We start from the raw sequence: 72,089 nt of genomic DNA on the forward strand, positions 1-72,089 counted from the left end.
GTCCCTCGAAGAGATCGTCAAGACCAACAATACGCCGCTGCAAGTGCTCGTCGGGGCATACGATGAGAAGATTGATGATCTTAGTGTTCCAACACATAGGAATTGGAGATGAAAGAAGATATAGCCACTTTGCTGGAGAAAGAAAATAAAGCTGAAGCCCTTCGATCTAGTTTAGAGCCGAAAGAAAAAGATTTTAGTGTGTTGACTAAGAAGCCGAGCAAGAGAGAGAGCATGGAGAATCAGAGCCTTGTTAATGACATCCAAGCTGGATTTGATATTAAAAAAATAGGACAGTCAAGAGTAAATGGAAGAGAAGCGAAGGTTGTTTGAGGATGAGCTTAAATTAAAAGCTAAGAATTGGGTAAGACAGGGGATGCTCACTCCGGTTCACAAGCACTTGCTTGTGTCTATGTTGATTTGAATGTCAGTAATGTTACAAGTATGAATCCTCGATTACCGTCGCTCGACGCCGATGCAAGGTTGATTCCTCCGGGAAATGACACGCCGTGTTTGAGCATTCATGGAGGTGTGGCAAAACTTTTCATTTTAGCGTTGAATTGTCACGACAACAATGTGGCGGGGGTGTCCGCCATATCTTATGCCCATCTCGATTCTCTATTGGTGATTTTGGGTGGAAATGAAGAAGGGAGACGCACAACTATTCGGTGGGCATTTGATCCAGGAGGAGATACCGCGCCAAAGCTTCTACTTTCAACTCTCTTCGTGGTTTTATGGTTCCCACCTTGAGGACAAGATGGATTTCAACCGTGGGGGAGTTGATACGATCCTATATATCTCCCAATTATTTAGTTATATTTTGATTTACCGTATCTTTTCCATATTTGTTTAGATATTTGTTTCTTGTTCAATAAGTTAGGGTAGTAGTATTAGAGAATCATAAATAGGAGAGATTGTTATCATTTTATTCAATCAATTAATGAAATATTTTCCCCACCAAAGATAACGTGTGTTTTTCAATCCTAATTTTGGATTCCCACCGCCAATCCTAATTGGACGCCGGAGTATTCTATCAGCCGCCGAGTTGTCTGCCCGACGGGAGCGACTCCCGCTCACAGAAACTCCGCTATCGTCCGTCGAGCGAAACTCATCGCTGGTGCTTGTTAAGGGAAACACCCTGTAGCACCCTGAAAATTCGTGACTTATTTTATTTTATTTTATTAATGAGGATGTTGATTGGGAATATCAGTTATGAAATTTAATTTCTATGTGATTGAGTTAATTACGCGAATATAGTTGTTGTGAGTTATGTGAGATGGTGTGATTTAATTTTCAATGTGTGAATTAAATCAAGTGGGATCATGCATAATTTTCCAGCCATTTTATTGGAATTTTCGACCACTCCTATTTATTGGAATGATATTATCTTTCTTGGATTTAATTAATTGTTTTGGGGTATTTATCCAAATTAAATTCAAACCAAATTATCCCTATGTTATTCTACATGATTTTCGACCCCTTGTCCATACCTTGAGAATTTTCGAAACCTCCTATTAATTAGGAGAAGGAATTATTTTGTAGATCTAATTGGTATCTTGTTTATCTCCTTCTTTGAATTAAAATCCAATTAAATCTTACCATATCTTGCTGATAAGGCTAATTTCATGCATAGGTCTAGGGGAAAAATTCGTGAATTTACAGGGTCTAACACTTGTTTTAAGCCAGATGTGTAGAAGGAATCCGCCAGGTCCAGGAAGGGAAGACGGTAATCACACGCCCGAGGAAACTGGCGGATAAGTGAACAATGTGCGAAAAATTGCTTGACGGAGGAAACCTCGGAGTTGAAGGGTAGAATAGAGATTTCTACGAAGACTCTAGAAGGTTATGTCCGCATCTATAAAAGGGAGAAGCATGCACGCTGGAGGGATCTTCTCTGTTGGAGGCCTCGCTAATAGCCTGTAGCTTAGTTCACTTTTCACACACTTGGGTTCTTTTCGTGGGGAGATTCAGGGTGACGCACTTTGGGTTCACATCTAGCTTTTTCACGTTTTCGATTGGGTTGTAACACCGTCCTTCTGTGGGGTGAAGAAACAATTTAATTTCCACTTTCGTACTTTGCTGATTTCGCCGAGCTTCGCTGTTCGAAGTTCGGACCTCTGGTTGTTTTTACCATTTATTCCGTATTTTATGCGAGTTTTATTTTCAGTTATGTCGATGATGTTGATTTCTGGTTTTGCTGCTATGATCTTCTGGAATTTGAGTTAGTTTACTTGTTTTGGATGCGTTTCGCAATTATTTTCTGAATTTATGCAGGTTGTGGTTGGATCTGGGTGATCGGAGTCTGTTTGTTGATGAATCGGAGAGTTGAGTTCGCTTGTGTTGTGGAGATGTTTGTGATTGTTTGAATTCGGAGTTGATCGGAACAGATCTGTGAAAATCGGAGTTATATAGTCGATTTTGTCTGTTGTTGGGTTCGGATCGCTTGGATCCGGAGTGGATTAAGCATCTGATGTGAATCTGAGCAAGATTGATTAAATTTCATGCCTAGTTTACGTGTTTTCATTTCATTTCGTCTAGTTTACGCAGATCTGATGTATTTTCGGTTCATGGTAAGTTTCCAGCATCCAAATCTTTATATTCTGTTCGAATCCAGGTATATGCTCTTCTTTCTCCATTTGCGTGCTTGAATCGGTTAGGAAATTTCATGTCGTTGTTAGTTGGAGCATAAGTTTGTTATTTACAGCTTTGGCCGTACTTACTATATTTGGAGTCATGGTCCCCGCCGTTTTATTCTCTCTGTCTAGCCTTAATTAGTTAGGCGTTTACTCAATCTAGGAAGTAAAATGTGTCTCTCAGTATTGAAGTCTGATTCTATTTTCCTTTCTGTGTCCTAGGTCTAGCATTTACATTTCGTGCCTAGGTCTAGAGGTAGTTAAAATTCTCAACCCTTTTGCGTGGCAGCAGCCGCTTGTTTCCAGAGTCTCTAAGCACTACTTCACGAATCCATCTTCGTGGGATCGACGCCGCTTCTCTATACTAATTTATAGTATTCGGGTTGAGGGATTTATTTTTGAAGGGGAGTCGAGTGTGTCCAACGACAAAAACACTGTTGTTCTCTTGAGTTCCTGGACCTGGTGATCCGGTGGATTTAAGGAGCGTGGTGTCTTGACCGAGCACTTGCTTTAGTTTTCTCTTGCACACTTGACTTACTTACTATCACTGCTTACAGAGTAACCACCCTTCAAATGGCGCCGTTGCCGGGGATGGATGGCGTGCTTTGTGTTAGTGTTCAGAGCCTGTGGTGTAAATAGTTTTGATTTATTTTCTCTCTCTTTTATTTGTAGTTTATGAGCAGAGGCTCAAGATCTACCTACTGGAGCAACTCATCTGGGTGGAGGCACGGCCAGTTTAACTGGCAGGTTAAGGATACAGTCTCTACTGTGACCACCAGATCAGGGTTCACCACGGGAGATCCGTTTCCGAGTGAATTTACTAGCGACGAATCTTGGACGTCGTCAGGACGCGAAGATCCAGAGTCACCACCCGAATCAGAAACAGAGTCAGAAACAGGGGAAGCAGATGAAGTAGTCATGGCGCAAGTAGTAGATCCAGATCCAGAGATCGGTTCGCTCACTGCCCATTTAGATGGAGAACCAGCTCAAGCAATAGTAATGAATCCAAGCCAGAGGACTATTGAGATCAAGACAAACGTACTCGGCATCTTGCCAACGTTCTCTGGGCGTAGGAATGAGTGTCCGTATGAGTTCCTAAATGAATTCAGTAAGTTGTGTGGTATTCAGAAGAGGCCGAATCATGCAACAGAGGAGGATTATCGCCTACGTGCAATTCCATTTACCTTGAAGGGGGAAGCTAATACGTGGTTATTGAGGTTGCCCCAAGATTCTATCCGCACATGGAGGGACTTCAAGTTGGAATTCTTAGATTATTTCTTTCCATCCAACAAGACGAATGCACTGAAAAAAGAAATACTAGAGTGTAAGCAGGATTACGATGAATCGCTGAGTCAGTATTGGTCGAGATTCAAGGGGTTGTTGGATGCATGCCCGAACCACCGAATGATAGAGGCAGAGACCTACTCTCTATTTTACGAAGGGGCAACTCCTGAGTCAAAGGACTTAATGAATTCCTCGAGTGGAGGGAATTTCACAAGAAAAAGAGGAAGTGAGGCAAGAGAAATCCTGGGGAAGTTGATCGACGCTAAAAAAGCATACGATAACCCTAGGAATGCAGTGAGGAGAGGATCGGTGCATGCTGTAAGAGAGCAAGAAGATGACAAAGTAGAAGCAAGAATTGATAGGCTCGAGAAAGCTCTTTTGAACGCGATTGAAAAGACGATTCCACTGGCTTCACAAGGGAAGGAGAAATCTCCTGGTCCAGGAGATAATCAAATTCAGCAATATTACGGGACCCAGGAAGGAGATTATCAGGCCCAGGTCAATGCAATGGGAAGTTGGAATCCGGATGAGAGCTGGAATCCAGGGAGACAGAGAGATGCGCCCTGGAGAAACCATCCAAATTTCAGATGGACTGACAATGAGCAGAATCAGCCGGCACCACAACAAAGTCAGCAATTTGCACCTCAGCCCGAAAGAAAAGGTAACTGGTCAGGAAGGAATCAAGAGGGGCAGGGCAGCTGGATCAATCGGAACCAAGGAGACCACTCGAGCTGGGGAAACAGAAATCAGAACAGTCAAGGGAACTCTTATGTACCACCGCACCAAAGGAATTTTCAAAACAATTACCAGGGTCAAGGAAATCAATACAACAACTCTTCAGGAGGTCAAGGAAACGCTCGTCAGGGTCAAGTGAGTGGACCGACTCTGAGCATAGGGCCAGGGCCCAGTCAGCCATCGAAATCACCAAAGAGTATCGATGATATGGTGCACGATCTCGTCAGTTCTCAGCAGTATATGCAAAACAACCTGCAATCGAACAATGACGTAGTGCACAAGCTTCAAGATGCTCAACAGGAGCAAAAGGCAGCAATGGATATGCTGGCCAAGCAGTTATCCCAGATAGCCACTTCTTTGAGTGATATGAGGGGAAATGAAGGGAAGATTCCCGCCTCCGTAAGGCCACCGGATAGAGCGAATATAAGTCAGATTATCTTGAGACCCGGGAAAGGATATGATGGGCCAGTGGTAAGAACGAAAGAAGCGACAAGCCCCAAGGAAGGCAAGGATGAGAATATAATTCCTAGGCCTAGGAACGTGGAGGGAGGAACTTCCTGGGTCAAGGATGACCTTAAGACAGGGGATTTGGAGAAACCCTTGCCAAGGTCAGCTGAGCCTTTTTTCCTCGATCCAGAGCCGGAGTTGGAGAACGAGGCAGTAAGGGAGGAAACTGGAGAATTCTTAGCTGAAAGCTCTACAGGAGCAGGGAAGCGACTGAAGCCTTTCCCAAGCCGGGGGGAAGCCAAGAAGAAGAAGGAAGAACCGGTGGACTTCATGGATATTTTCGGGAAATTGGAGATTAATCTACCATTTTTACATGCCTTGAAATTGCCGGTGTTTAGCAAGTTCATCAAGGAATTTATAGCTGGGAAGGCTAGACCCAGTGGGAAAATTTTGATAGGCGAGAACGTCTCTGCAGTGATTCAAAAGCGGAGGATGCCTTCGAAATGCAATGATCGAGGTATGTTTACCTTACCCATCTCTATTGGTGATGTAAAAATCGAGCATGCTATGTGCGATTTAGGTGCATCCATAAATGTGTTACCACTGTCTATATACAAGAAGTTAGTAGGGGTAGGCATGGTGGACACGAAAGTTGTGATCCAATTGGCAGACAGGTCATGCATTTGTCCTGAATGAGTGCTTGAGAATGTAATAGTAAAGGTACATGACTTCTTGTACCCAGCTGATTTCCATGTGATTAGAATGAGTGATAATGAATCTGCAGAGTCTGGCGGAGTACTTTTAAGGAGACCCACCCTTCTTGCGTACTGCCAAGACTATCATTGATGTTTTTGATGGTACCATCTGCCTTGATTATAATGGGGAGAAATATACATTCAGCATAGATGAGGCAATGAAAAAACCTCTCGACGTCGAAAATTTGCATGCTATAGATGTTATTAACCCCTTGGTCCAGGAATACCTTGAGACAGAATTAATGCGGGAACAGATCGAGAATTCCGAGATGAGTCATGCCATTGATAGAGAAGTAGCTAGTTGGTGTCAAGCAATGAACACGAGTGAGTTATCAGATGATGAGCTAGCTGAAGCGATTCTGGAATTCTGTGCGAACCCGAAGCTAGCTAGATCAAGGAAGGCACCTTATGTGGCGAGCATGGACAGTTCTACTGAGTCTAAGAAGGGAATCGCAACAGAGTCGACAGAGAAAAATCCCTTGCCCCAAGAAAAAGATGTCCCCAAGAAAGAATTGAAAACGCTTCCACCTGGGCTCAAGTATGCGTATCTGGAGGAGAATGAAAATTTCCCGGTAATTATTAACAACAGCTTGACCGAGGGACAAGAAGAGAAATTGCTGAATGTGATCCGGAGACACAAGAAGGCTATTGGGTGGACACTCTCTGACTTGGTTGGAATCAGTCCAGATATGTGCATGCATCACATTCGTCTAGAAGAAGGAGCAAAAGCCTGCAGGGACCCGCAACGCAAGTTGAATCCGAACATGAGGGAAGAAGTGCTGAAGGAAGTATTGAAGCTGCTATCCCTAGGAATCATATATTCCATACCAAACAGTGAATGGGTTAGACCAGTACATATAGTACCAAAGAAGTCAGGAATACAGGTGGTTAAGAATGATAAAAATGAGTTGGTCCCCACTCGACTTGTTACTGGGTGGAGGATGTGTATTGACTACCGGAAGCTGAACGAGGCTACTAAGAAGGATCACTTCCCGTTACCTTTCATTGACCAGATGTTGGAGAGGTTGGCGGGCAAGCAATATTTCTGCTTCCTGGATGGATATGGTGGGTATTTTCAAATCTATGTGGATCCCGAGGACCAGGAGAAGACAACTTTCACGTGTCCCTTTGGAACGTATGCTTATAGACGGATGCCGTTTGGTCTGTGCAATGCGCCAGGCACCTTTCAGCGGTGTATGATGAGTATCTTCTCGGATCTCCTGGAGGATTGCATCGAGATTTTTATGGATGACTTCACTGTGTACGGGAATTCATTTGACTCGTGTTTGGCAAGTTTGGATGTAGTGCTGAAGAGGTGTCAGGAGGGAATTGTCCTAGGGCATGTGGTATCGGAAAGAGGCATACAGGTAGATCAAGCAAAAATCGATGTTATCTCAAAACTGCCTTACCCGACGAATCAGAAAGAGGTGAGAGGATTCCTAGGGCATGCAGGATTTTATAGGAGGTTTATAAAGGATTTTGCGAGAATTGCTCAACCACTCACTCACTTATTGTATAACGATGTGGAGTTTGTTTTCGATGAGAAGTGCAAAAAAAGCTTTTCAGTTGTTGAAGGATAGGTTAGTTTCTGCTCCCATTATTAGAGCGCCCGACTGGAATCTACCCTTTGAGATCATGTGCGACGCAAGCGACTACGCCATGGGAGCGGTGCTAGGTCAAAGGGTTGATGGGAAAAGCTACGTGATTTTTTATGCATCCAAGACACTGAATCAAGCTCAGAAGAATTATGACACCACTGAAAAGGAGATGCTGGTTGTTGTATACTCATTTGAGAAGTTTCGCCCGTACTTGCTGGGGTCGAAGGTGATCGTTTTCACAGACCACGCGGCTATTAAGTACCTGCTGGCGAAGAAGGAGTCCAAACCAAGATTAATCCGTTGGGTGTTACTTTTACAAGAATTTGATTGGGAGGTCAAGGATAAGAAAGGAACTGAGAACAAGGTGGCTGACCACTTGAGTCGTATTTTTCAAGGGGAGACCGAGGAAGCAATTCCAGATGCATTCCCCGAGGAACATCTGTACTATTGAGGAGAACTTCCTAGACCCGTCAATTGGGAAAAGATCATGGCGTTAACAGATCCAGGAGATTCTGAGAGAGGAAAATGCCGTCTAAACGATGAGCCATGGTTCGCAGACTTGGCAAACTACTTGGTCACTGGAGAGGTGCCCAGTTCGCAGGAAATTTCCCGGGCCCAGAGGATGAAGCTCAAAAGCGAGGCCAAGTATTATTTCTGGGACGACCCGTATTTGTGGATAATGGGAGCTGACCAAGTGATTAGAAGATGCATACCAGAATGGGAACAAAGGGATGTGCTGAACCATTGCCATGCCCTAGCTTGTGGAGGTCACTTTGGACCTAGGAAGACTGCAAGGAAGGTGTTAGATAGTGGTTTTTACTGGCCTACATTGCATAAGGATGCTTTCGAGTTTTGTCAGAACTGTGAGAGGTGTCAACAGACAGGGGGAATCTCCAGGAGGGACGAAAATGCCACAAGTTCCAGTGATTGTGTGTGAGATCTTCGATGTCTGGGGAATGGATTTCATGGGTCCATTTCCGTCTTCATACGGGAACGCATACATACTTGTGGCAGTTGATTATGTATCAAAGTGGATAGTGGCCAAGGCGACCACATCGTGTGAAGCCAAAGAGGTAGCGAAATTTCTTAGAGCTAACATCTTTAACAGGTACGGAGTGCCCAGAGCTATAATATCTGATAATGGGACGTATTTCCGTAACCGGACTATTGAAGCTCTAATGAGAAAGTACGGAGTTCACCATCGCCTTTCCACACCATATCATCCTCAATCAAATGGGCAAGCTGAAATATCAAACAGGGAAATCAAAGCGATTCTGGAAAAGACGGTTAATCCGTCAAGGAAGGACTGGAGTAAGAGACTTGATGACGCACTATGGGCATACAGAACAGCATATAAAACGCCCATTGGAATGTCTCCTTACAGTTTAGTATTCGGCAAGATGTGTTACTTGCCGGTGGGAATTGAGCATAGGGCGTACTGGGCAGTCAAGGAGATTAATATGAATCCTCAAGCCTGTGAGGGAGAGAGGAAACTGCAGCTCCAGGAGTTGGAAGAATTGAGGCTTGACTCTTACGGATCAACGATGTGGTACAAAGAAAAGACCAAGCTTTGGCATGATAAGAATCTCCGGACCAAGGAACTGCAAGTTGGGCAGAAAGTTCTCCTGTTCCAATCCCGGCTCAAGTTAATGCCTGGTAAGCTGAAGTCCAAATGGACTGGACCATACACTATTGCGAGTCTTCGTGCAAATGGAGCAGTAGAGATCCAGGGAAGTGCTTCAAACTCAACTCCTTTTCTTGTCAACGGTCATCGTGTGAAGGTGTTTAGGGATAACTCGGAGCTGTGTGTAGTGGACGAAATGCCACTACGCGCACTCCCTGATATCGCCTGATCGGTCTAAGAAGTGAGTGTTCTTAAGGATTTCCTAGGTCCAGTATCCAAGAAGTTTTACCATGACCTGACCTAGGAATCGTGAGAACACTTGAACACAATTTGTAAATATTTAATTGTTTTCCTTAAATCAAGAAAACCCAAACAAATCAGAAAAAAATAATCTTCCAAAAATATTTTCGAAATACCAGACTCCTTGGGAATGTTTTTGATATTGTCATATCTTAGACCTGGGGGGTCTGGCGTTTCATTTTTCTAGTTTGATTCTTTTTTTTATGTGTAGTTCTGCAGAGAGTATCTACTGGGGCAGGGAGTTGAGGAGCAAAACATTGGAGGAAATTGGCACCGGTTCGGATTTTAAAAAACAAAAGGGGCACCTTTATGAGGAGACGTACGGTCGCTAGCGTCATGCCTGCAAAACCATCCTCGTTCATACCCATCAGCTAATAACCGTGTGCTGCTTTTTATTTTTCATTACTCACTCTCTCTCTACATTCGAAAATCCCCAAAATTTCTCTTTAGGTTTTCTTTCTCTAACCCTAATCGAGAAAATTCCGTTTGAGTTTCTGTGAAAATTTTGCAGCATTCTTCATGGACAACAAACAGGGTGCCGGAAGTACTTCAGGACCCGCCGATTCTAATACGGTGGCGTTCATGGCTGACCTCCTACAAAAATTTAGGGGGCCAGAAAAGGCGATGGAGGCATTTGCTATGTTCGCGGCTGTGATGGGGAAATCTGTACCGGCCTTTTCAACATCTGTCGTACCACCCCCACCGGAAACTTCAGGGGTTTCAACATCCCAACCGGAAGCCATCGCAGAACCTGACACTGCCGTCCCGGAGACAGCCGCCGCAGAAAAGCACGAAGAAGAAGCAGATCTGGCGGCAGGGCTGGGATTATTGGCTGTAAGTGAACCCAGGTTAGATTTTGTCGCTGAGAGGGAATCCCCTGTTTAAATGATGAAGTAGTTGGAGTTCCTGAGGGGGTGAACCCTGTGTTTGCCGCCGGGGATTTTGTGGAGAAAGAAACCCTACCAAAATCTGTGGGTGTGGATCTTTCTGTTGTTGCTGATAGTCGTACAGAGGGGGAATCCCCTGTTTTGGAAAAGTTTGGAGGGGGGAAACCCCAGTTGTTGGTAGTGATGTTCCAGAGGGCGACGAAGCCCTAAATTCTAATAGAAAATTAGCGGGGGAAACCCCAGAAGTGGTTGAGGGCGCCGAAGCCCTAACTGTTGAGGAAGATGTCAAAGAGGGGGAAACCCCTGAGAAGTCCGTGGGTATTGAAGCCCACGTTGAACAAGAGTTGGTTGGGGTAGAGTCCCCTGTTTATCTCAAGGGGGCGACCCCTTTTATGTCTGACAAGGGAGAAGCTCTCGTTGCTGATGCTGAACAAGAACCCGGCGGCGACGGGATGACTTTGATGGTAGATCTGACTGATGTCCCCGTTGGGACCGATTTACCAGTTAACGCACGGGAAGCAAGGAGGCAAGCTCGTCGAGGTTTACCTGATGAAATAGAGGAACACGTCCCGCGGACAGAAGCAGGGTCGCTGGATCTAGAGCCTGCAGCTCCTGACCAGGTAAACTCTCCTAGACCTACTGATGGGGAGAGCGACAAGGAGGAGCGCCGACACGCGGTCGAGAGGAAGAGGAAAGGAAAACAGATTACTCCTTCCTCGACCAAGAAAGCAAAAGGGAAGTCCGTTGAACCCTCTCTCCCTCCACCTGCTAAGGTACCGTACGCTGCTGAGTCCGGAAACCCTGATGGGTCCAGTGACTCCGAAGAAGAACAAGAGGTGGAGCTCAACTTTGAGCCGAAAGAAATCTGGATTACTAAAGAGCTGCTGAACGAGATGAGGAAGTTCACGGACCCAAAACGCACAGCAATATACACGGAGAAGAGTGGTTTAGGAAAGGTTGCTAAGTCCGGGAAGATGTATGACTCGGTGGAACTAAATGAGATCTCGAGCAACGATGAATTTCGGGGGTATATAGAGGCAATCGGCTTTGACTGATTGCTAAAGCATAGCACCCTTGAGGTTCCGATAGACTTGGCCCGGGAATTTTTCTCAACTTTTCGGTTTAAATCTACCACCGACTTGGATGCCGATTCCATTAACTTCCGGCTCTTCACCGAAGAACATGTGATGAGCATCCGTGAGTGGACCTTACGGATGGGTCTGCTGACGCGTACAGAAGATGACGAAGAATTATGGAACGTGAGAATGGTCGGCCAACCAAAGTTCACGCCAGGTTTCAAAGCGCAGAGCGCATGGGAGTTCTTGACCCACCAGAGGGTGGGTCAATTTAAAACTAGTTTTTCGAAGGCCCACCATATCGAGAACAGGATCCTGAGGTTCACCCAAACCTTCATTAGCTATAATCTGATGGGCACAGCTAACAACGCATTGACGACTCCCGACTTAAACTTTACCCGGTGCATGGCCACGGGTGTACGTGTCCACTTGGGCTACTGGTTAGCCCAAGCCTGCCACCAAGTAACTGCCAACCCTTCCCGGCATCTATACACATGCTATCTTCTCGGGGCTTATCTACAGCGGAATGTGATCATGAAGATCCACAAGTCCTGCCGAGAAGTGAAGATGTGTCTACCCCCAGAGGTTTTCAACATGGATTACTTCTTCAACAAGGGGATGCTAATCACGCACGGGAGGGATGTCTGTTTTTATGAAGTTGGTAAGTCGGAAGCCCAGATCAAACAGGAGCAAGAGGTGGCGAGGGTGACAGAAATTGCTGATGTGGATGCAGCCAGAGAGTCAGTCGTGGAAGTGGAAGTGATGAGGAAGGAAGTCAGATGGATGAGATCCAAAATTCCAAAGGTGAGGGAAGAGATCGTGGCCCTACGGGGTAAAGGGAAGGACAGTGTTGGGGCTGAGGGAGTCCGGAAAGAAGTTGTCGGAGTAAGAACGGAGATCGATGAAATGAAAACGGAAGTCAGGAAGGTTAGGGAGGAAATGGTGGCCCTCAAGGGGCGCATTTCTGATCTGGTGGAGACATCATCCAGATATACTGAGAGGATGACGGAAGGTGTCGCATTAATAATGACGATGATGAAGTGGTTGCCCGAGAAATTTCCGGACGCACCAAAGTCACTTCCTGGATCCAGTGGCGGAACCACGGCGCCAAGTCCAGGAAGTTTATCTATCCAGAAGCCGCCACAAGTCACCAAGCCTCTGACCATCATGTCTTCTGCTAGACCCGTGACTTTAAAGAAGACCGTACCCAGACAGACAGAAGAGAGGACAGAAAAGCCGGAATCGCCGGCAAGAAAGAAGGCTAAAGTGACCCAACAGGCCGTGCCGCCCAAGTCTGGCTCCCAAGGGGGCCAGACCCCGAATTAATTCCCCCCAACCCAAGTAACTTTTACTTTTCATCTTTTATTGCTTTCTGTTTTTGTTTTTCTGTGCCAGTATGCTTGTTCTGTACTTATGTGTTGCAATTTCTCACACTTAGCCCATTCTTTGGTCTAAGTGTGAGAAGGGGTTGTGCCGTTTTTGTATGTTTGGTTTTAGTTGTTGAACTTTCTCCCATTTAGCCCGGTGTACGGTCTAAGTGTGAGAAGTTTGTTTTATTTTTAGCATGTTGTTTGTTCGTTTTGTGGTCTGTTTTGTGTTGTTCATACTTCCCTCGTTTCCCCCCTTCACTAGGATAGCTTGGGGACAAGCTTGAGTGAAGTGGGAGGGGGAGGGAATAGGTGCAGTATGTAAATAAGAGTCTTAGAGTCTTCAGTTTTTTTTTTATTTTATTTTTGCATGTTGCATGAGCTAGTGGATACAATAAGGCAAAAATTCCCTCAGTAAGAGCAATTGAAGAAAGGATACACGTCAACTTTGATACCCTTTTCCTTAATAAACCAAAAGCGGTTTGGATGAAGTGAGGACGATAGAGGATGCTTTAGATAACCTAGCTGTGCAGCCCTACTATAAAAGTGAGTTATAAGCCTAAACACTTTGAGCTAACATGTAAAAAATGGGCAGCCACTTGATGCTTAGGGAGAAGAGTCTGACGGAAAAAAAAGGGTTTCAGGAGGTATAAGCTGGACGAAGTCCAGGAAAAGGAGGTATAAGCTGGACGAAGTCCAGGGGAGGAGAAAATTGAAAAAAAGGGGGAGGTATAAGCTGGACGAAGTCCAGGGGAAAAAAAGGGGAAAAAAGAATAAAAATTACCTGACCTAGAAAAAAAAAGAGATGATAGAAAGGAGAAACTCTCGTAACCCAACGCATCAGTGGTGTAACTTTAACTTTGGAGCGTTTTGGTACTAACATCCCTGGTGAGGAATGAGCGATCGAGCGAACCTAACCGCTAGGAAATCCATAGGCTTCTTGACAAACTGACGGACCGTTTAGGTCGACAAAGGAAGAGGGAGGATTTGAAGACTGTAGACAATCAGAGAGAACTTAAGCTTGTGGGGACCGTTGTCTAAAAGTTGAAACTAGTGCATGCTTGTTTGTTGTGTTTTGTGTTCTTTGTGTGTTATTTTTCTTTTCTGAATCTGTAGTTGTCTAGGTCTAGGAGTCTGTTTTTGTGTTAGTGTCTTGTTTATAGAGTCGTTCTTGGGAACCATGCATTGAAATTCGCCTTATTTCTTTTTTCTTGTCTTTCATACTTGAGGACAAGCATGGTTTAAGTGTGAGCAGTTTGATAAGGCTAATTTCATGCATAGGTCTAGGGGAAAAATTCGTGAATTTACAGGGTCTAACACTTGTTTTAAGCCAGGTGTGTAGAAGGAATCCGCCAGGTCCACGAAGGGAAGGCGGTAATCACACGCCCGAGGAAACTGGCGGATAAGTGAACAATGTGCGAAAAATTGCTTGACGGAGGAAACCTCGGAGTTGAAGGGTAGAATAGAGATTTCTACGAAGACTCTAGAAGGTTATGTCCGCATCTATAAAAGGGAGAAGCATGCACGCTGGAGGGATCTTCTTGGTTGGAGGCCTCGCTAACAGCCTGTAGCGTAGTTCACTTTTCACACACTTGGGTTCTTTTCGTGGGGAGATTCAGGGTGACGTACTTTGGGTTCACATCTAGCTTTTTCACGTTTTCGATTGGGTTGTAACACCGTCCTTCTGTGGGGCGAAGAAACAATTTAATTTACGCTTTTGTACTTTGCTAATTTTGCCGAGCTTCGCTGTTCGAAGCTCGGACCTCTGGTTGTTTTTACCATTTATTCCGTATTTTATGCGAGTTTTATTTTCAATTATGTCGATGATGTTGATTTCTGGTTTTGCTACTATGATCTCCAAGTAAATTTGATTTGAATCATATCTCTATTTAATTAGTCAAAAAATCCCATAACCCTATTCTCTCTTAAACTACACGCCTACTTCCATTCTCTCTATTTTTCCACAATTTTTAATTATTTTATTTAAGTGTGGGATTAATCCTTGAATATAAATAGAAAACCCTAACCCTAACCCCCACATACACACGCCTCCTCTCTCTCTCCCTCTCCTCCCACACGCCTCCTTCTCCCTCTCAAGTGCTCCAAATCCATCCTTCACAAACTCTTCATCCTTGCTGCTATCTGGAGTTGGAAACTCAGGATCCATTGAAGGATCAAACCACTCGTCATTTATACCGATTGTTTTTTAAGAGAAAGGTATAATTTGACCCACTTTTCTCATTCTTACCGTTTAAATCCGTAATTCTTGAACCCTCCTCATGCATATAGTTGAGTGGAGAATTGTAAATCTAAGAACTAAATGGTTGGGAAGGAAGGTTGCACAAGATGGTGTGTGTGCGTGTATATATGTGTGTGTGCGTGTATGTGTGTGTGTAAGTGTATGGATGTATCAATTGTGAATGTTACGTGTGATTAGGAAAGCACGATTGTAAATTCTTATTTGGAAGCATGAATATGTATGTGTGGAAGTATGATAGACAAGCTAGGGTTTATGTGTGTTGTGTATAAAAACTGTTGTGTACGGGCAGTAGGTTCCGACGTCTGTTGGACCAATCAAACGATCTTATTTTGACACGAATTTTTAACTGGATGACGTTTTAGATTTCTTCTATGTTGTGTCCAAATTTCAGCTTCAATTGATAACGGATGAGTTTTTAACGAATTTGTCAATTGAACTGCTCAGCCCTGCCAGAATTGTGTTTCGTCCAGTGAGTTTCGTATTTGATTTGACCAATCGAAAGATGTGATTTTGGTGTGAAATTTTAACTGGATAAACCTTTATGTGTCTACTGTGTGGTGACCGAAATTTAGCTTCAAATGATATCGAATGGAATTTTAATGATTTTTTTACAAAAAAGACTGCGTTGTTCTGCCAGATTCATGTTTTGTTGAAATAGTCTTTGTTGACAAGTTTTGAATGAAGTACATGATACATGTGTGAGTAAGGGACTTATCCTATGATGTCGTTATGTGTTGAACGTTGATGTATGCTAAAGGGATCGTTTCGTTTATGATGGTGAACGATTAGGATGGGCAAAGTAAGAAAACGATGAAAGGAACGATAGGGCATGCATGATTAATGTGTTGGTGGAAAACTGATTGTATTATGTATTTATGGTGTTGACAAGGGTTAATGTGCGTACGTGAGTACGAAGAAGCAAGGGTTGCATTAAAGTTGTGAACTGTGATTTGTAAGCGAGAGAGATGGGCTTTCTTTTACTAACCTCTTTTACGCTTTAAAAAGTATGATTATGGTGTAATAAGGGTGGTTTAAAGTGTTATGTCATGCCATGTTTGTTTTGATGATGAGATTGTGCCCGATGCCTAGTTTGTGAGTGCGCTCCATTAGGCTATAGGGCTATGTTAAATGAATTCAGGTCTGAGCTATCAGGCTAGTGTACACAGGTGGGATCGTGAGCCGTCCTTGCTAGTCGGCCGGTCTCGTGGGTGAATAGTGTGGCCACACTTTCGTCGCACTATGGTAAGAGGATGTGATTGGTTGATTATTGAGAAAGTGGGGAGATTGTTTTGACTGGCCAGTCTATGAAATTGTTTTGTGATACTCGTTGATATTTCTTTTCTAAATGTAAAACTCGAGTTCACTACGGTATGGATGACATAACTTTTATCAACTATTTTTGCGTGTGTCCACTGAGTATATTAAGTACTCACCCTGCATGTGTATTCCCTATATGCAGGTTGAGTGGTGATGTTGCGGCGGATGTTGAGTCGAGCCTTAAGGATTTCTGGATGCGTCGTGTCTTCATACATGGCGCCATCTTATGACTCTCTCTAGATACCTTATTTCCGTTGCCTTGTTTGGAATTGTTTTACTAAAAGTCTTCCGTTTTACTCCATACTATTTTTATGACATTAAATATCTTGAGACATTAATCTGCTGCTTAACTATTTAATAGATTAAAATATTTCTTTTGAAGTTTAGTTGAGTCTCATGTTAAACATTGCCTTTTATTATTTCCCCATTTCTTCCCACTACTAGAAAATTAGCCAAAGACTACACTAAATTTGTGGCACTTTTTTAAAACTGCCACTACAGATAGTCACTCAATACACCAACCTTTAGCCACACTTATATCCTAAACTAATATTGCATCTCCAAATAAATGCCATGAAGAGATTCATGTAGTGGCACTTGTGCCAAGTGTCATACTGTATAATAGGTATAATGTATTTTGAAAAAAAATATAAGAAATGAATAAAAGAAAAAAACAAGAAAAATGAAATTAAAAAAAAGGAAGAAAGGAGAAGTAACTCCCTCTATAACATACGGGAAAAAATCACTCCATCTCTTCCCCTCTTTCTCTCTTCTTCTTCAAGGTAAATCCCCAATTGAAACTTAACAACCCTAGCTCTCTCATTCTCGGCGTTAGTTCGAAAATTGCCCGTCGCCGTCTCCTGATTCTGCGATTCAGCGCCGTCGCCCTCTCTCTTCTCTCTCTAATCTGTCGTCGCCCCCCCGCCAAATTTCCGCTCTCGGCGAGCATCACTGCCGTCGCTCCTTTCCTCACGACGGAGAGTCATCGCCAGTTGCTCCCCGGCGTTCAGCAGCGCCGCGCGACTGTCGCGGTTCAGAGGTGGGCTCATGAAATTGGGGTTAGAAATTTTAGGTTATGTTGCTAAATTTTGTTTCTTCTTAACCTCGATATGAAGTTAAGTTATGCGGATTGTGATTCTTTTTTGTATTTCAGTTTCGATGAATTGAGATTTCTCCATTTTAATTTGTTTCAAAAGTCGACCTTTCCTCCGCTTTTCTTTTGCCTCTTCATGGTGTGGAGGTCGAGGTTGTGACTAGAGCAAAGATCATAATGAACAGTTCTACCATTGGTTTCTTAACGAGTGGAAAATTATTTAACTGATTTGTTTCGTTGAGTGTAGATTGCGCTAGTTAGGATTATAATATAAGTATCAATTTAACTGCTTGAATAGCCTGTCAATATAATTATTTCATACTTGAGACTGTTGCATACTATTTGTTTGCTAGAACTTTGTCTAAGTACTTTCAAGATCATGAGTTTGGGTTGATTATTTGCACGATTCCTAGATTACTTATAATTAAATAAAGTTAGTTAAAACTGATGATGATAATCCTGAAATAGGGTATAACAGAGAGGCACAGTAGGAGGTCGTGTGGCAGGGAACGAAAGGTCATTTCTACCATCAGCCCCATTCAAATGAGTCAGATGGATATGGAATACGAAATACATAATCTGGAACAGATTGCATACGATGCTGTTTTACGAGCTTTCAAAGCACAATCTGATGCACTCACATGGGTATATTCTGCTACATGTTTATCAATTATAAGTTATGTCTTTACTATGTTTGGGAAGACTGTCTCATCTGATTGGATTTGGCTGTTTCTTGATATATTTGTTTCTCAGGAGACAGAGGGTCTTATAACAGAATTGAGGAAGGAACTCAGGGTGTTAGATGATGAGCATCGAGAACTACTTAGTCAGGTCAATGGTGATGACCTCATTCGCAGGATCAGAGAGTGGAGGGAGGCAGGTGGTAACCGAAATATAGCCCCCAGTGTCGCCCAGCATATAAACAACCAGTTACCAAGTCCTACAATTTTAGCTTCTCGTAATATGTTGAGCACTTTTGGAATAGATTAGCACTTTATAATTTTTAGTACTAGTATTGTTTGTGTAGTTTAAGTCAAAGATGACCAACACTTAATATTGTTTAGTTTGTGTGTTCAAACACGTTACATTTTTGTGTAAAATTATTTGATGGTTTGAATATTATTCAAATAGTTGTCATTTTATTTGAGTGAGTAGTTTATTAAATTTGAAGGATTAAAATGAATTTATAAATATTTGAAGGATAAAAATATAAATTACAGAAATATGTAGGTGAAAAAAGTAAATTAAATAAAATGAGGGAAAATTGTAATAATAAATATTTATTGGGGTATATTGTATATTTTTCCAAAAGTTAATGTAGTTTAAGAAAATATATCGTGGCATTTTCTAGTGACATTACACGTCATGTTTCATGGCACTTTTTGATTGCCATAATACAAGACATATCCTTACACGTTACCTATAACTACAGCTACCGATAATGCACTTGCATGAAGTGCCATTACAGGCAAAGTGCCACAACAATAGTTTTCTAGTGGCAATTTTAGGTGTCATTAAAGGCTCATTTTCTAGTAGTGTCCTCGCTTCTTAGTTCCTTCCCTAGTTACGAGTTCCCCGTCTATACTATCCTTAGTAAGGGCGGTCGTGACACACCCTTAACAAAGTCTTCCTAGTAGATGAGCATGGTCGATTTTAGAATATCTACCTCACTTTGAACACTTCTCTATAGATACTTATCTTTTATAATAAATAAAAGTGTTGAAATGATATCTTTGGGTGCGGCTTGTTCTCAACTTTTGTAATTTTAATCTAAATTATTATAATGCACTTAATTATTTAGTTGAAAATTAATTAATTACTTTAAATATAAAATTACATTTCGAAACTGATAAGTTTTACTGAAATAAATTACACCTAGAACTAATAACTCCTAGTTGCCAGCTCTAATTATGATATTTAATATTTTATTGATATTACTTCATCTTTTATGCTAGTGTTACTAGTGTAACACTTACTATGTGATATACAAATAACTAATTTATATTTATATTAATTGAATTTTTAAAAATTAAGCAATATCTACATGACGTAAATATAATATAAATAAATATGTGTGCAACTTATATACTAAATTTAGTAAATTTACAAATAATATAATACACTAACATTGTTTGTGATAATACTAACATTGTTTGTGATAATTAATCTGAAAATAAATTAATACAAAATAATACTAACAAATTTAGTAAATTTACAAATAATATAATACACTAACATTGTTTGTGATAATTAAAGTATAAATATATTAAAGTATAAATATATTAAATATCGACTTTTGATAAATTAAATTATTATAAAATAACAAACATATAGACGGAAAAAAGTGAATTTATCAATATAATAATGACTACTAAAAAAATTGAAAATACACATTATAATTTTATTTATTTACTCATTTCACTACAATTACTAGTATTTAAATCTTTCCAATTAGATTACTCCCTCTATCTGTTAAATGTTATCGAAATTTGACTTGGCGGAAGTTTTAAGAAATGTGAAGAAAAGTGAATAGAAAAAATTAGTGGAATGTGGGTTCCGCATTTATATATTAGTTTTATAATAGAATGTGAGTGTAATGAGTTAGTGGAAAGTGGATTCCATTTACTAAAAATGGAATAAGAACAAAGTGGACAACATTTCATGGACGGATGGAGTATAATAGTGGTACATGAATCCAAGAAAATGAATTAGCAGAGGTCATATACATGATACTATGTCCACCTAAAGCTTCCTCCATCGATCGCCGTCCTCGCCATTTTCACTACTCGTCGCGAATACTATTGTCACTTTAAACTCTAATTTCAATGTTCGATTATGATACGAAATACTCCCTTTGTTTCATTCACTATGTCCACCTATCCTTTTTAGTTTGTCTCACTCAAAATATCCACATTCTATATTTGGAAATAAATTCCTCTCTCATCATTAAAATACTCAACTACTTTTTTTTCTCTTTATTTACTCCACCTAATAACTTCTCCTAAAACTTCATGACATTAATATGTAAACATCTTAAGTGGGATGGAGGTAGCATGTAGTTTGTGAATTTAAAATTAATAAGATAAATCATGAGCTTTGTGGATAAGTAGTCTCGTGTATAAAGAGTGATAAAATAAACAATTTACTTAATGTTAAAAATAAAATTTTAATTATAAAATTGATTTATCTAGTCATATGTTGTACTCCCTTCATTCCAAATAATTACGTGCACCTTTTATTTATGTCCGTCTCACAAATACATGAGCATTTTCATTAGGGAAAGTTGTCATCAACTCATTATACATATACATCAATTTATTTATTCCCGCCATCACATAAAAATATACGTTTTAATGCACAATTGGTAAAATAAGAAAGATGTCGAAAGAAAAAGTAATTTAAATATGATTAGTAGAGATTTTGTGCCACCAGAAAAAGAGTTTCTAAAATTAGAAAGTGCATATTCTTGTAGGGCGGATTAAAAAGGAAATAGTGCATATTCTTGTAAGACGGGTGGAGTATAACTTATACCACTATGGCACACAATTATAACTCATTACACACTAGTAATAATGTGGGTCTCACTATCCAGTGGGTTAAGGCCTCCCCCTTAACGGGCTACTGCGTACTCTGATTGAACCCCACTCACATGATGTCGGGCCGGAGTGTGGGAGCTGCCAAGGCGACAGAATCGCCTTTTTTGCTGCAATAATGTGGGTCTCACTATCCACTAACACTAATTTAATTATCTTCTTTACATCTCTCTTACTTTACCAAGTGTGTAATAATTCTCGTGCAATTTCAAATTCACATATTTTTTTGAAACCAAAGAAGTAATATTTTATAATTTCAAATTCACTTATTCTTATGAAACCAAAAAAGTAATATTTTATAAAGGAAAAGAGATAACTATATAACATGAACATATTTGCTAACATATGCATCATTACTTTATTCGGTGGACAAAATGAATAAATATACAAAGCCTTTGAAATTACAATATTTTAAAGACATATCCTTAAATAAATGCAATAAAAGGAGAGAGATAAATTAAATTATCTATCATAAATGTTTGAATCTCATGTTACGAAATAAATTACTCCCTTCGTTTCATAGTAGTTGAGTCATTTTGTCATTTTAGTATATTTCATATTAGTAGAGTCATTTCTATTTTTATAAAAAGTCAACACTTTATTTCTCCTAGGGTTGGAACGATACGGTATACCGCGCTGAAATGGCCATACCGCATACCGTACCGTACCGTGCGGTATGACCAAAAACCATACCTTTACCGTACCGCTTTTGTCGGTATACCGCAATTGCGGTATACTGAAAAGTCGGTATACCAAAATTTAGATATCGTTACCGTACCGCTTTTGTCGGTACACCGTACCATGATTTCGGTATACCGCGGTATACCGTGATTTCCGATATATACCGCAATTGCGGTATATATCGTATTTGCGGTATACCGTGTTATTTGCGATATATACCGCAAATTTACGGTATATACCGCAATTGCGGTATAACGCGGTATACCGCGGTATATACAAAATGCATACCTTTACCGTACCTAAAACTGTCGGTACGGTATGATACTGTACCGAAAAGTACGGTATACCGAAAATTCGGTATTTTCGGTATTTTTTCGGTACGGTATTTCGATATGTCGGTATATTTTCCCAGCCCTAATTTCTCCCTTACTTTACTCTTTATTACTTTATTCTCTCTTCATCTATCAACTTTGTTTCATTTACTACTACTTTATTCTTCATTTACTTAACCTACTTAACACAATTTTTCTTAAATCGTATGTCAAAAAGTAACGCATCCACTATCGCAGAACGGAGGAAGTATATACTAAGAGCATCTCCAATCATTACGCTAAACTCAAATTTATTTTAGTGTAAATGTCACATCAAGTATGATTTTACTCCTATTATTTACACTAAACTCAAACTTAAAAGAATATTATCTATATTATGCTTTTATTACTCACAAAGTTTGAAAAAGTTTTGGGTTTGTTTTTAGTGTAAACCTAAAAATAGGTACTCCTTCCGTCCTATAAAGTTTGTCACATTTTTCTATTTCCACATGTCCCAAAAAATTTGTCACATTTCACTTTTTACCATTTTTTATGGTCGACTTCATATTCTGCTAACTCATTCTCACTCACATTTTATTATAAAACTAATATATAAAAGTATGACTCACATTTCATTAACTTTGTCAACTCACTTTATATCACATTTCTTAAAACCAGTGTCCGGTTAAAGTGTGACAAAATTTATGGGGTGGATGGAATATTTTTTACTCAAAACTAAAAATGAGATTAGTTCTGAAGTACCATTAGAGCTAATTATCTTCTACATTTTAGGTTTTAATGTACTATTAGAAATGGTCTAATATTATAAGGGCTATGGGATTAGTAACTAATTTAATGTAAACAGTAGTAAGATTTATTAAAAAAATATAAATTTAATTAAACAATAAAATTTAATATTCAATTACTATTTCAATCTTTTATAGTATTATTCCATTTTACACATTCTCATTAAATGTGTCTTATCTTATGTTAATCAGCCTTACTAAATCCTCGTCCCAACAAAGTTTACACAGATTTCTTTAGTTTGCAGCAAATAAGATGATTTATATATCTAACATATGCATCATACTTATTAGGTGGACAAAATGCACAGTAAATATATAAAGCCTTTGAAATTATAATATTTTAAAGACATATCCTTAAATAAATGCAATAAAAGGAAGAGAGATAAAAAAAATTACCCATCATAAGACTATCCACTACGCTGTCTTTATACCGTCCCTTAACTACTATTTGACCACTATTTGAGGGCCTCACTGTCCTTTTTTCCTCCATCCCTTAACTAAGGGACGGAACCTGCAACTCTCCGTCCCTTAACTGTCCCTTATTCCGTCCCTTAATTACTATTCATTCAATTTCATTTTTTATTTTTTTTTACAACCCAATTAAATTTAAACAAACACAATTCATTAAAATTAAAACAACATTACAACTTAAACTTAAAAAAAAAAGATATAATTAAAATTCTAAAAAAATAAATAATGACATAATTTAATCTTCTCCGCCAAAGTTTTCCCAAATGTGCTCAATTAGATCCTCTTGGAGTTGGGTGTGGGCGCTAGAGTCGCGTGTCCTTGCCCGAATAGCCAACCGTTCTTGTATAGACGGATGCGCTCCACTTCGCGGCGGACTACTTGCGGTTGAGCTTCCGGGAGATTCGGGGTCGAACCAATTTCCCGCATCGGGTCCTTCGTCTCGGACAATCATGTTGTGCAAGATTATGCACGTATACATGATGTCGACCATGCTCTCCATGAACCAGGAATGAGCCGGGGCTTTGATGATGTTGAAGCGCGCTTGGAGAACCCCGAACGCCCTCTCCACATCCTTGCGCGCAGCCTCCTGCTTCTGCGCAAAAAGAGCCTGCTTTGGGTTCGCAAGCCTGCTGCACGTCTTCACGAAGGCCGGCCACTTCAGGTAGATGCCACCGGGCAATTCTTCCATTGCCAGTGCATGCAATCGACACTGCCAAGCATCCCGGGGAATCTGTGCACTTGTTCGTGCAGGTTGAGGAGGAACTGACAATCGTCCGTGCTTGGCCTCTGGATAAATTCGTCACTGAAGGCTGCCCGGACGCCTCTGCAGAAGTTAAGCAAGCACATGCGCCTAGTGGTGTCTCCGATGTGGAGGTATTCGTCGAATATGTCGGTTTGTCCAGTCGCAAGCTGACGGATGGCTGCAGTACATTTCTGCAGCGTCGTGTGGCTGGGACGGCCGACCGCGTCGAACCCTTCTCGGAAGAACTCTTCCCGGGCCGCCAAAGTATTCGCTATGTGGAGAAATAACGGTTTACTCATGCGGAAACGGCGACGGAAGTAGGTATCTCCCCAAATCGGGTTATCGCAGAAGTAGTCGCGTACTAATCGTGCGGCGGCTTCCTCCCGGTTCCGATTGATGTACTTCCGGGAGCGTCGTGGGGGTGGCGTGGCTTCCTCCGCCTCTCGTCGTCGATCTTCTTCAAGTGATTGTTCCATTAATTGACGCATTTGCTCAAAAGGATCCATTTGTTTGAGTTGATTTAAGATGGAAATTGGAGTGATAGAGAGGATTTGAGAGGAATAGATGTGTGTTTGTGTGTGAAATGAGTATGAAATAGGATTATTTATAGAGTAAATAAATAAATAAAATTAAAAAAATAATAAAATTAAAAATTAACGGTAACATTATCGTTTGAAATTTTTTTATTATTAAAATTTGTTTTTTTTTTAAAAAGTCAAATTTAAAAAAAAAATGAATTATTGCGTCATCCGTGACGACGCCCACTCGCGGGCCAAGTGGGCGTCACGCATGCATCGGGGGCGCGCCACGTCGCCCGGGCGCGTGACGGGCCGGCGCGACCCTTGTCTCGTGGATGCGGGCTACGGGACGGGCTGGGGACGGGCTACGGGACGGGACGAGGGTTGCAACGCATCCCGCGGCGGAACCGTCCCTCCGGGACGGAATGCGAGCTGCGCTCGGGACGCGTAGTGGATGCTCTAAATATCTGGATCTCATTTTACCAAATAAATTAGTATGTACTAATACTATAAGCATAAGGCCAATACATACAATAAGCATAAGACCATCCGCAATGCTGTCACTTATCCGTCCCTTAACCGTCCCTTAAATTACTATTCATGGGTTCCACTATACTTTTTTACTCCATCTCTTAACTAAGGGACGGAACCTGCAACCCTCCGTCCCTTAACCGTCCCTTAAATTACTATTCATTCAATTTCATTTTTAATTTTTATTTCCAACCAAATTCAATTAAAATGGGATAATCCCTGCGAATACCTCGGGGTGGAGGGACGGGCGTATGCATCCACATCAAAATGGGGTGGTTGGTACCCCCCGGCGTCGACGAACCGGAACCACCACCGAGGACATTGTACATGACCCCCAGTCGCCGAACGCGTTGATGTCGAACCCGCCGGAGCCGCCACCGCCAGAGTTCCCGTCGCCGGACATTTTGTGATGAGAGGTTAGATGAAAATTGGAGAGGAAATGGAGATGATTTGGGAAGAATAGATGTGTAGTTGTGTGTGAAATGAGAATGGATTAAGAGTATTTATTGAGTAAAAAAAATAAAAAATAAATAAATAAAGGAAAAACGGTAATATTACCATTTTTCATTTTTTAATTTTAATTTTTTTTATTTAATTCAAATTTTTTAAAAATGATTTATTGCTTCAGCGTGACGATGCCCACTCGCGGGCCAGCGAGTGGGCGTCACGCATGGCGCCGGAGCGCGCCACGTCGCCTCGGCGCGTGGCGAGACGTCTCGCCATTCGTCACGGAGGGACGGAACGCGAAACGGGCTGGGGACGAAACGAGGCGCTGCAACGCGTCACGCCGACGTCCTGTCACTTAGTGACGGAATACGGGCCACCCGCGTGACGCGTTGCGGGTGGCCTAACTATGTAGTCCTCTGTGTCCTTAAATATGTATAGTTAGTAACTAATTTATGTAAAGAGTTATGGAGTAAGATTTATATGTAAAATAGTACTCTCGTATCTGAAAGTTTGTCACACTTCTTTTCTGCACTCATTTTATAAAAATAACAATAAATAGTTAGAGTGGAAATAGTGTAAAGTAAGAGAGAAAATAATTTAGTTGAAACTTTTCTCTACATTATTCATTCACTTACTTTATCCTCTCTCTATTCTAACTATTTATTATTATTTTTACAAAACAAGTGTAGAAAAGAAGTGTGATAAACTTTAAAGGAGTACAATAAATTTAATATCCAATTACTATTTGAATCTTATTATGACATTATCTTAATCTAAAAAAAATCATTTCTGTTTTACTCATTATACATTCACATTAAATATGTCATATCTTATGTGAATCAGCCTTATTAAATACTCCACTCATCCCTTATTATGGGATTGGTTCTAGAGTACCGTTAGAGTGGAGCTAATTAATTGTTTTCTATATTTTAAGTTTTAGTGTGCAGTTAGAGATGGTCTAATATTATAAGCATAATTATATATAGTTATGGGATTAGTAACTAATTTAATGTAAACAGTAGTAAGATTTATAAAAATATAAATTTAATTAAACAATAAAATTTAATATTTTTAATTTCTATTTGAATCTTATTATAGTATTATCATAATGTCAAAAAAATTATTTCCATTTTACTCATTGTACATTCTCATTAAATGTGTCTTATCTTATGTTAATCAGCCTCACTAAATACCCTCGTCCCAACAAAGTTAGACACACTTTTCTTTTGTTTATGGAGTAGCAAATAAGATGATAGTATATATTTCTATTTTTAAAAATAATAAATAATTTTCTCTCTTCAGTTAAAATATTTATTTTTATTCTTTTTCTATTTAATACTTACACTTACTCTTTCGGTCGCACTTAAGATATCTACCTTTCCTTTTTAGTTTGTCATACTCCAAATGTCAATTTCCTATATTTAGAAATAAATTTCTCTCTCCTCTTTTCTCATTAAAATATTCAACTACCTTTTTTTTTATTTAACCACCTAACAACTCCTACTAAAATCCCATGCCACTCAAGAATGTGAACATCTTGAGTGGGACGAAAAAAATATTTTTTATCTAATTAAATATATTAACCAACAACTTATAAATTCACGTGCTGACTAAGAAATCTGTCATTTTAATTGAGTGGACGGAGAACGTATTTTTTTTCTCTAATTAAATATATTAATCAACGACTTATAAATTTACGTGCTGACTAAGAAATGTGTCATTTTTTAATACGGACGGAAGACTTTTTAAAAGCGAGATATATGTATATCGATAAAGAAGAGAGCCCAATTCACACGAGAAGAGCGATATGTCAAATTTATTGACATTTTAGGTTAATAAAACAAGTTGCAAAATTCGTTGAATATTAGAGTCGCAGTCTCTCTCACACACACAAGCGTTTAGGCTTAGCCTTTATAAGAAGATGGTTTCAATTTAACTCCAACTCTTACAAAATCTCTTCATACCAAAACTATTTCTCTCAACATGTAAGCACTCCACCACTCTCTTTCTCCCAAAAATCCAATCTTTAATTCAATCCCTTTTGTTTCACTCATTGATTTTCAAAGATTCAGTATGAATTACTCAAAAGATTAGTTCTTGGATCTGGGCACCTCTCTTTTCTCTTCACATGCATCAATTCTGCAACGCTATTTGTTTGTATTTGTCTTGTTTCTAACTTATTGCATGTACCATATATTTATACTGAGCTCTGTTTCTTGAAACAGAGTTGGGGGAATGGCGGCGCCGCCAGCTCAGCCGCAGTTTATGACCACCATTGATCGCAGAACTCATCCCGACGAGTCACGCATTGATGAGATTGAATATGATCAGATTATTGTGCCTGATGTGAGCATTCATTTTCTTTTTCATTTCATATCAATTTTTTATCTCCATTTTGTAAATATGTACCACAATTTAATGCATCTATTTTTGAATCTGTTTTACCCTGTTGTTATTCTGTGGTCTAATTATGATTTAGATTGTTGAGTGATGTGATTTTGAAGTTGGTTATGATTAGGTAAATTGTGAGTTCTGTAATTACAGCTGCAAACTGTTTGTGATTAGTTCTAGCCCAATTTTTTTTAGTCAGAACTCTTAAGAGTTTACCTTGTTTTGTGATAGTTCTGAATCCAGAGCATCAGTTGAGCTTAGACATGAACTAAGATGGAGGGAAGCTTAATGTGGTTTTCTTAATTCTTCATGTTTCTTGATTGATTTTATCAATCTTTTTTCAGAATAAAAGCTGGAAGAACTTGTTTGCATATGTCGGCCCAGGCTTTCTTGTTTGCATTGCTTATATTGATCCAGGAAACTGTAAGGCCTAGTAAACCTTTTTGGAGCCAACTAACAATATATACAGTATATTACAATTTACAACTTTGTCTTTTGTTGCACCAACAGTTCAGACGGATCTGCAGGCCGGAGCTCAGTATAAGTATGGGGTATGTCTAATGAAACTCGTGTGATGCTCCATATGTTCCACTATGAAAGAACACAATAGTAGATTGATTGTCCTTGAAAAGGGAAAAAAAGGGGCTGTTAAGTACTTTGTACTCTCTTCGTCCCTCTGTAACTGAGTTGTATTCCTTTTTTGGTTGTCCCACTTTAGTTGATTCATTTCCTTTTTTTGGCAAAAAGTAACAACATTTCTTCTCTCTTACTATACTTTCTCTTACTTTATTCTCTCTTCATCCCTATAACTTTTCCCTTTCCTACTTTATTTTCCATTTTACTTAACACATTTTTTCTTAAATCCCGTGCCGAGAAGAAACGCCCCTACTATAGAGGGACGGAGAGAGTACTATTTATACGAGATTGCTAAATGTTTTCCATGTGTCTAACATTCCTGTGCATTTTTCTCTTCATCACAGCTACTTTGGATCATATTGCTTGCTTCATGTGCTGCCCTTATTATTCAATCTCTCGCAGCAAACCTAGGAGTTGTTACAGGTTCATATTTTCTTCGATCATATGTTGCCATGGAAGTGAATTTTTTGATCAATGTTTAGGTTGTAACGTACTTTTTTGTGCAGGAAAGCATTTAGCTGAGCACTGTCGAAAGGAATACCCAAGAGTCCCAAATTTTATTTTATGGTTTCTTGCTGAAATAGCTATAGTCGCATGCGACATTCCTGAAGGTTGGGTTCCTGGAATAAAACATTGCACTTTCATGCTTTAAATGGAAGTGAAAAATGAGCCCATTGGCTTAAAAGAAAACCTTTTCTTTAAGCTATTTACATATTACTTCTCTCTGGAAGACATTTTTTTGTAAAAATGAGCCAAATTTGTTTGTAACTACACTTATTTCGTAACTGTCTTGTCATACTATGGTTTCACGTTGTGTGATAGAGAATAGAGAGTAAATCAGAAGTCTAGACCATTCCCTTGGGCCTTCGCTACTGTGGTTTCTATTTCTTCCCCTCAACTCCCATCTCTCAACTCGTGCTTAAGAGAAAAAATAAACTTTGTCAAATGGCAAATTCAAACCAGCCTGTAAATCTAAATCCCAACTTCTCTGTGCATGTAAAATCCAATACTTGAAATGTTCATTGGACTTGTTTTAGAATGGAATTTATAAGTAGAAGAGAAAACATGTGAAGACCTGCTGATGTCAATGGCTCTAAGAGAAAACCTCATTTGATGATTTACATAGTAATAGAGTCAATCTTCTCATCATGCTTAGTTATGCACTTTTCTCTTCAGTTCCTTTCCTGATTCCGCTTCTTTTCTACTATGGCAGTTATCGGAACAGCATTTGCTCTGAACATGCTTTTCAATATTCCACTTTGGTGTGGTGTGCTTATAACAGGGCTGAGTACGTTGGTTCTTCTGTTGCTGCAGCAATATGGGGTATTTAGCTGATCTTTCATCTTCACATAATTAGTACTCCTTCCGTCCGCCACGAGTGTGCAACATTCTTTGTGGCACAGGTTTTAACAACATGTCGTAGATGTTTTTGTAGTGGAGGAAAAGTCACATCAAGGATATATAGTTAAGTCACATAGGTATTTTATGATGGGTCATGCCTAGATTCTTTAGTACATAAAGGGATATGCGAGGGTGAATTATAAAGGAGTGGCTTTTTTACCTAAAAAAGGGAAGTTTCACAATTTTAGTGTTGCACAGCGTCGGTGAGTGGACGAATTGGAATATCTTATTGTGTTTCTAAATCTACGCATAAACTTGACAGGTGAGAAAGCTTGAGATTTTTATCGCTTTTCTTGTCTTGACAATTGCTGGCTGCTTCTTTGCTGAGCTTGGTTATGCAAAACCCAACTCGTCTGAGGTTTTAGAAGGCCTTTTTGTTCCCCAACTTAAGGGGCCCGGGGCTACTAAACTGGCTATTTCACTCCTCGGTGCTATGGTTATGCCGTATGTTTCATTGCACATATGTCTTCTAAATAAACAATTAGTTGGCCTATTTTAGTGTTTCTCGTTGATATTTTTCCCTGTTGAATGCAGGCACAATCTTTTCCTTCACTCAGCACTGGTGCTCTCTAGGAAAATCCCACGATCTGTCAGTGGTATCAAAGTAAGGAGATTTTGTACAAGAGATAGGGGGCAAATTTTTATTTTCGTTCCCTATATATGTTTCTCCTTATAGAATATGAAATATGATTGTTATCTTTCTAAAGTTTTAATAAGAACAAGTAATATTGGTCAAAATTCTTTATGAAAGCATTCTTCACATATTGAAGTGTCTGCAAGTTAAAATATTTGCTGGCATATACAGGAGGCTTGCCGATTTTACATGATAGAAAGTGGCTTCGCCTTACTGGTTGCCTTCTTCATCAACGTATCAGTTATCTCAGTTAGCGGTGCAGTTTGCAATTCACCGAATCTTAACTCAAAGGAACTCGAGAGCTGTGAGAACTTGGACCTGAATGAAGCTTCCTTTTTACTTAAGGTGCATATTGCTTTATCTCTTCAATTTTGACGTATATATATATACATATTTCCTCTGATATTTAATGTCGGATTTATCGTTCACAGAATGTTCTAGGCAGTTGGAGTTCCAAGCTCTTTGCAATTGCTTTGCTGGCATCAGGACAAAGCTCGACCATAACGGGAACATATGCTGGCCAGTATGTTATGCAGGTTTGACCGACTCCATCTAATCTCCTTTTATATCCATTTGAGTTATATATCACCAGTTTATGCTTTGCTTGTTTTTTGACTTATTAAATGACTGAACAATCGAAGTACTACCATATAGCCTTTCAAAAGAAGCTATTTAGTCGACTTTCTTATATTGCTTGAGCTTCGGTCTTGCTTATCTATATACTTCCTTTGTCCCATTAAAAATTAAACGTTTTCCTTTTTTGGTTGTCTCATTAAAAATGAAACATTTCTAAAAATGGAAACAACACTCTCTCTACTTTTTCCTCTCTTTTGCTTTCCTCTCTCTTAATTAACTCACAAAACAACACTACATAAAATCACATGTTGAAAACCAAATGTTTCATATTTAATGGGACGAAGTGAATATATTATAGCTAAGCCATGTCATGTTTTTTCCAGCCTAAACTGTAATATAAATTTCTCCATTTTTTGTGGACACCTCGAAATGGAGAAATGGGACAATTTTTTTTGGACGGAGTGAGTATTTTGTATCGATAACTATTATATTATTCTCCTATAGATTCACCAAATTAAAAAAAAATAGAAATATTACCGTGCGTTTTGCTAGTTATCTGTGAAACTAGCAAAACGCACGGATCACAGTGTATAGTGAAACTAGCTGATATATGGTGTTCTTGAATCCATCTTTGGATATTTTAGATGCCTTACTAACCTGTCTCGTCTCGTGGAACCTCTTATATCTGTTTTGTCCAGGGGTTCCTCGACTTGAGGCTGAAGCCATGGATTAGGAACTTTTTAACTCGATGTTTAGCAATTGTTCCTAGTCTAATTGTAGCTATTATCGGTGGAGCATCTGGCGCCGGAAACTTGATTATCGTAGCATCGGTAAGAACTCCTATACCTAGTATATAATCATCATCACACACTTCATGAAAAAGTTGGCACTTTGTATATCAACACCAATTTTATGTAAACAATAACAATAACTTTGGCAGAGTTTCTTTATATGTTGAATCGGATTACTGACATAGTTGGATTGGTCCTTATTTGTGGTCTTAACATCTAGTTTTCTTTAATACTAACTGCTAAACACTCTCTGTTCTGTCGCAGATGATCTTATCATTCGAACTTCCATTTGCGCTAATTCCGCTCCTCAAATTCACGAGCTGCAAGACCAAGATGGGCTTATATGCCAACTCATTTTCTGTAAGAATTCATCACTTTGTCCCTCTGAATTATTATATGCATATTCTTCTAGGGCAGGACAACAAGGGGATGTAATCAAATGCAAACTCTATATATTGTACAAACTTCAAAATATGATCTGGACCGTTAAATTTGAAGATGTCAACAGATGAAAAATAACGTCAACAAAATGTCAACATTCTCAACCGATTGACATTGCGTTGACATTTTCTTGTTGACGTTATTTGTCATCTGTTCACATCAAATCTTGAAATCTAATGGTTCAGATCATAGCTTGGAGTTTGTAGGAAAGATGCAATTTGCATTTTATCACAACCCGGACAACAAGATTTTAACTCAGGGATAGCTATGATATGCATAAATCTACAACAAATATGATCACATTGTACATGCTAACCATGGAAGCCAACATTATATGTAATGTCACAGACAAGCTGGAAAGTCTTGTTCTAAGAGATTTGGCCAGAAACAATGCGACGACTACACCTTTTACCTTGTCATATTGTTAATGCTGTCAATGGACTTACTAATGTCTAGTGTATTCTCATTTTCCCATTTTAAATTTTTTAACATCATCTCTTTGGAGTGACAGATCGCAGCCACTACTTGGATCATCTCGTTCTTGATCATGGGCATCAACATCTACTACCTAGCCGAAAAGCTGGTGACTTCCCTCCGTCATAGCAAACTGAGCATAGTGGGCATTGTGTTTTGTGGACTTCTGGGCTTCTTGGCCATGCTCGTTTACCTAGCCAGCATTGCGTATTTGGTGATCCGTAAGAACCAGGAGGGCTCTCACCTTATCGCGTTGTCGGATAGGCAGGAGGAGAATGTCACACTACCTAGACATGACATAGCTAACATGCAATTACCTCAAACAAGAACTAGTGATCATCTTTGAACTAAAATCATCCTTTTTTTTCTTTTGATGAGTGGTAATAATATTGGAGTATCCTTTGTACGATGTTTCATCTTTTATTCCAACCGCTGGATGCGTTAATAATGACAATTTATCATAGCATTGCCACAAAGATACATAAACTTAATCTGAGAAATCTAAAATAAAGAACATTTTTTATTTGAAGCCTAGTATGGTCACATAACTTTACCATCGACAAATTTATAATCCTCTCATCACTACTCCAAAAGTATTTTTCTGACAGGTTTGGGTCGGGCCCATGATGATTTCAGTTCAAGTAGGGCACAAAATCACCTAAGGTCGAGCCCTACTGCACAACATATTCAGGAATTATCTTAAAATAAGAAATAGAGATAAAAATTCTCTTATTAAAGCATTTTTCTTGGCTATCTTGCATGCTAGATCACATATTGCAACGTCTTTTTCTTATATGTACGAATAAATTATAGCAAAACCATATCATGTTTTTCTCCCGCCTAAACCGTAACATAAATTTCTCCATTTTTTTGGTAAAATGACATTATTTTCAACTTGGAATATAAGATCCATGTTTTTTGTCCTATTTTGCATCAATTAATTCCTCTACAATGTTGACTCGTTACTCGGATGGATTCTTAAAACTCGATATTTTCCTCGACATGGGATTCTTGATGCTGGAAAGGTTGGTAACAAAAGTTCGTTTTGAAGTGGGTTAGTAGCAGCCAAAGATCGCTTCAAGGCTGGCTTTAGGCAACACATTGGTGATGGAAGAGAAATGCCCAGTTATGGGGGAATTTGGTGTCCGAGTGTTGATAAACTCCATTCAATCTCGTGTAGAGATGATCGATTTCGTGATGCTACGGTGTTGGAGTTGTTCTTTGAGAGGGCGCATATGTTGAATGAAGTGATGGTGAGAGCTGTGTTTAACGGAGAAGAAGCTGAGCAGCTACTGAGCATCCCCCTGGCCCGGGGCTCTAAAGAGGGCGAATTATTTTGGTGTCCGGAACAAAAGGGCTCTTTCTCTTCTCTGTACGCTCAACGTATAAGTTTTTGTACGAAGGCTCCTTGAAGTGGAGACAAACTCAATTGTGTGGAGTAAACACTGGAAAGTAAAAGTGCCACTAAAGTGAAGATCTTCTTATGGAAGGCATGTAGAAATTTCCTTCCAACGAGGGACCGATTGCGACAGCGCCATATGGAGGTTCCGGAGATCTGCGAAGTGTGCAGCTTTGAGACAGAAACTTTATCTATTGTCTTATTTCTTGTGGTCTTGCTCATGACTGATAATTTTGCAAGGCGAAAGGGGTTTTATTGAATGGTTGGAAAATAGTGAGTGGTGATTTAGAGGTGGAAGTTGAAGAAGTGGTTGTTGTGCTATGATATCTATGGTTTAACTGACACATAACTAGACCTAGGCAGGAAATATAAACGCTAGACCTAGAAAGCTGTAAACATGCTGAGATCAAACATCATCAAGACTTCGGTATATTAAGCTTACTTCCTAGACCGTGTAAACGACTACCTAATTTAGCTAGACAGAGACCAACCAACAGTGGGGACCATGACTCAGAAATAGCAAGTACGGCAGAAAAGCTGCAAATAACTAACTGAGCATTCAACTCACAACGGCATGCATTTCTTCAACGGAATTAAACACGAAGATGAAGGAAAGAGAGCACATTCCCAGATTCGAACAGAATGTAAAAGTTTGGTCGTCGGAAACTTACGATAAACCGGAAATAACTCAGATCTACATATACTAGACGAAGCGAAATAAAAACACGAAGACTAGGCATCAAAATAAACCCACTCTGCTCAGATCTCACGTCAAACGCTTAATCCACTCCGGATCCAAGCAATCCGAAACCAACCATAACTCGATTCGTCTCCATAACTTCTGATTTAACAGATCTACTCCGATCAACACCGAATTTAAACTTTCCCACAATCAAGCTACAAACCAAATTCAAACCTCCGATTCATTCACCAACAAACTCCGATCACTCCGATCCAGCCATTACTCTGCACAGATTCAGTAAACAATTGCGAAACGCATCCAAAACAAGTAAGCTAGCTCAAACTCCAGAAAATCACAACAGCAAAATTAGACATCGACATAACAGAAAATTAAACTTGCATAAAACACGGAATAGTCGATAAAATAGAGTGCCGAGCTTCGAGCAGCGAAGCTCGGTGAAATCCACAAAATACGAGCAAAATAAACGGAAACTTGTTTCTTCGCCCTTAACAGGACGGTGTTACAAGCCAATTTGAAAATACGAGAAAGCGAAAAATGAACCCAAGCGCGAAGCCCCCTGAATTTCCCTCTAAGAACCCAAGTGTATAGAAAATTGAACTAGCTTAGTGAGGTCTCCCCCCCCCCCCCCCGAGAAGATCCCTCCAGAATGCATGCAACCTTCCTTTTATAGACACGGACATAATCTTCTAGAACCTTCGTAGAAATCTCCATTCTACCCTTCAGTTCTGAGATTTACTCCGTCTTGCAATTTCTTTCACAATGTTCACTTATTCGCCAGTTTCCTCGGGTGTGTGATTGCCTCCTTCTTTTCCTGGACCTGGCGAATTTCCTCTATACACCTGGCTTAAAACATGTGTTAGACCCAGCAAATTCACGAATTTATCCCCTAGACCTATGCATGAAATTAGCCTTATCAAACTGCTCACACTTAAACCATGCTTGTCCTCAAGCATGAAAGACAAGAAAAAGGAATAAGGCGAATTTCAATGCACGGTTCCCAAGAACGACTCTACAAACAAAACACTAACACAAAAACATACCCTTAGACCTAGACAATTATAGATTCATAAAAGAAAACAACACACAAAGAGAAACAACAGACAAGCATGAACTAGTTTCAACTTTTAGGCGACTGTCCCCACAAGCTTAACTTCTCTTCGATCGTCTACAGCCTTCAAATCCTCCCCCTTCCTTATTCTACCTAAACGGTCCGTCAGTTCGTCAAGATAGCCTATTGATTTCCCAGCGGTTAGGTTCGCTCGATCACTCATTCCTCACCAGGGATGTTAGGATCGAAACGCTCCAAAGTTAAAGTTACACCACTGATGCGTCGGGTTATGAGAGTTTCTCTTTTCTATCGTCTCCCGATTTTTCTATATTTTTTCATTCCTGGGTCAGGTAATTATCACTTCCTGCCCTTGGGTAATTAATCTTCTTTTTCCCTTTTTTTCCTAGACTTCGTCCAGCTTATACCTCCGATTTTATTATTTTATTAATCCACTGGACTTCGTCCAGCTTATACCTCCTTTTCCTGGACTTCGTCCACCTTATACCACCAGTTCTGGACTTCGTCCAGCTTATTCCTCCATAACCCATTTTTTCTCCTTTAGACTCTACTCCCTAAGCATCAAGTGGCAGCCCAGTTTTTTTTACATGTTAGCTCAAAGTGTTTAGACTTATAACTCACTTTTATAGTAGGGCTGCATAGCTAAGTTATCTAAGGCAGTTTCTATCGTCCTTACTTCATTCAGACCGCTTTTAGTTTATTAAGGAAAAAGGCATCAAAGTTGACGTGTATCCTTTATTCAATCGCTCTCACTAAGGGAATTTTTGCCTTATTATATCCACTAGCTCATGCAACACACAAACATAAAAACCTAGAGATACTAAGACTCATATTCAAATACAAATACTGCACTTACTCCCTCCCCCTCCCGCTTCACTCAAGCTTGTCCCCAAGCTATCCTGGTGACGTGGGGAAATAGGGAAGGACGAACAAAACAAACTTCTCACACTTAGACCATACACCGGGCTAAGTGGGAGAAGGCACACAAACAAAACTAAACATACAAAAAAAACAGAACAACCCCTTCTCACACTTAGACCAAGGATTGGGCTAAGTGTGGGAAGGTGCAACACGTATATACAGAACAGAGCATGCTGGCACAGATAAACACAAACAGAAAGCAAAAAAACCTAAAAGAAATGGAAGAGTAAAAGTTACTTGGTTTGGGGAGAAATCAATTCGGGGTCTGGCCCCGCGGGAGCCAGCCTTGAACGGGGCGGACGGTTGGGTCACTTTAGCTTTCTTCTTTGCCGGCGAATCCGGCGTCTCTGTCATCTCGTCACTCTGTCCCAGCACTGTCTTTCTTACGGTCAAGGGCTTAGTCGCGGACGGGGCAGTTAGAGGCCTCGTCGCCTGGAGAGGCTTCTGGAGAGATAGACTTCCTTGCCCTGATGGTTTAGAAACGCTGCCAGGGCCAGGAAGAGATTCCGGTGCCTCGGGAAACTTCGCTCTGAGCCACTTCGTCATTATCATCATCAGCGAGACGCCTTCTGCCAACCTATCAGTGTGCCTTGTCGACGCTGCCACAAGGTCGGTGAGACATCCCTTGAGGGCCACGACCTCCTCTCTGACCTTCCCGACTTCCATTCTCATCTCGTCTACCTCCGTTCTCACTCCTGCGACCTCTTTCCGTACTCTCTCAAAATCGACACTGTCCCTTCCTTTACCCCGTAGGGCCACAATCTCTTCTCTAACCATCTTGATTTCTGACCTCATCCATCCCACCTTCTTCCTCATTTCTTCAACTTCAACCTTGGCTCCTGCCTCCACACTTGCTGTTTCCTGTTTCACCTGGATGTCCGACCCGCCGACCTCATAAAAGCATACCTCCTTCCAAGACATGTATAGAAGCCCCTTATTGAAGAAATAGTCGATATTGAAAACCTATGGGGGCATGCACATCTCCACATCCCGGCACGACTTGGCTATCTTCAATATTACGTTGCGTTGCAGGTATGCCCCTAGGATGTGGCATGTGTACATGTGTCTGGAAGGATTTGCGGCCATTTGATGGCAAGCCTGGGCTAGCCAGTAGCCCAGGTGCACACGGACTCCCTTGGCCATACACCAAGTGAAGTATAGGTCGGGCGTGGTCAAAGCAGCGCTCACAGTTCCCATCAAGTTATAACTGATGAACGTCTGAGCGAATCGCAGGATCTGGTTGTCAATGTGGGAAGCCTTCGAACAGCTTGTCTTAAACTAACCCACCTTCGAGTGGGTTATAAACTCCCAGGCGCTCTGTGGACGGAAACCTGGAGTAAACTTCGGTGGACCTACCATCCTGTCATTCCACAGTCCTTCATCGTCCTGCGTACGTGACAACAGCCCCATGCGGAGCGTCCACTCGCGGATGCTCATTTCGTGCTCTTCATTGAAGAGGCAGAAAGTAGAGTCGGCATCCAAATCATTCGTAGACTTCAACCGAAAGGTTGAAAAGAACTCACCCACTGCTGCTGTCGGGACTTCAAAAGAGCTGTGTTTCAGTAACCAGTCGAACCCGATTGCGTCGATATACTCTCGGAATTCGGCATCGGAAGCAATCTACTTTAGCTCCGCGAGATCATATCTTTTCCCGGACTTCGCAAGCTTACCCTGGGCACTCTTTTCTTTAAACGTTGTTGCACGCCTGGGGTCAGAGAATTTCCTCATGGCATTTAGTAGTTCCTTGGTCAACCAAACTTCCGTAGGGTCGAAATTGAGCTCCTCGTCAGGTTCCTCTTCGGAGTCGGTAGACTCGGCAGGGCTATCGGATTCGGCAGCATAAGGAACCTTTGCGGGTGGAGGGATAGAAGCTTCAACAGATTTCCCTTTCGCTCGCTTGGTCAAGGAAGTAGCGGCTTGCTTTCCCTTCCTTTTTCTGTCTGCCGCCTGGCGGCGTCCTTCTTCGTCACCCTCCCCACCACCGGGTCTGGGAGAGTCGTTTTTTTCCTCCGCTGCGGCCTCTTGACCCAGCGCTTCCCTTCCCGTATCGTCAACTTCATCTAACAAGCTCCGGTGGGCTCGTCTACAGGCATCCCTTGCATTTACCGGTGAAATTGTCCCCTCTGGGACATCTGTCAAATCCGCGATTAACTTTACCCTGTCACCAACAGGGTCTTGTACATTTTCAGTAACGAGGGCTTCTCCCTCCTCAGACATCAAAGGGGCTGCCCCTGTGATATAAACAAGGGTTTCCACCCCAGCCAAATCTCCTTCATTGTGGGCTTCAGTACCCACAGCTCTTTCAGAGGTCCTCCCCTCACCAACATTCTTATCAGAAACTTGGGCCTCATCGCCCCCAAATTCTTCTAGGGTTTCTCCTCCCACAACATTCTCACCAACACCAGGGGTTTCCCCCTCTGCCAACTCCCTAGTAACAGGGGTTTCCCTCTCAGAAATATTAGCAATAACCCCAGAAATAACATCCACCAGGGTTTCCCCCACAGACACACCAACAGATTTATCAGCCAAAACAGGGGTTTCCCCCTCCATAACAGAGTCTAACCTTGGTACGCTTACAGTCAAGAGTTCCAAACCCGCAGCCAGATTTGCCTCCTCCTCAGGTTTGTCAGCGGCGGTTGTTTCTGCTACGATGGCGGCTGGTTCGGCCTTCGAATGTATGGCCTCCGGTTGGGGTCTCTCCGTCTCTGTAACTTGTGGCGGTGGTGCAGTGGTAGTCGTCCCCATCATAGTGGTGAACATGGCGAACGCCTTCATTGCCTCCTCTGGCCCCCCAAGCTTCTGTAATAGGTCGGCCATGAACGCCGCCGCGTTAGATTCGGCGGTTCCAGAGGTGCTTCCTGTGTTCTTTGTGTTGTCCATGGCAGATTCTGTAGAATTTTAACAAGAACTCGGAAGAAAATTGCTCCGATTAGGGTTAGAGAAAAATAGGGTTTGAGAGAGAAGTTGGGGAATTGTTTTGTAGAGAGAGTAAATATGATATGAAAAATAAAGGCTAAAGCACGGTTATAGCCTGTGGGTATGAGAGAGGACGGGTTGCAGGCAGTTGCAGGCATGACGCTAGCGACCGTACGCCTCTCCATAAAGTTACCTTTTGAAATTCGAACCGGTGCTAACTCGCTCCAAAAATTTACTCCTCAACTCCCTGCCCCATGTGAATATCTCTGCAATACCATACTTAGAAAAACATCACACTAAAAATGAAACGCCAGACTCCCAGGTCAAGGATATGATAGTATAAAAAATTCCCCTAAGGAGTCTGGTATTCTGAAAAATATTTTTGGAAGATTATTTTTTTTTCTGATTTGTTTGGGTTTTCTTGATTTAAAGGAAGCGATTAAATATTTACAAATTCTGTTTTCAAGTGCTCTCAAGATTCCCTAGGTCAAGGTATATATATAAAAAACTTCTTAGTCACCTGACCGAGGAATTCACTGAGAACACTTCCTTCCCAGGCCAGTTAGGCGATATCAGGGAGTGCGCGTAGCGACACTTCGTCCACTACACACATCTCCGAGTTATCCCTAAATACCTTCACCCTATGACCATTGACAAGAAAATGAGTAGAGTTTGAAGCACTTCCCTGGATCTCTACTGCTCCATTTGCACGAAAACTCACAATAGTGTATGGTCCAATCCATTTAGACTTCAGCTTACCAGGCATTAACTTGAGCCGAGATTGGAACAGGAAAACTTTCTGCCCAACTTGCAGTTCCTTGGTCCGGAGATTCTTGTCATGCCAGAGTCTCGTCTTCTCTTTGTACCACATTGCCGATTCATATGACTCCAGCCTTAGCTCCTCCAACTCCTGTAGCTGCAATTTTCTCTCTCCTTCGTATGATTGGGGTCTCATGTTGATCTCCTTGACCGCCCAATATGCTCGGTGTTCTACTCCCACAGGCAAGTGGCACATTTTGCCAAACACAAGCCTGTAGGGTGACATCCCAATAGGCGTCTTGTATGCTGTCCTGTAAGCCCATAGTGCATCTCCAAGCCTCTTACTCCAGTCCTTCCTAGACGGATTAACCGTCTTCCCCAGTATCGTCTTTATCTCCCTGTTGGAGATCTCTGCTTGCCCATTTGATTGAGGATGGTACGGTGTGGAAAGGCGGTGGTGAACTCCGTACTTTCTCAATAGAGCTTCAATAGTCCGGTTACGGAAATGCATCCCATTATCAGATATTATCGCTCTGGGCACTCCGTACCTGTTAAAGATGTTAGCTCTAAGAAATTTCGCTACCTCTTTAGCTTCACAAGATGTGGTCGTTTTGGCCTCTATCCATTTCGAAACATAATCAACTGCCACAAGTATGTATGTATTCCCGTATGAAGACGGAAATGGACCCATGAAGTCCATCCCCCAGACATCGAAGATCTCGCAAACAATCACTGGGACTTGCGGCATTTCATCTCTCCTGGAGATTCCCCCCGTCTGTTGGCACCTCTCACAGTTCTGACAAAACTCAAAAGCATCCTTATGCAATGTAGGCCAGCAAAAACCACTATCTAACACTTTCCTTGCAGTTTTCCTAGGTCCAAAATGACCTCCACAAGCTAGGGCATGACAATGATTCAGCACATCCCTCTGTTCCCACTCTGGGATACACCTCCGGATTACCTGGTCAGCTCCCATTTTCCACAAATACGGGTCGTCCCAGAAATAATACTTGGCTTCGCTTCTGAGCTTCATCCTCTGGGCCCGGGAGATTTCCTGCGAACTGGGCACCTCTCCAGTGACCAAGTAATTTGCCAGGTCTGCGAACCATAGCTCATCGTTTAGATGACATTTTCCCTTCTCAGAATCTCCTGGACCTGTTAACGCCATGATCTTTTCCCAACTGATAGGTCTAGGAAATTCCCCTAAATAGTACAGATGCTCCTCTGGAAATGCATCAGGTATAGCTTCGTCGGTCTCACCTTGAAAAATACGACTCCGGTGGTCAGCCACCTTGTTCTCAGTCCCTTTCTTGTCTTTAACCTCCCAATCAAATTCTTGTAAAAGTAACACCCAACGGATTAACCTCGATTTAGACTCCTTCTTCGCTAGCAGGTACTTAATAGCTGCGTGGTCCGTGAAAACGATCACCTTCGACCCCAGCAAGTACGAGCGAAACTTCTCAAATGAGTACACTACCGCCAGCATCTCTTTTTCAGTGGTGTCGTAGTTCTTCTGGGCTTGATTGAGTGTTTTCGAAGCATAGAAAATCACGTAGCTTTTCCCATCCACTCTTTGACCTAGCACTGCTCCCACTGCGTTGTCACTTGCGTCGCACATTATTTCAAATGGCAAACTCCAATCTGGTGCTCTGATAATGGGAGCAGAAACAATCAATCCTTCAACAACTGAAAAGCTTTCTTGCACTCCTCATCGAAAACAAAATCAACAGCGTTATGCAACAAGTGAGTGGGTGGTTGAGCAATCCTTGCGAAATCCTTTATAAACCTCCTATAGAATCCTGCGTGCCCTACGAATCCTCTCACTTCTTTCTGATTCGTCGGGTAAGGCAGTTTTGAGATCACATCAACCTTTGCTCGATCTATCTGTATTCCTCTGTCTGATACCACATGCCCTAGGACAATTCCCTCAGGGACCATAAAGTGGCATTTCTCGAAATTCAAAACCAAATGCTTTTCCTGGCACCTCCTCAGTACTATATCCTAACTTGCCAAACATGAGTCAAATGGATTCCCGTACACAGTGAAGTCGTCTATAAAAATCTCGATGCAATCCTCCAGGAGGTCCGAAAAGATACTCATCATACACTGCTGAAAAGTGCCTGGCGCATTACACAGACCGAACGGCATCCTTCTGTAAGCATACGTTCCAAAGGGACACGTGAAAGTTGTCTTCTCCTGGTCCTCGGGATCCACATAGATTTGAAAATACCCACTGTATCCGTCCAGGAAACAGAAATATTGCTTGCCCGCCAACCTCTCCAACATCTGGTCAATGAAAAGTAACGGGAAGTGATCCTTCTTAGTAGCCTCGTTCAACTTCCAGTAGTCAATACACATCCTCCACCCAGTAACAAGTCGAGTGGGGACCAACTCATTTTTATCGTTCTTGACCACCTGTATTCCCGACTTCTTTGGTACCATATGTACTGGACTAACCCATTCACTGTCTGGTATGGAATAAATGATTCACAGGGATAGTAGCTTTAATACTTCCTTCAGCACCTCTTCCCTCATGGTCGGATTCAACTAGCGTTGCAGGTCCCTGCAGGCTTTTGCTCCTTCTTCTAGCCTAATATGATGCATAGACAGATCTGGACTGATTCCTACCAAGTCAGATAGTGTCCACCCAATAGCCTTCTTGTTCCTCCGAATTACCTTCAACAATTCCTCTTCTTGTCCCTCGGTCAAGCTGCTGTTAATAATCACCGGGAAATTTTCATTCTCATCTAGATACGCATACTTGAGCCCAGGTGGAAGTGTTTTCAACTCTTTCTTGGGGACATCTTTTTTCTGGGGTAAGGGATTTTTCTCTGTCGACTCAGTGGTTATTCCCTTCGTAGACTCAGTAGAACCTTCCATGCTTGCCACATAAGGTGTCCTCCTTGATCTAGTTAGCTCCGGGTTCGTGCAGAATTCCAGAATCGCTTCAGCTAGTTCATCATCTAATAACTCACTCGTCTTCATGGCTTCACACCAACTGGATACTTCTCTATCAATGGCATGACTCATCTCAGAATTCTCGATCTGTACCTGCATTAATTCTGTCTCAAGATACTCCTGGACCAAGGAGTTAATAACATCTATAGCATGCAAATTTTCAACGTCAAGAGGTTTCTTCATTGCCTCATCGATGCTGAATGTATATTTCTCCCCATTGTAATCAAGGCAGATGGTTCCATCAAAGACATCAATGATAGTCTTGGCGGTACGTAGGAAAGGTCTCCCTAAAAGTACTCCGCCAGACTCTACGGACTCACTATCACTCATTTTAATCACATGAAAATCAGCTGGGTACAGGAAGTCATGTACCTTCACTATCACGTTTTCAAGCACTCCTTCAGGACAAATGCATGACCTGTCTGCCAATTGAATCACAACTTTCGTGTCCACCATGCCTACCCCTACTAACTTCTTGTATATAGACAGTGGTAACACATTTATCGACGCACCCAAGTCACACATAGCATGCTCGACTTTTACATCACCAATAGAGATGGGCAAAGTAAACATACCTGGGTCATTGCATTTCGAAGGCATCCTCCTCTTTTGAATCACCGTGGAGACGTTCTCGCCTATCAAAATTTTGCCACTGGGTCTAGCCTTCCCAGCTATAAATTCCTTGATGAACTTGCTAAACACCGGCAATTTCAAAGCCTGTAAGAATGGTAGATTGATCTCCAATTTCCCAAAAATATCCATGAAGTCTACCGGCTCTTCCTTCTTCTTCTTGGCTTTCCCCCGGTTTGGGAAAGGTTTCGGTCGCTTCCCTGCTCCTGTAGAACTTTCAGCTGAGAATTCTCTAGTTTTCTTCCCTACTATCTCGTTCTCCAACTCCGGCTCTAGATCGGGGAAGATTGGTTCAGTTGACCTAGGCAAGTGTCTCTCCAAATCTCCGGCCTTAAGGTCACCCTTGACCAAGGAATTATCGCCCTCCAAGTTCTCGGACCTTGGAATTGTATCCTCTTTCTTCTTGCCTTCCTTGGGATCTGTCGCTTCCCTCGTTCTTACCACTGGCCCCTCATATCCCTTCCCGGATCTCAAGGTAATCTGACTTATATTCGCTCTATCAGGTGGCCTTACTGAGGCGGGAATCTTTCCTTCATTCCCCCTCATATCACTCAAAGAAGTGGCTATCTGGGATAATTGCTTTGCCAGCATATCCATTGCTGTCTTTTGCTCCTGCTGAGCGTCTTGAAGCTTGTGCACTACGTCATTGTTCGATTGCAGGTTGTTTTGCATATGTTGCTGAGAACTGACGAGGTCGTGCACCATATCATCGATACTCTTTGGTGGCTTTGGTGGCTGGCTGGGCCCTGGCCCTATACTCAGAGTCGGTCCATTCACTTGATTCTGACGAGCGTTTCCTTGACCTCCTGAGGCGTTGTTGTACTGATTTCCTGGGCCCTGGTAATTGTTTTGAAAACTCCTTTGGTGCGGTGGTACATAAGAGTTCCCTTGATTGTTCTGATTTCTATTTCCCCAGCTCGAGTGGTCTCCTTGGTTCCGATTGATCCAGTTGCCCTGCCCCTCTTGGTTCCTTCCTGACCAGTTACCTTGTCTCTCGGGCTGAGGTGCGAACTGCTGATTTTGTTGTGGTGCTGGCTGATTTTGTTCGTTGTCAGTCCATCTGAAATTTGGATGGTTCCTCCAGGGTGCGTCTCTTTGTCTCCCTGGATTCCAGCTCCCATCGGGATTCCAACTTCCCATTGCATTGTCTTGGGTTTGATAATCTCCTTCCTGGGTCCCGTAATATTGCTGAATTTGATTATCTCCTGGACCAGGAAATTTCCCCTTCCCTTTTGAAGTTAGTGGAATTGTCTTTTCAATCGCGTTTAAAAGAGCCTTCTCGAGCCTGTCAATCCTTGCTTCTACTTTATCATCTTCTTGCTCTCTTATGGCATTCACCGATCCTCTCCTCACTGCATTCCTAGGGTTATCGTACGCCTTCTTAGCGTCGATCAACTTCCCCAGGATTTCTCTTGCCTCACTTCTCCTATTTCTTGTGAAATTTCCCCCACTCGAGGAATTCATTAAGTCCTTCGACTCCGGAGTCGCCCCTTTGTAAAACAGAGAGTAGGTATCTGCCTCTATCATTCGGTGATTCGGGCATGCATCCAACAACCCCTTGAATCTCGACCAATACTGACTCAAAGATTCGTCGTAATCCTGCTTACACTCTAATATTTCTTTTTTCAGTGCATTCGTCTTGTTGGATGGGAAAAAATAATCTAAGAATTCCAACTTGAAATCCCTCCATGTGCGGATAGAATCCGGGGGCAACCTCAATAACCACGTGTTGGCTTCCCCCTTCAAGGCAAACGGAATTGCACGTAGGCGATATTCTTCCTCCGTTGCATCATTCGGTCTCTTCTGAATACCACACAACTTACTGAATTCATTTAAAAACTCGTACGGACACTCATTTCTACGCCCAGAGAACGTTGGCAAGATGCCGAGTACGTTTGTCTTGATCTCAATAGTCCGCTGGCGTGGATTCATCACTATAGCCTGAGCTGGTTCTCCATCTAAATGGGCGGTTAACGAACCGATCTCTGGATCTGGATCTACTACTTGCGCCATGACTACTTCCTCTGTTTCTGACTCTGTTTCCGACTCTGTTGGTGACTTGGGATCCTCCCTTCCGGATGAACTCCAATCCTCTTCACTTTCCGAACCGAACGGATATGGATCTCCCGTAGATAACCCTGATCTGGTGGTGACCGTGGATGCTGTATCCTTGATCTGCCAAATAAATCTATCGTCCCTCCACCCAGATGAGTTACTCCAGAATCCAGTCCGCGAGCCTCTGCTCTTAAACTAAAAAGAAAAGAAAAATAAATCAAAACTATGTACGCCAAAAATCTCTAAAAACAATCACAAAATACGCCATCCATCCCCGGCAACGGCGCCATTTGAAGTCGCGAGTTTAGAGTAGCGTGTGTTTATATGTTGTGAGGTCGAGACACCAAGTCCTATGAATCAACTAGATCACTTGGTCTAGGAACTCAATGTAACTCAGAATACTCTGTCGTTGTACACACAAAACTCCCCTTCAAAGATCCCTCAACCCGAATACTATAAATTAGTATAGAGAAGCAGGGGTCGATCCCACGAAGATGGACACGTAAGAGAGCATTTAGAGACACTTGACTAAGCGGCTGCTGCCACGCAAACAGGGTTGAGGTATAACTACTACTAGACCTAGGCAGGAAATATAAACGCTAGACCTAGAAAGCTGTAAACATGTTGAGATCAAACATCATCAAGACTTCGGTATATTAAGCTTACTTCCTAGACCGTGTAAACGACTACCTAATTTAGCTAGACAGAGACCAACCAACAGTGAGGACCATGACCCAGAAATAGCAAGTACGGCAGAAAAGCTGCAAATAACTAACTGAGCATTCAACTCACAACGGCATGCATTTCTTCAACGGAATTAAACACTAAGATGAAGGAAACATAGCACATTCCCAGATTCGAACAGAATGTAAAAGTTTGGTCGTCGGAAACTTACGAAAAACCGGAAATAACTTAGATCTACATATACTAGACGAAGCGAAATGAAAACACGAAGACTAGGCATCAAAATAAACCAACTCTGCTCAGATCTCACGTCGAACGCTTAATCCACTCCGGATCCAAGCAATCCGAAACCAACCATAACTTCTGATTTAACAGATCTACTCCGATCAACACCGAATTTAAACTTTCCCACAATCAAGCTACAAACCAAATTCAAACCTCCGATTCATTCACCAACAAACTCCGATCACTCCGATCCAGCATTACTCTGCACAGATTCAGTAAACAATTGCGAAACGCATCCAAAACAAGTAAGCTAGCTCAAACTCCAGAAAATCACAACAGCAAAATTAGACATCGACATAACAGAAAATTAAACTTGCATAAAACACGGAATAGTCGATAAAATAGAGTACCGAGCTTCGAGCAGCGAAGCTCGGTGAAATCCACAAAATACGAGCAAAATAAACGGAAACTTGTTTCTTCGCCCTTAACAGGACGGTGTTACAACCCAATTTGAAAATACGAGAAAGTGAAAAATGAACCCAAGCGCGAAGCTCCCTGAATTTCCCTCTAAGAACCCAAGTGTATAGAAAAGTGAACTAGCTTAGTGAGGTCTCTCCCCCCCCCCCGAGAAGATCCCTCCAGAATGCATGCAACCTTCCTTTTATAGACACGGACATAATCTTCTAGAACCTTCGTAGAAATCTCCATTCTACCCTTCAGTTCTGAGATTTACTCCGTCTTGCAATTTCTTTCACAATGTTCACTTATTCGCCAGTTTCCTCGGGTGTGTGATTGCCTCCTTCTTTTCCTGGACCTGGCGAATTTCCTCTATACACCTGGCTTAAAACATGTGTTAGACCCAGCAAATTCACGAATTTATCCCCTAGACCTATGCATGAAATTAGTCTTATCATGCGCGGGGTAGGAGACCTCACTTTGAGGGAAAATGGGTGAAACCGCGAATGGTGTGTTAAAATGCAATATAAACGCCGATGTATTCCAGAGCCAAAGAAAAGTTGGTTGCGGGGAGATTGTTCAAGAATTTTGAGGGACGGTGGTTGCGGTGATGTGGGGACGGGTGGTTGACCCATCTATGGCTGAGCTCCTTAGCTTGAGGGAGGTGCTGAGTTGGGTCAAAAGAAAGGGATGAAAGGAGATAGAGTTCGAAATGGATGTCCAAACGGTAGTACTTGCGGTGACCGGTTTACGAAGGGATGAATCCATCTTTGGGGCAGTGGTAGAAGATTGTCGTCAGCTTTTGAAAGAGCTCTCTGAATCCTCTACGGGGGTGTAAGGGGGTCAGCGAATCAGGTTGCCCATGCGCTTGTTCGGGCATCGGGTTCTATAGCTGATAGCAAGTATTGGTTGAATTGCATTTCAATTTTTATTCGCGATGTAATAGTTATGGATTTTGTTGAATAATATTACATTTGGTGTAAAAAAATTCCTCTACAATGCAAATGCAATAAGCATATACTATAATTGTTGGTTGGCTGATTAATACCTTCCTCAGTTAAGTGATTCATATTACATTTTGGGATATTCTATAATAAGTGAGTTATTTCCTTTTTTTCACATTCTCTTTTTTACTGTTTCCTTTACTTTATTTTCTCTTACTTTATTCTCTGACCACTTAACTAACAAAATCTCAAAATATAAATCTCCATATAAAAAAAAAAGTCTCTTAACACGGAAAAGGTAACATTTTTTTATCAATAATTATGTACTCTGATTTCAAAACAAATGATAAGCCAAGGACCGTGGAATACATAACAATTCAAATCATGCGTGTTACAAGCAAAGCACATCTATAAGCATTGGATTGTAAAAAATCGAGCTCTGTATTACCTCACCAATTAAGATTATGATGTCAATTCAAATAATACGAATGTGGATATGAAAATTTGAGTATATAGTCTATTAAGAAGTTTCAAGTAAACTGTCTAAATCTCATCAATTCTAGAACCCTACCTATACTTGTAGTCAATTACTTCAAGACCACCCACAAATGGCCGCAGTGGCTCAGGAACAACAACAGTGCCATCCTCTTGCTGATAATTTTCGAGCAAGCAGACGAGCATTCTTGGAACGGCACACGCTGTAGCATTGAGTGTGTGCACAAACTGGGTCACACCCGAACTGCCTTTTCCCTTCTTAGATGGGGTGGATGGTCCTGGACGATAGCGGATGCCCAGTCGCCTGCTTTGATAGTCGGTACAGTTAGAGGCGCTTGATATCTGCCCAGAAAATGAAATGCCATGTTATCTACTAATATGATTATATTGAAGAAACTTGTTCAAAACGTCAATGTAAATAATCCAGAAGATAGTGAGAGCCTTTCAAGAATGAAAAATACAACAAATTAGGTAATAACCAATAACATACCTCTCCGTAACGCCCTAAGCCAGGCATCCAGGCCTCCACGTCAAATTTACGATATGCGGGTGCACCCAAATCCTCAGTTGCCATGTCCAGAGTTCTGCAAATTAATTTTAATTAATTAAATTAAGATTTAGTTTAGGACATTTTATCTAGACTAGAAAGTTTAATCACTACTATATAGCCTTGTTTGTACAAATAAAGGGTCTAATTTTTAAGGGATCAATTTTATCAAGCCTACACGGATACAAAAATCAATCAAATACTCGAGTTATTTCATAATATTGGGTCTTTGCTTTGGACATCCCATGGTTATCTGTCCATAAAGGTATGTGACAAATTTTTTGGGATTGGTTCAGTAAATTCACCTAATGCTCTGAGGAATGCAAATGAAGATAAATGAAGAACATGTACGCACTTAAAATGAAGTCCCAACGATGAGAAGAGGTCTTCCTCAATGCTGATAAGTTCTTCATGAAAGGAGTCACTTTCCTCAGGCCTGCACAAGACGAACATCTCTACCTTGCTAAATTGGTGGACTCGGTATAGGCCCCTGTTCCAATTATCAGAGATCAATTATAGCACAAAATGAGAAGATTTAGAAATAGAAACAATCAGGGCTAACGAGAATAGGCAGAGAAGGGGTGTGGGGGGGGGGACAGATATATAGACAACAAGGAGACGGCAAACATAATTCGAGATTGAAAAGAATAATAGCTAGAAAATAGGGAAGAGCCAAACATCAATAGAATCATCAATCTTACAACTTCATCAAAAGAGCTATTGACTTCGCCACAAACCAAGAGACTTACCTAGTTGCAGTGCCTGCGGCACCAGCTTCTGTGCGGAAGCAATGGGAGAAAGCCACGTATTTCAAAGGTAAGGATGCCTCAGCAAGTATGGAATCCATATGGATTCCCCCCACTGGAATCTCGGCAGTCCCAATCAGGCATTGATCACTGCCTACAATGGAATAAACCTGCCCAAGATTGTTACATGTATTAGCCACTCTAAATCACCTTTAGTCCTACTGTTGCATCAATAACAAGGCTTAATAGCGTTCGTAAATAGGATTATCAAGATTGCGAGATTTCATTTTACGGAAAAGTAGTGATGAGAGAGTGTAATAGTTCAATAGGAAGCTACATCTGCACGACGTGAGATTTCAGTGCTAAGCTTTCAAATATTCTGTTAAGCATCATTACACAGTCAAAGTTAAGATAGAAGCAGCAATTTTCAGCATTGAATAAGAAGCATGTTGTATCCAGATTTCACAAGCAAAGGCTTAAAACAGTAATCATACTATTTGTCAATCGCCATCCTTAGCAGTTATACCAAATCATACGATGCACAAATCAATTGCAAAAATTATTTTACGTTCAGTGTGCATTGTTATTACCCATTGAGTGAGGTATTACCTGAGTGTTGGATCCACGTGGTTGGAAACCACATTTCTGCACTATCGAAGATCGGACAATTTCTGGGGTTGTAAGAGGTGTAAAACCACTCTTCATGACTTCTGACACAGCCCAATTTACAAGGCCCATCTCTAACAAAACCGCTTCATTCTTCAGGTAATAGAACTTTGACCCACTAACCTGTAAACTAGATTCTATCACTCAGAGACTTTAGCAAAGTCACAAGCATGGACAAATATGTGTAATATGATATTGTTACTGAAAATTTATTCCATGGACCGATATATGTTGAAGCACAGTACAGCATACAAGGGGGATGTAACGCAGATACCTTTACTGTCAACAATCAGCAGTGACAAATGGAAAAGGCAATCTATCATACTAACCATTTAATTGATACTTGATGGATAGGAAATTCTAAATATTAGACTATCTGATATTTCTACTTCAGCTCCATGTACCTCATAAGCGGCAGCTGTGCTCCGTACTAATAATAGAGAGTCAAATTTAAGTAATATTTTTATTTCAAGAACCCTAAAATAGGTCAATATTTTAAGAAACCAGTTGACCTTCAATCAACGTCAGTTTTCAAATTTTTGCTTTCCTACACAGTGAACCATAGAACTTGTCAAGAGGCAACATGTTGTGTGTGTGAGTTAGCCAAGCGGTAGAGAGGTAATGCCTATGGCCAAAGGTCAAGGGTTCGAGTCCTCCAGGGCGCGGCCTTTAAATTTATACTCCCTCCGTCCCAAGGTAGTTGAGTCGTATTCCTTTTTTGGCAAAAACTTTATCTTCTCTCATACTTTACACTCTCTTCATCTCTCATATTTTATTCTCTGTCTTACTTTACGCTTTCCACTTTAACCTTTAACACATCAATTTCTTAAATCCCGTGCCCAAGAGAAATGCCCCAACTACCTTGGGACGGAGGGAGCATTCATTTACCCATAAAAAAAGAGGCAACATTTAGAATCTTTCCCTTATTTAGGCAAATGAAAGTTAGACATTAATAGCAGTGACCTTCTCTAGAATCAGATAATCAAATAACTTAAGACAGGTGAGTTAAGGAGTACCTCAGAAGCAGCATCAAAGTCTATTATATCCAAATCTTTTCCTAGCTGCACATGATCCTTTATAGCAAAGCCAAACTCACGAGGCTTACCGACCTATAAATAGTGGGCAAAGTAGTGAGAAGACGAAAAAGGAGAACATCCCAAGGGCCAGAAACGCGCACGGACAGATCAAGAACGCATTACCACTTTTCTCACAGTAGAGCAATCCTCTCCGCCCACAGGGGCATCCGGATGTGTCATATTCGGCACACATTGTGCTTCTTGTTGGAGTTCATCAGTAAGTTTGAGCAGATCTTCTTCTAGGCTAACAAGAACATCTTTGAGATTTTTACCTGGATCAGCCAAATTAGAAAGATGAGATATATACTGTATAATGGATTTTCAAGTACGAAAACACACACACACACGTAGTGTATAGGGATGTAATCAAATGCAAACTCCAAACTATGATCTGGACCATTAGATATCAAGATTTGATGCCAACAGATAATAAAATAACGTCTACAGAAAATGTCAACAAAACATCAACTTGTTAGCCGATTGACATTGTGTTGACATTTTCAGTTAACGTTATTTTGTTGATATCAAATCTTGAAATCTAATGGTCTAGATCATAGTTTGAAGTTTGTAGGAAAGATGCAATTTGTATTTTATCACTACCCTACGTGTATATCACCTTCTTCAATGAGTTTCTGACGCTCAGAGGGTTCCAGTTTGGCCTTCATCTTGTTTGCAACAACATTTCTCTCTGCACGAAGCCTTTCGACTTCCTGCAATCTGTGATAGATAATTAGCAACCAAAACTAGCTTACCAAAATTTCAATTGGCGATGTAATTAACTTGTCATACAATTATCAGAACCAACTGATCCTCAGAATGAAGCGAATTAAGTAGAATCGAATGCAATTGCACTACGATATTCCAAAAACTGTGACCTGACCTTCTGAAGATTCAACATGTTATCATAGAGCTCGAGCACAAGTTGCAAATTAGCATTGGAATTGCGAGTCCTGATGTTGGCGGCAACAGCCTCCTTATTATCCCTAATCCACTTGAAATCTATCGCCGCCTTCCATTGCGCAACTGAAAACCAAAATTAAAAGTAACTAACGAAACCTAAAAAAATATAAAATTGGCAGAGCTCACAATGAGAAGTTGGATTGAAGTTTACCTTTGGTGTCGTCTGAAATTGCGGCGGTGGGAGGTTGAGGAGCGGCGGCGGTGGAGGAGGAAGAAAGTGCTCGGACTAGGAGAGGCGGCGGGGAGCGGAGGTGGTGGTGGAATCGATAAGAGAAACGATTTAGGGTGGTTGGGAGATTAAAAATGGAAAATGGAGAGAGTTTGGTGCACGATTGCAGTCCCATTGCTATCTATTGCTGCAGTTCCGCTCCGCCTCTGTTATCCTTCTCTAGTTTTTATGTTTTCCACTCCAGAAATTCAAATTACTCAATTTTGCTGTACAGAAATTCATTAAATTATTTTTTTTTCTGTTGAGTGATCAATTGCTAACTCATCATTTCATTGCTAACTACAATTAATTTAAGATCATATGATTTTACAAATCTTGTGGTCTAAAATTTGCCACGTGTAATTTTCATTTTTATTAATTAAATAGAAAAAGATAAAAAAAAAACTACCAAATTAGGGTTTTTATGAAAATGTCAACATAGTGTTTCGAAAATATCAATACAATGCTTTAAGAAAGTCAACGCAATGAGTTGAGAATGTTAACACATTGCTTATATAGACATTCGACATGTATTATAGTGACATATTTTATATATTATGTTGATATTTGTTGTTGTACAAAAAAATTGAAATTTTTTGAAATTTTTTTCAATTTTTATATTGGAACATATGAAAGTGAGATCTCGTTAGAATTCATATGAAGTTATTTTTAATTTGATATATGTTGTGCGAAAACATAATTTAAATCGAGAAAGTTATATGCGTTTTAAAGTTATGAGATATTTTTAAAAAGTTAATTATAACTAATTTATTGTAAATTGACCTTAATATCCTTATTGATGTTTTTTATTAATCGTAATGATATTTCGGGACTGATGATCTAGGCCTTTTATTTGAATATTTAATGGCTATTACTTAATTATAGTTAGCAATTAAGTATTTAGTTAGCAATATAACATATATGGGGTGGATCCCCGCTGTGGTGGGATCATAGCAGTGGCTGCTGTGCCGTGAAACGTCACCGTTTGTCTCATTTTTTACAATCCAAACTTCCAACTCTCGCTGCACTAACCAATCCACATTATTGCAGCCCTTTGACTTTTCAACTAAGCATTTTCAATTAAGTTAATATTTGCTGTGGTAAGGCCACCCGTAATGTGGCGCCCGATGGCGTCCATCGTCCTCGGGCGCGGACGATGCCCACATTGTGGGTGGCCACCATCGTCCGCGCCCTACGTTCGCGGCCGATGCATAGGGCCCGCCCTTCGTCTCGGACGATAGCCTATCGTCCGCACCATTGTGGGATCGGCGGACGATCCAGCGGACGATAGACCATCGTCCGCGCCATCGGGCGCCCCACTGCGGGATCGACCGGCTCGTCTCTGGTTCAAGGAAATCATCGCCAATGTCATATATGCGTGCATAATAATGCACAACATGATAGTCGAGCATGAGGGTGTGAGCATCACCGACTGGAACAATGATGACGGTGCATCTAGCTCGTCCAGCACGGCGACCGAGCCCCCCGCTAGAGGATTACCGCCGGGCTTCAATGAGGTTCTAGCTAGACAGGCCTCAATGCGCAACCAACAAGACCATGTTCAGCTCATGAACGACATGATTGAAGAAATGTGGGCCAGTAACCGCCGTCGCCGAGTTTGCGTATTTTTTTAATTCGTATTGTAATGTATTAATTTCTATAAATGAAATGAAGTTTTTTCCCATTTTTTGTTGTTATTTAAATATTCAAATAAAATGAAAATTCATAGGGCGCACCATAGGGCGCGCCTTAAGGCGCCACATTGCAGGTGGGGATAGGAGGATAAAACTGATGACGTGTCGCGCCTTAGGACGCCCCATTGCTAAGGGTATCTACAGTGGTGATAGCCCAGCAATAGCCCAGCCATAGCCCAGCCACAAACTCCTCCTGCCACATCATCAATACTAAAAATCCTCCTGTCACATCAGAAATAGCTCAGTCATAGCCTAGCCATATCATAAATAGCCCAGCCACATCAATAGCCACATCACTAATAACACAATATACGGAATTTAATTTACGAGACATATACGGAAAACATTAATAATACTATTTTAATTTTAAAAAAAGTACAATAAATTAAAAAAGTACAATAAATTTAAAAAAGTACTAAAATTTTAAAAAAGTACATTAATAATAAAAATTACATTAAAAAAAAGTACATTACTTAAAAAAAGTACATTACTTAAAATAGAGAGAGTACTCGTTAATACAAGTTGTGCGAATGAAAATGAAGTGCAAATCGCGTATATATAGTGTCTCGAAAATTTAAAAAACAAAAAAAATAAAAAAACCGCTGGGCGATGCGCTGGGCGATCCCGACGCTGCAATGGCGCCGAGCGGATCGCCCAGCGCCCGTCGACCGCCTAGCGCTAGGCGATTTTTAATTCCGAAAAACCGCTCGGCGGTTTTCGGAAGCTGCAATGGTTCGCCTAGCGACCGCCTAGCGCCGGCGCTCGGCTAGGCGGTGCGCTAGGCGCCATTGTGGATAGCCTAATGGCCTAACAATATCAATGATTTAAGTTAATTACCTACTCTACTGTCCACACCGATTCTGATGAAATCATATTTATTTAATATTTTGTTGAATAGTGTTTTTACTTAATATAATGAATTAATGTGTTTTTACAATCCACATATTGCAGCCCTTTAACAAAACTACATCATTTTTACATAAATCAACATATTTTAATTAACACTCCGAATATAATGAATTCATTTTGTCAAAACACAACGTCATATTGTTATCAACATACAAAGGGAGTTTCAATTATTTTTTATATTAATTTTTAGTGTAATATATGTATAATTGAGGTTAATAAATTTAAATATAAAACGACTTTTTGGATTTGATAAATTTTTAGTTAAAATAAATTATAACTAGAATTGAAATAACTCTCAATTGCAACCAATAAGATCCAACTATGATAATATTCATAGATATTACAAATTTATCATTATATTAATTAAATAAAATTTCAATGACCATGCAACTGAATATAAACTTATGAAATTTTAATTAGTAAACTAAATTATGCAAAAAAAAAGTATGCGTAGTTCAATATTAATCGTTAATTAAAATAATTGTTTATTGACTAATGTGGATTGGATAGTGCAGCGAGAGTTGGAAGTTTGAGTTGGATTGCAAAACGGTGACGTTTGTAAGAAAGAGTTTTTGAACAAATTTATTTTGTCTACTAGTATATTGGAATACGCTCCACCAGAACAATGAAAGAAAATAAAAGAATTAAAAGGGAGATGAATACAAACAGAGCGACACCGTTTTCTACCACAGTGAGGTGTGCTGTGGCGAGAATCCCGTCCGTCCATCAATAAGTGTCTTAATTTGACTCAGCATGGATTTTAAGAAATGTGAAAAAAAATTAGTGGAACGAGGGTTCTATTTTTTATATTAATTTTATATTAACATGTGAGTGATAATGAGTCGTGGAATGTGGGTCCATTACCAAAAGTAGTAAAAAATTAATGACAAGTAATGGCGAACGGAGAGAGTAATCCCGAGATAAATATACTCTCTGTTCATAAAAAATAGTCTCATTTGTGGATAATACAGATTTTAATAAGAAATTGGAAAACTAAGAGAAAAATTAAAAAAATAAATAAATTAAGAAGGATGGAAAAAAATGAGTTAAATATAAGAGAAATTTTCCGCTTTTAAAAATTTGACTTCTTTTTTGGAGAGTGGACAACCCAAAATAACAATATGAGACTAATTTTTATGGAAGAAGGAAGTATAAACGTCAAAGTTTTGAATAAAATTATTACTACAATTAGATTATATTTAGTCATTAAATCTTTTATATTTTAAAAATAAGCAAAAACATTTATGTATATTTAGATATAGAGTAGATCCTTATTGAACTAGAATTATAGTATACATTAATTATCACGTAAAATTTATTAATCAAAATTATGATTTGTACGTAGTTATATAGTATTACTCTATGGGGAGTGTTATATGGCCAACTCAATAATTATTTGCTAACTACAATTAAACAATAGTCATTAGATATTCAAATTAAGGCTTTAGATCATCAGTCCTGAAATGTCAACACTATCAATAAAAAAACGTCAATAAGAGTATTAATGTCTATTTACAACAAATTAGTTTTAACTAACTTTTAAAAAATATCATATAACTTTAAAACTCATATAACTTTCTCGATTTAAATTATTTTTTCGCACAACATAGTGGAGTTTTAGATCTTGAACTGTTTTCCCAGGAACTGCCAATGCGATCTTACCCCACATATCAGCCTCATTATAGTGGGTTGTGAGAGCAATCTCGAATGCCTTGTCCTCCTCCCTTGTCCAATCCAAAGATGTGCGTGCATCCTTTGATGCAGCATCATCCACCCCCATTGTCCAGAAGCTGTTGTTGGATGTCCGATCTGAATCCATTTCCGAGGCAACTGGGAACGCTTGACTGAGAACAGAGAATGCTGACCTGTAAATTTTTTAACTCATCAAATTTTATTGAGAAAACTAGCATCAAATTCATCTCATCTGGCATAGGACCCCAAAAATTCATGAACTAAAATGTGTGTGCACTATATATATGCAAAACAAAATATGTACAGAAGTGAAAATAATGAGGTGTTTTATATGACAACTTGTAAATGGAAAATACTTGGAAATACTTAGGATGACAGAAGTGATTACTCAAACAGGGTTAAAACTTAAAAATTATCAATTGTTACTCATTAAAACTAATTGTGAAAATGAGTAAAAATATTAGAATCTTGCATCCAATATTGCCATTAAAGGACTGATCCCTGAATTGTTTATTTGGAAATATACAAGCAGGAGAGTATAAAATATGCATACAATTGAATAATAATAAAAAAAATTGGGGAAAAGAAAAACAGTCCCACACTCTCATCTGCGACACCATTACATCCAAGCGCTCTAACTAAAAATCGACGTTTTGCGTAATATACAGCAAAAAGAGCACTGATTCATGAACTTAATCCTTGCTACATCATTTTTAAAATAAACTTGTCAATAGAAAACATGACTACAGAATTATCATCAAAATATATGAACTTAAAATACTCATAAATGTTATCAAAAATAAAATCAAGAATCTCAATTTCAGCGATTGCTCCACATTTACTTTTCCGTAGTCATTTTTGTTTTCTCTCTTACTTTATTTGCTAAAGCATTAATGTGAACTTCATTGATTCAGACAATTATTTCACAAACAACATCAACTTACCAGATCTTCTGATATGAGTAAAGGTACCGGCAATAAGAGGAGCACAAGAAGTGCTCTTATAAAATATGCAGAAGAAGAAATAAACTCCCAAACTCACTCAATTGAAAGAACTCGGCTTTATTGATATGAGAGATGAAATGACACTTAACGGAAATCCCCACAAGGAGGCCTACGATACTACGATCGTCCAATACTAAATTCCCAAGATACTTTTCTGTATTTTGGAACTTCAATATATAGACTTACAATTAGAGAAAAATCAGCAATCACTAACAGAAACTGTAACAACTTAATTTGAATTTGAAAATTCCTAACTACAGCCGAGATTTGTGCTCCTGTTGCTTCTTCATTCTTCCTCTTTTTCCTCTGACTCGGTTGGCCAAACAACCTGGCGGTTTCCCCTCTTGTAGACCCGCCAACTCCTATCAACTGCCCGGATCGGCGAAACAGCCTTGTCCGCAAGGCGGAAGTAAGGGAATTGTCCTGTAAAGTCCGCCGTATCCATCCATGTGGCCTCGTCGACTGACTGCCCGACCACTTGATTAGTAATTGAGGTGTCTGGCTCCCGTCCCGTGTGACCATTCGTTCTCCCAGGACCTCCTCGGGTAGAAACGGTGGCTCAGCATCCAGCAAGACCTCCGGAAGTTCGCCGTCCGGCGTTGCAGAGCCAATCGCCCGCTTTAACAATGAGACGTGAAATACCGGGTGTATGCGAGAGCCTTCGGGTAGTTTAAGGCGATAGGCTGCTTCGCCTATGCGAGCTTCCACCGGATAGGGTCCATAGTAGCGGGGAGCTAGCTTTCGGTTAGGAGCTGGGAAGAGGGATGACTGGCGGTAAGGACGAAACTTTAGATAGACTAGGTCGCCCACTGCGTACTCCACGTCTCTACGGTGTTTGTTTGCTGATGCAGCCATTCGCTGTTGTGCGCGGAGCAGATGTCGCCTGAGCAAGGACAGTGCCTCGTCGCGAGACCGGAGGGAGTCCACTACTGCTTGGGCACGAATTTCTCCAGGTAAAAAACTGTGCAGCGTGGGCGGGGGTCTGCCATAGACTACCTCAAAAGGGGTGGTTCCCGACGCGGAGTGGGCACTCGTGTTATAGCAATATTCTGCCCATGCAAGCCACTTGTGCCATTGTTTAGGGCGCTCGGATGCAAAGCAACGCAGGTAAGTTTGTAGACATCGATTTAGCACCTCGGTTTGGCCATCCGTCTCCGGGTGATACGCTGAACTCATCCTCAGTCTGGTACCAGTCGCCCGGAATAATTCGCGCCAAAACGAACTCAGAAAAATAGGGTCGCGATCCGAAACAATGGAACTTGGGATTCCATGCAGACGAACAACCTCTTTAGTGAAAAGTTCAGCGACTTGCTTGGCCGAGAATAGGAGGCGAAGGGCGATGAAATGGGCGTACTTCGAGAGACGATCCACGATGACGAAAATGCAGTCGACGCCGCCGGACTTAGGGAGGCCCGACAGGAAGTCCATGCTCAGATCCTCCCAAACGCGCTCTGGAACAGGAAGCGGGACGAGGAGGCCTGCGGACGCTTGGGTTTCAATTTTATTTTTCTGACAAGTTGCACAAGCAGCCACAAAGTGTGTGATATGCTTTATCATTCCCGGCCAGTACACGTTCGAGGCAAGGCGTCGGTAGGTACGGTATGCCCCTGCATGACCGCCAGCGGGGGTGGTGTGGAACTCTGCAATTAACTGCGCAATCCAAGGTGAGTTGGCTGGTACAGCGATGCGCCCTTTATAGAAGAGTATGCCATGGATTAATTCATAGTGGGCCGGTCCCTGCTTGCCTAGTTCGAGATCAGTCTTGATCTTGGACAGAGCTGGGTCTGTGGCTAGGGACGACTGGACCTGCGACCAATCAGGCCATCTCGGTCGGGAAATAGCCGAGAATTCTACCCCATCGTCGTCCCGCCGAGATAGAGCATCTGCCGCCCGGTTCGTCTTTCCCTCTTTGTAGACGATGGAGAAGTCATATCCGAGCAATTTCGCAGCCCAATTCTGTTGAGCCGGTGTGGATAAAGGTTGCGCCAGGAGGTGTTTTAAGCTCCTTTGGTCGGTGTGGACTATGAAGCGACGACCCAACAGGTAAGGACGCCAGTGATGAATAGCGAGCACCAAAGCCATCAACTCCTTCTCGTATGCCGACTTTGCAAGCCAACGCCCCGATAAGGTCTTGCTAAAGTAGGCAACGGGCTGCCGATCTTGCATAAGGACCGCCCCCAACCCATGACCCGATGCATCACATTCAATAACGAAGTCCTTGGAGAAATCAGGCATCCTCTGCAACGGGGCTGATGTCAAGGCCGTTTTTAAGGTGTGGAAAGCCTGATCCGCTTCGGGGGGCCATGTCCATTTCGTCTTGCTGGTGGAGTCAATCGGCTTCTTGAGGAGCTGAGTCAGGGGTGCCGCGATTTTGCCATAGTCACGGACGAAACGCCGATAGTACCCTGTTAAACCGAGGAAACCCCGAACTCCTTTTAAACTGGTGGGTGTTGGCCAATGAAGTACTGCAGAGACCTTGGAGGGGTCCATGCTCACCCCTGCCGCTGACACCACATGACCGAGATACTCCACTTGGCGCCGCCCAAGGAGGCACTTCTTTGGGTTAATTATCAAAGAGTGGTCCTCGAGGAGGGTGAAAACCAGCCGAAGGTGAGATAAGTGCACGTCCCAAGAGTCGCTGTAGATCAAAATGTCATCGAAGAAAACCAGGACGAACTTACGGAGAAAAGGTCTGAAGATTTCATTCATTAGACTTTGGAAGGTGGCGGGGGCGTTTGTTAGGCCGAATGGCATTACGAGGAATTCGTAGTGGCCTGAGTGCGTACGGAAGGCGGTCTTGTGCACATCGGGGGCGGCCACCCGGATCTGATGGTACCCGGCCTTCAGATCGAGCTTGCTAAACCAGCAGGAACCATGTAGCTCGTCAAGGAGTTCTTGGATAATTGGGATCGGGTATTTATCTGGCACGGTGCACTTATTTAATTCCCTGTAATCGACACAGAATCTCCACGACCCATCCTTCTTTTTCACTAGCAACACCGGGCTGGAGTAGGGGCTGGTGCTTGGTTGTATAACGCCCGAGTCGAGCATTTCCGCAACCAAACGCTCCATTTCATCTTTCTGAGTGTGATTGTAACGGTAAGGCCGCACGGAGACTGGCTGTGAGCCTGGTTTCAGCGGTATCTGGTGGTCGGTTTGGCGATGAGGTGGCAGTGTCGACGTTGGGCGGGTGGCACGCGGAAACTCGTCCACCACTGATCGCAGCTGATCCCGCTCGGCCAGTGATAGTGAAGGTTCTACCCCGAATTCTGTCGTGAGGCTTGGGGCTTCCAAAGAGCGCAGGACCCAACACGAGTCACCATCCTCTAGCCTATTAATGTCAGAGGAAGAGCACGCCCGCCGAGTAAGGGATGGATCGCCCTCCATCAGCACCCACCGATCGCCGACACGAAACTGCATAGTTGACTGTTTCCAATTCGCGATCACGTAGCCCAGTGTTTCCAGCCAAGAGACTCCCAAAATAACATCAATATTTCTCAATGGAAATACGTAACAGGATAAGGAAAAGTTTTCAGATGTCAACCGAAGAGGCACGGCGTGGCAGATGCCAGAAGCGCCGACTGACGAGCCATTTCCCAGCGTGACCGAGTAGGGTGTCGTGTGCGTGATCGGAAGTTGCAGACGTCTGACCAGCTGATCTGAGATGAAACAGTGACTCGCCCCGCTGTCGACCATGACTAGGATCTTATTGGACTCGATGTCGCCGTACAGCTTCATAGTGCGGGAGGTATCCAAACCGTTGCAAGATAGTTCCGAAAGCTGGAGCTCCAGATCGGTCCCATGATCCATCTGGTTCTCGGGCTCCACAGCGTCGTAAATAGGATCATCGTCGTCGATGACAAGAACGTTGAGAGTCTTCGGGGGCAGCGATGAGTGGGGCCAAATTTGAGGCCGCATTTGAAACAGGTGCCCGCGGCTATGTGCTTTTTATATTCCTCGGAGGATATATTCCGGAAACGCTTGGGGCGGTTAGATCCCGAAGAAGAAAACGATGCCGGCGTCGGGGAGAAACCTTTCGAGTTTGGGCGAGACATGCCCTGAGGCGGCAGAACCGCGGTTGAAAGAGGTTTACTCGCCTGATGAGTACCGGAGAGCTGGTCCAGTTGTAAAGCCATTTGCACTGCATCCGAATAAGAAGTAAGTTGCGCTGCCTTCAGGTGCATCCGAATCTCTGGGCGAAGAGCTGCCAAGAAGAATCCCAGGTATTGGTGATCTGCTAGGTCCGGTATTTGGGCAAGACGGGCCTCGAACGCTGCTACAAACTCGACTAGAGACCCTTCCTGTCGGGTTGAGGCGAAAGCCTCGTAGCCATCCAGAGCCATTTTATCACCGAAACGCTTCATTATCTCCCGTTTGAATTGTTCCCAATTGAGCGCCGGAAGACGGCGTCGCAGAAGTAGGAACCATCCATGGCAAGGCTGGCCCAGCCAAAGCCACCATTGCAATGTCCAGCCGCTTCTCCGGAGAGGTTTTTGACACCAAGAAATATTGCTCCGCGCGCGCGAGCCACGCTAAAGTATCAGTTCCGTCAAACGTAGGCATAGACAGGTTCGAGGGGACGTTCGAGTTGTCCCCTGTTGCTGTCGTGCTTCCGGTGGAGTCACCATCCGTAGGTGGATCTGTTGATTTGGAAGAAGACCCCGTGCCGAGGGCGGCTCGGACCTCCGCCATAAAGGTCTCGAGTTGAGCTCCAATCGTTGTAACTTGCGCACCCGTGTTGGAACAGTGGAGATTGAGTTCATCAACCATGGCAGTCAATGTCTCGGTCTTTTTCTCCAAATCTCCGGTGACCTTCTCTAATCCCTCCAGCCGCGTGTCCGTATTTCGAGTGCTAACCATCGTCACCGCACCAATTGATATGAGTAAAGGTACCGGCAATAAGAGGAGCACAAGAAGTGCTCTTATAAAATATGCAGAAGAAGAAATAAACTCCCAAACTCACTCAATTGAAAGAACTCGGCTTTATTGATATGAGAGATGAAATGACACTTAACGGAAATCCCCACAAGGAGGCCTACGATACTACGATCGTCCAATACTAAATTCCCAAGATACTTTTCTGTATTTTGGAACTTCAATATATAGACTTACAATTAGAGAAAAATCAGCAATCACTAACAGAAACTGTAACAACTTAATTTGAATTTGAAAATTCCTAACTACAGCCGAGATTTGTGCTCCTGTTGCTTCTTCATTCTTCCTCTTTTTCCTCTGACTCGGTTGGCCAAACAACCTGGCGGTTTCCCCTCTTGTAGACCCGCCAACTCCTATCATCTTCTTTCTCTTCTATGGAATTCAACATGCAGTCATTTCAAACATATAATCTATCATTAACTACACAACGGAGAAACTAAACCATTAATTAAGTTTATACCTTCATGAAAATATATAAAAAGATGCAATTTTTTCTTCATTTGTGTATAGCTGTGTGATTAAAATTCTTTAAACGACAGATCTACACCTTCAAGGAAATAAATCTTGGCGAAGAGTGCACAAAAAAGGACAGCTGTGGCCTCCAAATCCTTAGAAATATGCTTATTCTCTGAGAAATTTCCGCCCTCTAGATTTATAGAAACATTCACTCTGAAGAAGCATAGACAATGGACTACACAGCCACCTGGCTCTCTTAATCTCTTTGTTTTGCAATAATCCTTTTTGTTACATGGAATAAAGTTGATTGGACTGGAATAAGTGGCCAGTGGTATCGCTTAGAAGCCACCTGGATTTCTTAATCTTTTTGTTTTGTTATAATCCTTCACAATCACAGTTGATTTACTAAATGATACGCACTCGTTCACACGTATATGGTTGTAGGGTCAGTGATTGCGAGTGTAAGTGCCATAAAGGTCTTGTGACGTGTGAGGATAGATGTTACGTATGCAAGCTTTTGAACAATCTTGAACAATGAGAAGAAGTCTTCTTACTAATTCTAAACATATTGGATTAGGCAATAACATATATCACAAATTTATAATGTAGCTAATGAAAATATACATATATTTGATTGCTTTGATAATCAATGATTTGGGCCAGCTTCAGCCATTGTTGTATCCATTACATTTTCTATGATACTCATTAACTACAAAACAAATTAAGATTGTTGACCGCACAGTATTCTAACCCAGCAGATTTATTTCCCTCAGTTCCATCCGAACGGTTTTCACAGCACATATTTTACGAAAGAGAAACTGTGTGCTGGTACATTTTTTTGTTTTCTTTTCCTATATTTTATTTTATACACAAGCTGTTGTGTACCATTTCTCTACACCACTAATAACTTTTTCAACCATTCATCAATATTTCATATGATAAGTATTTTGTTTTTTTTATAAATAATTTATAATTAGGGTTTATTATATCATGATTAGTGTTTTAAGAATATCTTTTATTTTTATATTTCATTTTTTAGATATTCATCAATAATTGGTGTGATTATTTCATAATCAAGATTTTCATAAAACATTAGTTTCAAATTTAGTTAGCAAAATGTGAGTTATGATGATTTGTTCTCGAAAAAAACAAGTTAGGGGATGGAATCCATAAATTCTGTTCGGTTGCTTGAAATAATATACTATCAGGGACCCTTTTCCAAAAAATCTGTACTTGATCAAGAAAAAAATATATACACCTATATATGAACTTCGAACAATATCCGCAAAATGAATTTGTTTGTGTCCGCTACTTTTAGGATACACTAGACCAAGAAAAATATTTACATATGTTCCCCAAAGGTCGTGATAGGAATCCATGATTCTTTTGTTTTTCTACTTACATTAGGAAGTTTCATATTTGTTCGAGTAACAATCACACAAGTATCTTAATCATCTAGTTCGTTACTTATCTGCAGCTGTGTGGCATATTATTTTACGGCAAACTCTTCTAATACTAAAACTATGACTTCCACACAAAACTCCAACATAAACTGCCGAACTTATGTTTCCCTAAAAATAAGCACTGACGCACTCCCTACGTGTTAAAGATCATCATATTTTATTTCACAGCAATTCCAAACTCTATTTAGCTAAGATGATAACAAAGAACAAGCAATCAAATCAAACTCATCCACATTCCAAACACATGTGAGATATTAAAAGAGCAAGCCGCATCGCCACTTCAAAAAATAGTTATACTAATTCGTAGATTGAACTTGTACAGAAAAACATAGATTAATCAGCATAAGAATTCAACACTACAAGGGGCCGAAAATCCAAGTTGATCGACATTAAGCTCAGCAAATTCAAGAGCAGGACACAGGTATTATTAACACAATCGTCATTCGGGCATTTCGTCGAACAGGTAGAGAGCAAGGAGAAGCAGCATTAAGGAGCTGAAAAAAATTTCACGGAATTTGTTCACCTGTATGCAATAGATACGACGGAGGGGCCTCTGTATCTTCCTCCGGCAAGAATTCCGCCGAAGCTCGGACGTGTTTCCGGCGGTTGGATAGAAATAGTTGGCAAGAATCGGCATAGGAATCACTAACAAACACTAATTGGGTTTTCTTGTGTATAATCAAACAATCGAGCATAAATTTTTGAACTGAATCGAACTACTTGTATAAGATTTTAATCTCTTGTGTCTTCGAGCTTGGGTTCATTTTTCTTTTCCACGCTATTTTATCAATTTTATCTTAAATTTTGAAACTAATTAATTTTGTCAATAATTTGCTTGTATCAAAATTATCAAGCGTTTAGGTAATTGTTTTTAAAAATAAAAACTTCAAGAAAATATTACTAATATTTTTTATATAATTCTTTTTTTTTTGCAAAACTTTTAGGTAATTACATTTCTAAAAATTAAAACTAAGATAAATACTTGGGATATTGGTCTCTAAAACCATCAACTTTGGCCAAAATTTGGTATTTCCCACAAACTTTCAAATTGGTCTAAAATATCACAAACTTTACATTTTGTTTGCTATTTCTCATGGCAGATCAATCACCATATCCGACTAATTTATGTGCATTTTTTTAATCCTATTTGGCACTACTAAACTAACGTAGTTTTCTACATGGCTTTTTATCCCACGAACTTAAAAAGTGGTCAGAAATATCATAAACACTTCATGATTGACCACGTAAAATAAGTTTTTTGTTAAAAAAATATCTTATTTGTGTTGGGAAATAACAAATAGAATGTAAAGTTTGTGATATTTTGAATCAATTTAAAAGTTAATGAGAAATACCAAAATTTGACAGAAGTTCATGGTTTTAAGAATCAATATCCCTAAATACTTCCCTCGTCTAAGAAAAATAGTGTCTTTTATAGATGATACAAATTTTAATGAAATTTGGTAAAGTTTGAAAAAGAAGAAGAAAAATTTGTAAAACAAGATAGATATGGAGAAAAAGTAAATAAAAAGTAAGAGATAAAAGAGAAAAAATGGATAAGTATGAAAATGAAATTTCTCATTTTTGAAAATGGAATTGCTTTTTGGACATCCCAAAATATTAAAAATTAAACAATTTTTCATGAATGAATGAAATATTAATCATTTACTCGTCCAACCTCATTATTTTAGTTTAATTTGCTTACTAATCGAAGTTTGAGTAATGTGACTGATCTACATCACATTTGTTTTTGTAGAGAGCGTGATAATCACGATCGACAATTGTTTATAATTACAATCAACTGTATCCACTTTACCTTTTCCTTTTACACTATGATATTTGCTCTGTCTACCAATATAAGATAAATTTTGACCCAATAATATAATAGAAAGTTGGTTATAAAAGTTAGTGAAAGGTATATCCTATTTTTATATTTTCCCGTCCATGAAATTTTATCCAATTTGGTCATTTTGGTCTGTCCGTAAAAAGTTATCCACTTTATTATTATTTGTTTTTTTAAATGAACCTCACTTTCTATTAACTCTTTGCACTCATATTTTATTATAAAATTAATATATAAATGTGGACCCTCATTCCACTAACTTTTACAACTCACTTTTCTTCACATTTCTTAAAACTCGTGTCGATTAAACTTGGACAATATTTCATGGACGGAGGGAGTATATTATTTTTATACTAATAAAATGTGAGTTATATTAAGTTAGTGAAATGTGTGGTCCATTACAAAAGTACTAATAAAAAGCAAATACGAAGTTTATTGGTGAACAGACAAAAATAGCAAAATGAAAAGTTTATGGATGGATAGAGGAAGTCATATGATTACATTACATTACCCAAATATTTAAAAATTTATTCCCTCGGTCCCACTTTAAAACGAAATTTAATACTTCTTTTGCTCCAACTAAGTTGAGTCGTATTACTTTTAGGATATCCCAATTAAGTTGAGTTATTTTCTTTTTTGACAAAAAAACAAAACATCCAATCACTCATATTTTATTCCATCTCATACTTTTCTCTCTCTGTATCTTTCCTATTTTATTCATCTCTCTTACTTTTCAAAACAGTTTCTTAATCTCCATATTAGTTGGAAAAGAGGGAGCACTTATAAGTGAAATAAAATAGAAGAAATAATAAAATAAAAATGTACTCGGTACTATAGTAATATTACTACCTACTACTACATCCGCCCCTTAATATAAAAACTATTTCTATTTTGTATCATCCTCAAAAAAGTTCTTGGATATGTGCTATTGTGTGAGCCGAAATTCATCTAGCTGCAATTGGGCGATGGAAATCAAGAAATTCACACATAGTGTGTTGTAACTTTATTCCTTTTCATAACATAGTACTTGATTACCACCCATAATAAGATGCTAGTTATGCTTAATGATAGTGGACCTATTGCTTTGTAGATGTTTTCATTTTGTATTAAGTCAATTCTTGAAGATATTATCTGAATAAGCATGCTGTAAGAATCTTCTTCTTCTCGTATTTTCCTACCAAACTGAATAATGCTTATGATAGTAGGAGTATCATGTTGTGGGCGTGGAATTGCACAACTAGATACATAATGCTCCATCCGTCCACGAAAAACAGTTTCATTCTTTTATTTTGGGGTGTCTAAGAAATGTAACATCCCGACTTTTTCTAGTACATTTTAGTTGAGCTTGAAACGACTGCGAATTTTTTTAGCTGGATCTTCTTTTCGTGTAATCCTTGTTTCTTTTCAAACAATTTGGGTTTGTTTATTAAAAATGATAGAATCTTCTGTGCCTAAAATAAAATTTTTTTTTCTAGCCAATTGTTTGAGCCCGGGAGAATAAAATGTCTTGGTAGCAACATTTGGTGACGGAGCGGTGAATAGCTAAGGAGATATGAGAAGGGAAAGAGATGAAGTGATGGGGTAGAGCGAAGGAGCGCGGGCGTGAGCAGTTTTTCAAGCTGAGCGTCGAACCGGTGACCGGAGAAGGCGCTGCAGCGCCAGTGTGTAGTGACCAGCCGGGACGGTGAGGCCACCTCCGGGCAGTAACAACGACGGCGCCAGGGATATCACAGCCCGGGTTTCGGAGCCGGCGATTATGTCACAGAAAGAGAAAAGAGAGAAGCGCCGAGAGAGATGGAAGGTGGTGAAGAGTGTGCACGACGACGCTGGGTCGTGAAAAATGTCTCATATCAATAAATATTATTCTCAATTACTTTATTCTCTTTTCATCTCTCTGTCTTTTTTATTTCAGACTTTATTCCTTATTTCCTTAACTCACTCGATACTATTTTTAAAATTGCGTGCTAAAAAAATTTCTCTACTATTATAGAACGAAGGGAGTATGATTTTGTGTAGGGTCAGCAGTGTTTGGAATTTTTTCAATTATTTAAAATTCTAAAAATTTTAGTTTTATTTTGAAATTTTAAAATTATAAAATTAAGATGATATTGAAATAAAATATACTCTCCCCGTCCGCATTCATTATGACTCAACACGGATTTGAAAAATTATTTGACTTTGTAAAGAAAAATGAGAAAATGAACTAGTAGAATATGGACCCCACTTACTTAGGTCAATCATGGGGTCCATTTACTTAAATTGTGGATACCCCAAAATAACAAAACGGAGTACATTGAGCACATGTTTAGTTATACATTGAGCACATGTTTAGTAGGATAGATAATATTTTCTAAAATGGAAACATCACCATCTCTACTTTTTATATCTCTTATTCCATTTTATTATCTCTTTATAACTCACAAAACAACATAACATAATTCCATGTCGAAAACCAAATGTTTTAGTATTTATTGCAATGGAGGAAGTAGTATATAAAATGTGATATTTCACGAATTTTTTAATCCACTTTCCATTACGTTTCTTAAAATCTGATATTGAGTCAAAGTATGTTAACTAATGGCAGATTACACTATAATGAGGTATATATTGCGAATATATCAAGTCTTCTCATTAAAAATTGAGATCTCGAAAAAGAGTAATCAAAATTAAAATTCAAAATTAAGGCGCATCGCATCCGATCTCTCGCATATATATATAAGAACTCTGTCACTCTTTTTTTCCCTCTCTTTATCTCTCCCACTCCGATTTTCTACTCGCTCTGCACTTTCCGCTCTACTCCGATTTTGAACACCCGTTGCTCTGTCTTTCTCGATCGCGGTAATTCCTTCCCGAATCAATCGTTTCACTTAACATTCGATTAGTTTTCTCACCTTCTAAACCGAAGATCACTTTTCTTGATTTCATTCTCGGGATCAATTTTGTTGCAGCTGATGATTCTTTAAGACTCGTGTTCAATTGAAAGAAATTGGGGGATTCTCTGTTTGTGGAAATGGCTATTGAAATACGGGAGGTTTACGCTGACAATCTGGAAGAAGAATTCAACTCAATCAGGGAAATCATCGACAATTATCCCTTGATCGGCCTCGACACCGAATTCCCCGGCATCCCGTTCCCGGCCGAGGAGGCCACCAAATACAAGAAATTGAAAATCAACGTGGATTCGACGAAGCTAATTCAGGTGGGGCTAACACTCTCCGACGACAAGGGCGACTTGCCTCCTCACGGCCGCATCTGGCAGTTCAACTTCTGCGAATTCAACCCGGCCAAGGACCTCTCCGCGCAGGTCTCGATCCAGCTCCTGAGCGACAGCGGCATCGATTTCGCCCACAACATGGAGAAGGGCGTTGACGCGGTGAGGTTTGGGGATCTCCTGATGTCGTCTGGGGTTGCTGGGAACGGGAATGTCTCGCTGATCACGTTCCAGGGCGGCTACGATCTTGGGTATTTGCTCAAGATTTTGAGTGGCAAGAGCCTGCCCGGGTCCGTGGAAGGTTTCTTAAGGTTGTTGAAAGTGTATTTTCCGGTGAGCTACGATGTCAAGCATCTGATGAAGTGCACCGGGGTGCTCCACGGTGGGCTGACCGGGCTGGCTGACACGCTCGGTTTGGAGAGGGTCGGGGTCGCCCACCAGGCGGGTTCGGATAGCAGGCTCACCTCGGCTGCATTTGTCAAGATTAGGGACATATACTTTGATGGGGAGGTGGAGAAGCATTGTGGTGTGGTACATGGTTTAGAGTAGATTGTGAAGTATGTGAAGGGAGAATTACAAAATAAACAAAAAACATTTGTACACTATGCTACAAGTTCTAGTGAATGAATTTTAGTTATAAGAGCATCCACAACCGTGCTCTTGCCAGCGGCACGGTTGTGGGCCCGGGCGGTACTATTCATGCCTGCTCTCTGGCAAGAGCACAACACCCACAACTGTGCTCTTCCGCAAGGACGAGCACAATTAATATAAAATTCAATTACACAAAAACATTTTCATAATACTAAAATTCATTAAAAAAACCACAATAAAAATAACAAATTACAAATAAAATAAAAAGACATAATTAAAATCCTAAAAATTAAAAATTACATAATTAAAATACTAAAAATTAAAAATTACATAATTAAACTCCTAAAAATTAAAAATTACATAATTATTGGCTAATATAACCCGAGGAAGACTACGCATCCGGCGGCACCAACCCCAATTGTTTTTGGAGACCCAATATCATGGACTCGTGCGTTTGAAGTTGCGTGGGGGTCATAGTTGACCTATCGGCCAAATTGAGTTGGGCCAAAAGGGCCCACAACGAGTTGTTCGGGGGTGGAGGTGGAACATAGGGTGCGGGTTCGGGAGCAGGGGCAGATGGAGTCGCGGCGCGACGTCGTTCGGCAGCCGCCTTCTTCCTACCTTGCGGTCGGCGTCGGGAACCGCTTGGTTGGGCATCGGGGCTACCCAAGTTAGCTTCGGCGAGTTGGCTAGCCACTTCTTCGCCGGCGTCGGATAGGGATGCCGACCGTGAGCGTTTGGAGGAGCCGCTAGAGGAGGATGTTATGCCTCCCTTATACTTCGGGTGCGTCCGCGTCTCCTGCCAAACGTTAAGATATTTGAACGACTTACCGTTCATGGATTGGTAGGTGCTCAGCGAGGCGGTGATGATGTCGACCTCGCTTCGGCCGCTCCCGGCATTCCGGGACTCCTGGATGAAATAGCCGTTGAACTTGCCAATTTCTTCGTTGGCTCGGCCGATGCAGTTGCGCACCATACTCTCGTTGCGCTCGATCGTTCCCGGCGGCCGGTGTGCATTGTACCGGCTAGAGACGCGCCACCAAAAGTGATCGCCGGATTGGTT

The 72,089-nt window shown here is 40.9% G+C and overlaps 3 protein-coding genes and 1 long non-coding RNA gene across 6 annotated transcripts; 2 read left to right on the forward strand and 2 right to left on the reverse strand.

Annotated features, from left to right (window-relative positions):
• Positions 1-27,312: 27,312 nt before the first annotated feature.
• Positions 27,313-33,226, forward strand: LOC121802078 (metal transporter Nramp6-like). Of its 2 annotated transcripts, none has more exons than XM_042201638.1 (14): positions 27,313-27,458; positions 27,699-27,819; positions 28,209-28,287; positions 28,375-28,415; positions 28,845-28,923; positions 29,007-29,111; positions 29,714-29,823; positions 30,164-30,345; positions 30,436-30,505; positions 30,707-30,880; positions 30,967-31,071; positions 31,810-31,941; positions 32,167-32,262; positions 32,855-33,226. In XM_042201638.1, the coding sequence occupies exons 2-14, from the start codon at positions 27,709-27,711 to the stop codon at positions 33,161-33,163; spliced, it is 1,593 nt and encodes a 530-aa protein (XP_042057572.1). In that variant the 5' UTR covers positions 27,313-27,458; positions 27,699-27,708; the 3' UTR covers positions 33,164-33,226. The 2 variants fall into 2 exon arrangements, with proteins under 2 accessions (XP_042057572.1, XP_042057573.1); XM_042201639.1 differs by lacking the exon at positions 27,313-27,458 and adding an exon at positions 27,480-27,626.
• A 15,729-nt stretch (positions 33,227-48,955) lies between these two features.
• On the reverse strand, positions 48,956-53,423 carry LOC121805193 (serine--tRNA ligase, chloroplastic/mitochondrial-like). The gene is made up of 10 exons (XM_042204985.1): positions 53,175-53,423; positions 52,944-53,086; positions 52,680-52,773; positions 52,187-52,335; positions 52,004-52,096; positions 50,931-51,110; positions 50,325-50,491; positions 49,931-50,065; positions 49,519-49,612; positions 48,956-49,370 (listed from the first exon to the last, which is right to left on the reverse strand). The coding sequence occupies exons 1-10, from the start codon at positions 53,365-53,367 to the stop codon at positions 49,101-49,103; spliced, it is 1,518 nt and encodes a 505-aa protein (XP_042060919.1). The 5' UTR covers positions 53,368-53,423; the 3' UTR covers positions 48,956-49,100.
• A 10,074-nt stretch (positions 53,424-63,497) lies between these two features.
• On the reverse strand, positions 63,498-66,211 carry LOC121803466. Of its 2 annotated transcripts, none has more exons than XR_006051014.1 (2): positions 64,013-66,211; positions 63,498-63,837 (listed from the first exon to the last, which is right to left on the reverse strand). It is a non-coding gene; the product is annotated as an uncharacterized LOC121803466 (long non-coding RNA). The 2 variants fall into 2 exon arrangements; XR_006051013.1 differs by having other exon boundaries at positions 63,926-66,211.
• Positions 66,212-69,969: 3,758 nt separating this feature from the next.
• Positions 69,970-71,040, forward strand: LOC121803263 (probable CCR4-associated factor 1 homolog 10). The gene is made up of 2 exons (XM_042202948.1): positions 69,970-70,062; positions 70,173-71,040. The coding sequence occupies exon 2, from the start codon at positions 70,235-70,237 to the stop codon at positions 70,982-70,984; it is 750 nt and encodes a 249-aa protein (XP_042058882.1). The 5' UTR covers positions 69,970-70,062; positions 70,173-70,234; the 3' UTR covers positions 70,985-71,040.
• The last annotated feature ends 1,049 nt before the right edge of the window (positions 71,041-72,089 follow it).

This window comes from Salvia splendens, chromosome 5 (genome assembly GCF_004379255.2).
Source record: "Salvia splendens isolate huo1 chromosome 5, SspV2, whole genome shotgun sequence".
Taxonomy (NCBI): Eukaryota; Viridiplantae; Streptophyta; class Magnoliopsida; order Lamiales; family Lamiaceae; genus Salvia; species Salvia splendens.

Excerpts from the sequence above, each read along its gene's own strand:
- LOC121805193 (XM_042204985.1), bottom strand. The coding sequence starts at position 53,367 with ATGGGACTGCAATCGTGCACCAAACTCTCTCCATTTTCCATTTTTAAT. Across the intron at positions 52,097-52,186 it reads GCTCTACTGTGAGAAAAGTG|GTCGGTAAGCCTCGTGAGTT; the intron begins GTAATGCGTTCT and ends CACTATTTATAG. Across the intron at positions 50,492-50,930 it reads CACGTGGATCCAACACTCAG|GTTTATTCCATTGTAGGCAG; the intron begins GTAATACCTCAC and ends AATCTTGGGCAG.
- LOC121803263 (XM_042202948.1), top strand. The coding sequence starts at position 70,235 with ATGGCTATTGAAATACGGGAGGTTTACGCTGACAATCTGGAAGAAGAA.
- LOC121802078 (XM_042201638.1), top strand. The coding sequence starts at position 27,709 with ATGGCGGCGCCGCCAGCTCAGCCGCAGTTTATGACCACCATTGATCGC. Across the intron at positions 27,820-28,208 it reads ATCAGATTATTGTGCCTGAT|AATAAAAGCTGGAAGAACTT; the intron begins GTGAGCATTCAT and ends ATCTTTTTTCAG. Across the intron at positions 29,112-29,713 it reads CGCATGCGACATTCCTGAAG|TTATCGGAACAGCATTTGCT; the intron begins GTTGGGTTCCTG and ends CTACTATGGCAG.